Below are 60,868 nucleotides of genomic sequence, written 5' to 3' on the forward strand. Positions count from 1 at the left end.
CCCTGCCAGGCCGTGTTATGAAAAATGCCCTGCCAGGGCGAGGGTTAAACTTTCGGTTAGAATTATCACCGGCGAACCGGGAGAGGCCAAGGTCAGGCATGGTGGGTCCGTGGTGTCATTCGCAACAAGCACCAATTATGTAGCGTGTCACTAGGGCCCAAAAATAGCACGCTTCCCGGGCCGAGATGAGCCGCCTCCTGTTTAAAATGGAGTGGGTGTGTATTACAATCGACCATGATTTTTCGTATACCTACTTTATATGTTGATTCTGACTTTCGAGATGTTCGATTTACCTACTAATGTTCGACTGCGTGCGAGAAGGCATAGGTACGGCCCTCCAGCAAGAGTGATTGGTTACTGTGCTTTTGGTGCAATAACTTTGAATGACAGAGACACGCATGTAAAATGACTCAATAGAAATGAGAAGAGGGTTCGTGCAGCACACACTTTGGCAATGGTTTTCAGCAGGCATTAGACGTATTCATCAATGCAGATCGATTATTGTGATGATGGCAACCAACCACTTAATACCTGCAGGGCCGTATACTGTTTCCGTATACCATTCGAACCGAACTTTCAGGCCACGAACTGTGCTGGGCTATAGCCGGGCACGGCGGGCTCGGCGGGCAAGCCCGGGTGGCCCACGTGTGTTCGTGCTGCGCCGGCCATTCGCCCGAACCCCGAACGGTTGCTACCAAATTGTCGTCAGCATTTTGCCAGAGGAAGACAGCATGGGTGAAACTTTGACATCACCATTGGGGTCCCAAACGTCCAAGGGGGCCTCCATTTAGTGGGGGCCTCCAAGCAATTAGGGGCCTCCAATTGCGGAAGCGGTAATTTACGAACCACGCCAGGGCCTCCTCTAAGAAATTTTCATTGGGGGACCAGAGGCTCAGAAGCCAAACCTGGGGTACCCCCAAATCCAGTTTTCTTATCGGATTTAGGACTTATTTTTCGTCACAGCTCTGATGCCATGATTTTTTTTTTAATATTGATAAAGAAATGGTAGGTCACCTGACCCTACTGGTGGATTCAGGCCAGCAGGGTGACATTGTATGTAAATATCCCCCGCGGCATCCGAAATCGACGAAAATTTCTGGCTTTTTCACTTTTGACAATAAAACACAATGCCTTTATTATAGAAAAAAAATTAACGGCACAGCATTGCGCAAGGAATCTAGCCGTAAGCCGACCCCAGAAAGTGTGAGGGTTAACCCGCGCCCAGATGGGATCTGCCGAGCAACGCGGTCTGATGGGGGGACCATTTTGGCCCCCCCTCAGATCTCGAGAACCACGCAACATAGCGACAAGCGGTAAACGGTGTTGGATAGCCCTAACGGGGAACTACCTTGTGACCCAATTTCATTGACCTCGGTCAAACCGATGACGTCACAGGTCAGGTCAAAGGTCGAATTTTCACCGTTTACAGGCATTTCAAGAAATGCGTTGTAAAATCGAGTAAAATGCATTTCATTGAAAATCATCGATGGGGAAATGATCTTCAAACACATATTTTGCTATTTGAGGTCACTGATACCAGGTCAGGTCACAGAGGTCAGGTCACTGGGGTGTCACAATATGAAAGTGTCGTGTGATACATGTTTTATGGTCCATTTTACATGACAAATGCGATTATGTGGGTCAGACAGACTTTAGGGCCAGCTTAGGTCACGTTTTGGTCAAGGTCAGGTCAAGGTCAGGTCAAGGTCAGGTCAAATTAGGTCAAATTTCAAAGTTGATATTTTTGCATAAAATGGGTATCGATTCGATGAAGCTCGTCACGGGGAGTTCAATGGTGGTCTCCGTTTTGCGCTACGAGGTCTAGAATTGCTAAAAATTGAGTTAAAAAATTGACGTCATCAATTTTTAACAGTTTTTTCGCTATAACTTGGCCAAAAAAGAGGTATCGATTTAAAATTTGGTATGTATATCGAAGAGCGCAGGGACTATCACATATATTCCGGTTTTTTTTCGAAATTCGAAAAAAATGGAAATTTTTTGAGTTTTTCTAAAAAAATCATTTTTTTATTTTTGGGGTCAAAATCCCGAAATTTCGAAAATCCGAGATACCAGTTTTGTAGCGCCGTCTTTTCTCTACACAACCACATAAAGAACTTCAAAATTGCTTGTTAACTGTAGAATTGGTGAGCGTTTCAAGATGTCATGTTTTTTGCTCATTTTTACTCGAACATGACCTCAGTTTGACCTCAATAACTCCTGACCTGAGGTGACCTGTGACTTAAAATTTTGTGTGAAGGTGTCAAATTGATGCCCGATAAGGTACACTCGTGGGCAGATTGATGTTCTACAACTCTTTATTCACCGGGTTCCTATGGCTCAGCATTGGCAGCAGCCGCCTGGTACCGATAGACTGTGCCGCTTCACTTACTTGTCAAGCGGCACAGCCTACCCACACCGTATGACACCGGTCTGGGTCGGTGGCTGGAAGGCGATGTGGGCCGCCTGTGACGTCAGCGCAGCGGTGAGGGCCGAGCCCGGAGGCATGGCTCGGGTCGGCGCGGCGCGGCGGCTGGCGAGGGCTGGGGAGGGCGGCGGGGTGGGAGCATGGACCATCGCGCGGCTGAGCGAGTGTAGTTAACTTTCGCGTCTCAAGGCTCCAATTATTCTACCTAACAATTGCGCTAAAGCATTTGTTAAAATATCCTATGCTCAAGACAGCGCTTATCATCATACTTGCCATGTGCATTGCGACACACTTTAACGTAGCATTGGGACAGCCGATAAAATTTATATCACACGTGCATCGAGTTGCGGAGCTGCATTGTTTATAACAGATAAGTATTAAGGCCTTGATTGAGCTCATTGGTGTCTATTATTTTGCACAGCAATCGTCCAGAGGCGTGGGAACTGCAGTTTTTGGATAGCGCGGCAGCCAACGCCCGAACTTTAAGCGAATCTCACTGTTCCTCTAATGTGTGATCGCAGCCACCAATAGCAAACCGGTCTAACTAGGAGCAAATAATTCGCGCACCTGGGACGGTTCGAACCGGGCTTCTCCAACCGGTCACCCTACGACTCTAGCGTGCATCCACTGAGCTACCGAGACCAGCGGCCACCCCGCCGCGGTCAAACGGGATCAAATGTCACAAAACTGTCATTGGCGGTCAGCGGGTGAATGTCATTTTGTTTTGTGCCGCTGGGGACCATTCTCGGTAGCTCAGTGGATGAACGTTCGTATCGTAAGCTGGCGGGTGGGGAAGCCCGGTTCGAACCCTCCTGAGCGTCCGCCTTTTTTGCTCCTAGTTGGAACGGTTTGCTATTGGCGGCTGCAACCACATATTAGAGCAACAGTAATAATCGCTTTAAAGTGGGGCGTTGGCTGCCGCACTATACCCATAACCCCTAGTTTCCACGTCTCTAGACGATTGCCGTGCGAAACAATAGACACCAATCTGCTCAATTAAGGCCTCAATACTAATATGTTATACAAAATATAGCTCCTCACCTCGATGCACGTGTGACATAAGTTCTATCGGCTGTCCCATTGCCATGCTTAAGTGCGTCGTAATACGCATAGTCGCATAGCAAGTAAATGATAGGCGCTGTCTTGGGCATAGGAAATTTTAACAAATGCTTTAGCGCAGTTGATAGGTAGAATAATTGGCAAATGGAGACGCGAAAGTTAACTACGCTCGCCAAGCCGCGCGATGGTCCATGCTTCCATCCCGCCTCACTCCCCAGCCCTCGCCAGCCGCCGCGCCGCGCCGACCCGAGCCATGCCTCCGGGCTCGGCCCTCACCGCTGCGCTGACGTCACAGGCGGCCCACATCACCTTCCAGACACCGACCCAGACCGGTGTCATACGGTGTGGCTAGGCTGTGCCGCTTGACAAGTAAGTGAAGCGGCACAGTCTACCGGTACCAGGCGGCTGCTGCCAATGCTGAGCCATAGGAACCCGGTGGATAAAGAGTTGTAGAACATCAATCTGCCCACGAGTGTACCCAAAATTTGGCGGCGCTGCGCGCCGCCGTTTTTGCGCTATTTAAGAAAACCACAGGGGGGCCAAAATGCCCCCCCCCCATCAGGGCGCGGGTTAACCTTCGCCCGCACCTGGGGGAGGGTCGCCACCCCCAAGTTAGTTTTTTCTGCTCTACACTTAACATTTTTAAAGCTAGAAACCTGATTTTTTTGTATAGCTGCTTTTCTATCTTTTCTCAGCGTCCATTGAAAGTTTCAAGTTTCTGTGGCTTTTGGGTTTGAAGATATGACCTTGTTCTTCAGGTCATGTCATGTCCTAAATGACGAATACCCAATATCTTGCGATGGCTATGGGCCTTGTGAGCTTTTGACACGCTGATTTCGGCTTTTTTGCCAGTCTTACCTCCCACCTATCATTGAACATGTTGTTCTGCGATGTACAGATGTCAGGGTCAGGGTCAAGGTCAACCTAGGTCATCTAAAATTATTGCGCTTTAGGCAAGCTGAATTTACTTTTCGTGAAATTTCTTTGACTGTATGTTTAGTAAAAGCTTGGAATATCACGTGCGCTGCACATCATATACCGATGACGCTGCCGTATTGTGGTGCCAAGCCAGCTAGAACCTCTTTGTCACACTATCCGACTAGGTTTTTGCTGGCTGTGGTCATTTCAGGTCAAGTTAGCTCAAGGTCAATGACATGTGTTTGTATGTCTGTGTGTGTCTGTGTGTATACTGATGTGTGCACCGATTGTGAATGTGCCCATATTACATGAGATCATGAACTGAGAAGCTTTTACCAAAAATACAGTCAAAGAAACTTCACGAAAGTAAATTCAGCTTGCCTAAAACGCAATATTTTTAGACGACCTAGGTTGACCTTGACCCTGACCCTGGCATCTCTACATCATTGAACAACATGTTCCATGATAGGTGGGAGGTAAGACTGACAAAAAAGGCCGAAATCAAGGTGTCAAAAGCTCACAAGACCCAACGCCAACGCAAGATATTGGGTATTTGTCATTTGGGTTATGACATTACCTGAAGAATAAGGTCATATCTCCGAAACCAAAAACCACAGAAACTTGAAATTTTCAGTGGACGCTAAAAAAGGATAGAGCAGCAGCTATATGAAACATCCGACTTCTAGCAATCAAAATGTTTAGTGCAGAGCAGAAAAACTACCTAGGGCGGGGGGGGGGTTGGGTGTGGCAGCCACTGCCCCCCCCCCCCCCATGTGCGGACGAGGATTACTTATCTAAGTAATTTGAATATCAGAAAAATAATTTATTAAATCAGGTATTCCAACAGAGTCCCGCTTTTTATAGGTGACCTCCGATTTGTGTTGCATCTAAGTTGCCCAGGGGGCCTCTTATTTGTAATTGTAGGTACAGTACAGAGAGCCTCCTACTTCGACTACTTGCACAGAGAGCCTCCTAGTGTACATACAGCTAAGCTTCTACAGGTCGAGCGTCGGTCTCTTGTACGTACAGAGAGCCTCCTACTGTTACAGAGGGCCTCCTGTTTGTCTAGGGGGCCTCCTATTGGTTAACGGCGCCTCCTATTTGTCCAAGCGGCCTCCTATTCGTCTATGGGGCCTCCTATTTGTCCAGGAGGCCTCCTGTTTCTCCAGAAGGTCCCCTATTTATCCAGGGGGCTTCTATTTTCCAGGGGCTTCCTCTTTATCTAGGGGGCCTCCTACGTGTTCAGGGGCCTCCTATTTGTCCAGGGGCCTCCTATTTATCCAGGGGTCTTTTATTCGACTAGGAGTCTCATATTTGTGCAGGGGCCTCCTATTTGTCCAAGGGTCTCCTACTTGCCCCGGGGCCTCCTTTTTTAAGGGACTCCTTTTTGTTAAGGGAGCCTTGTATTTGTCCAGGGGGCCTCCTATTCGTACAGAGGGCCTCTAGCTCCTACTTGTCCATGGAGCCTCCTATTTGTTCACGAGGTCCCCTATTTGTCCAGGGGGCCTCCTATTTGTCCAAGGGACCTGCTATTTTTCTAGGGGGCCTCTTTGCCCAAGAGGGCTCCTATTTGTCCAGCGTGCCTCCTACGTGTTCAGGGGGCCTCCTATTTGTCCAGGGGGCCTCCTATTGGTTAAAGTAGCCTCTTATTTTCCAAGCGGCCTCCTATTTATCCAGAGGGCTCCTATTTTTAGGGGGCCTCCTATTTATCCATGGGGCCTCCTTCTTGTTCAGGGGGCCTCCTAATTGTCCAGGGGGCCTCCTTTTGTGAAAAGGCCCTCCTATTTGTCCAGAGGGCCTCCTTTTGTGAAAGGGGCCTCCTGTTTGTCTAGGTCTAGGACCTTCTATTTGTCCAGGGGGCCTCCTATTTTTGCAGGGGGCCTCCTATTTGTACAGAGGGCCTCGTACTTGTCCATGGGGCCTCCTATTTGTCCAGGGGGCCTCCTTTTGTGAAAGGGGTCTCCTGTTTGTCTAGGTCTAGGACCTCCTATTTGTCCAGGGGGCCTCCTATTTTTGCAGGGGGCCTCCTATTTGTACAGAGGGCCTCCTACTTGTCCATGGGGCCTCCTGTTTGTTCAGGGGGCTTTTTTGTACAGAGGGCCTCCTATTTGTCCATGGGGCTTACTATTTGTCTAGGGGCCTCTGATTTGTCTAGGGCCTCCTATTTGTCCAGGAGGCCTCCTGCTTGTCCAGAGAGCCTCCTATTTCTCCAGGGGGCCTCCTGTTTTCCGGGGGGCCTCCTTGTTCAGGGGGCCTCCTACTTGTTCAGGGGGCCTCCTATTTGTCCAACAGGGCCTCCGATTTGTCCAAGGGGCCTCCTATTTAAATAGAGAACCTTTTATATGAACATCGGACCTCCGTTTGCAAAGTAGCTGGTGCGTCTCGGGGGCCTCCACTATTGGGGTCCCAAAATGACAATTGGGGTCCCAAATGTTCGCATTGGGGTCCCACATGGGACCTCGAAAGTATACAAAGTTACACCCATGGAAGACAGGGCACGACTTTTTTGCTGGCACGCGTAAATGGATTTCATCGGCAAACAAATATAACTAAAAGGTGGCTGCCCTGACTTTGGGCTTTCTAGGGCTAGCTCAAAAATTAAATGCATCAATAGTCATTACGTTTTACGTGCGAGCTCTCACAAATCCTGATCACTGTTGCTGCTTCCTAAGCATGGAACATACCTACTACCAATGAACTTCATGAGCCTCATGAAACTCCCAGACTGAGCCTCGAGGGCCTATAAACCGTTGTAATAGCTATCTCCTCAGACGGCTTTCGATTTCTGAAGGATTTGAGACCCACTTTAGGAGGCCCGGTGGTCCCATGAATTGGAAACGTCTTTGCGTCCTTTGGACCGACTACGGTTTTATTAGCGTTCGGTCTAGAAAGCTGATTAGTGAAAGTAATGCGCACAATTACGATCTTTTGATTTATTCTTCATCATTGTTAAATTAAAAGGTCTGCTTTGATAAATTTTGCTATCATCGTACCTAACAACATGTGACAGCAGTAATCAAAACTAAGTAGGTACCTACATATGTACATACCTCCGCACTATATGCAGTATATATTGGCGGAAGTATACACCCCTGGTATACACTACCCAAGACCGTATTAGTTATTACATTATCTATGTACCTACGTACATGCTGACATGAATTTATGGGCCCCGGTTGCGTAACATTGCGTGTGAGCATTAACTACATGCTACACAGTCACATACCTTCAATTGCAGGGCCGAGTCACGACCGTGCGTGGCGAAGTGTCGTTCGGCTCCGTGACCGCCGCGCTGGTGACGGCAGCCGCGTAGCGCGGCAAAACGCGTGAGTTATCGCTGCAGCATCATTAGCGCCGATAAGCGTTCTTCCTACGCAGAGGCGATTCAATTGAGGCAGCCTAAGCAGCCCCACAACCAAGTTCGACATTTATTTGATATATCGTCACATAACTCGTTATGCGCTGAACAGAAGTATGTGGCTGAACGGTAGGTATGTGCATGGTTTACCTAATAAATAATTCATTTTTTTATTACACTATTTCACCATTTATTACACTATGGTAGGTATGTATGTAGCCGGATTATATTAGCCGTTTTCACGACGGAAAATTTATTATTTATTACACTATTTCACCATTTAATACACTATCGTATGTATGTAACTGGATCATATTAGCCGTTTTCACGACAGGCTATCTAACGAATGCATCTAATTTGACCAATTCTGCACCAAATCTCTCTTACAACAAATATCTTAATATCATGAACTTATTTCACTTTTTAGTGTTTTAACCCTTGCCGGACCTATTGGTATTCTACATACGCGCCGGCCGAGAGGGGGGGGGGGCGGGTACGACCCCCCCCCCCCCGCCGTTTCGCCCCTGGTGGAGCTAGCGCGTCGCGGAAAAACGAGCGTGTGCGCCGTTACGAGACGCAGAGATTGGTACCCGATTTTAAGGTCCTAGGTCAACTGGTGACCTCTGAGGTCAGGTCAAGTGCCCCAAGGTACGGTTCAGTTTTTGGTGAATAACTTCGCAAAAAACGGCAGCAGAGCCACGCTTTTGGCAGCATCGTGTTCGCCTTGCTCAGGCGCGTCGAATGATATACTTTTTGTTCGGGTCAGGGCAACTTAGGGTGTTGACCTCAGGTCAAGGTCAGGTCAGCATCGCCAGGTCACGAAGTTGGTCGAAAGATGTCGTGTCGCATATCATTCGATCTGGCAGGTCTTCCTGAGTCCATTGGTGGCTTTCACGACTCGCTAGCTCAATTTAATCAAGAGTTATTGACGAAAAACTAATATGACCTTGATGACGTCATAAATGATGTCACGCAAGGTCAACATTGCAAAAGTGACGCATCTAACCTTGCAAGCAGTGCATCAAATCACGATCATGTGTGCTTGAGATAGTTGGAGATCGTTCCCGGCGCCAGAATAGCAGTTTTCATTTTTCCCCATTGACTTATAATGGTGAGGTCACGAAAATGACCTGACCTCATATGACCTTTAGGAAAAATCCGAGATAGGTATACAAGTTGTGAGACTCATAATGGATACTAGATCCTGCAAGGTTCATTTCCCTGTGACATCTCCTCTGGCAGTGAGGGCGTTGCGAAGTTGCGACATCTGAAGACCGTGCAGAGGTTCACTTATGACGTCATAGGTCAGTGACCTGACCTGTCCGAAAAATGCGGTTGGTGTCAAAAGATCCGACTTGAATCAAAGGTCAGGTATGCCAAGTTTTAGCTCTCTATCGCCAGCATGTTCGAAGCTATCGCGAAAAATCCCTATGGGGGCGGCACCCGCCCCCCCCCCCCCCCCTCGGCCGGCGAGGGTTAATCGATAATATTTTCTGATAATTTGAAAAATGAGGTCTATAAGCATATGTGCAACCCAAACTAACAACTTGTAAGAAACAGAGTGAAACTAATTTGACTAAATCTACATCAAAGTTGTACCTAATCTGCACCAAATGTGTGCCAGATGGCCGTCGTGAAAACGGCTATTGCCATGTATTGCCAGCAATAGAGGGTAAAAACTAAACATCGCCAAAATAGACAGTCTTTGCCAGGAATAGTTTTACGCCGTATCTTAAAACTCAGTTTCTGTATGGCATTTCCTTTACCACCATCATATTGATCCCGTCGAGGGGCGTCGAGTACCTATATCATCAATTAAATCACCTTGATAAAAAATGGCCAGTAACCAACACCAAGGCATGTATGTATCTCACCAAAAAGAAATTAAGTTTCCACAGAGGAAATGATGATGGCAACTGAACTGACACAAAGCTTGTACCTACGACATTGATTTTACAGGAATCGTGATTTTACCGTGTTGAATTGGTATTTTACCGTGATTCTCTATATCAATATCTACTTCCTGGTCCGTGAGTCCGCACCTACACATTAGTTTGTCATATGCATTGCAACCCAGGGCGGTTCGTTTTCACTCGTTCTCTCTGACCCAGTAGAGCACGGTCCCCGAGTCATGCGCCTCTACCCTCATCCACGGGCTGTGGCTATAGTGTCCCTTGCCCGTCCTGGTGATCAGGGTGCCCCAGAAGGAGCCGTCGGCGCTGGTGGTGAGCGCATACTCCAAGTACGCTGGTGTAAAGAAGCCGACGTTGATCCATGGCAGCCGGTCCTCGACAGTGTGTGTGGTGGTGGTCCACTCGCTGAACCGAGTCACCAGTTGGGTGGTGACATCCGGGGCGTACCGAACCAGGGAGCTGACCCGGGGCGAGGACCAGATGCCGCCCCACTGCTGGCGACCCGTCTCAGCCTGACCCTCCAGTCTGCGGGGAGAGATGGAGGAGCTAAATTAAGCCAATTTAATTTATAAAAATCGCCGTTCTAGAGCAAAAAGAAGAGTGATAAAAGCCTTGCATGTACATATATTATTTTCATTCGATCTAGCTTGAAAATAATACGAAACATGCTACTTTGCTCGATTTATAGCGCTAGATTGTATGGACTTCCTTTAAAATAAGTTACCAATCTTTCTACAAAGCTTACCATATCCGGGCGATAATTCAAATATGTTTTTCATAGTTTCACTGCCATAACGTAACGAGTCATATGTTTGCTAACCTGTAGAGGAAGCGGTCGCCGGTCCCGAAGCTGAGGATGTAGTCCCCGTGCTCCAGGATGGAGTAGTCACCACTGATGGTCGGCGACTGCTGGTTCCTGCCGGTGAGGAGGTTGAGCGTGCCGTCCTCGGTCCAGCTCTGAGACACGGACGTCAGCAGCAGCGTCCATCCGCCGCCGTCCAGCTCCTGGTCACAGAGCACCGGCACCGGCCAGCCGGCCAGCTGGTGCAGCCCGCCCGGGGTGGCCGGCCGCAGCTGCAGCAGCTGCAGACAGGTGTGCGGACAGAGCAGGCCCACAGCGCCGCCGGGCTCAGAGGACAGGCGGGCGTCGCCGGCCTCCGCCCCACACAGCTCTATAGACGCAGGCAGCAGCTGGCAGGCGCCGCTGCCGGAGAGGAAGTTGAAGCCCCAGCAGGAGTCGTGACGCTGACAGAGGATGCCACACTGGGTCAGACTGGCCGCTGACCAGGAGTCGAGAGGTGACACCGAGCTGCTGATCTGACCGGGGATGACGTGATACTTGACCTCGGAGGCGGAGACCGGACCATGATAAAGCAGTGTCCAGATGGACAGCAGCAGCAGCAGCCGCCGCGCACAACGCCGTGGAGAACGGTATCCCATCATAGTTAGCTGGGGATCCACGGGTGATTCAATAGACTCCGGCCAGATGCAGGAACTGTGGGAGCCGGAAAACGAGAAAACTACGATGCCATATAGACTGACACAATCGATAGTTCTTTCGATAGTTCTAGATGCGCTGTTGCTCTGCTGGGAAGACCCAGCAATGGAAGTTTGGGTTCTCAAGTCTGCTTTCTTCACTGTCTCAATATCGGTCCATTCAGATCTGATTTTGTCCGCTTGTGCCCTCAGAGGGTGTTGGTAGATAAACTTGTAAATGGATCTGGATCCAGTTAGACGCCGGTTCTGGTCGTTTGACCCCGGTACCGGTCACCGACGACCTCACCGGCGACCTTCCGACCCTCGTCTGTCCGTTCTAAGGTCCCTTCGCATTTGCTAACGACAGGTTTGTTTGAGCTGTTGCCGAGTTTCACATTTTTCCAGGACAACATTCCCTTAGTCACGTCAGGTCAAGGAGCAATACGAAGTCATTACATATAATCCGCTAGCGTGTCACGCCAGGCTAGCACAGCGGATCAATGCGCGCAATATCGTGCGTGCTTCGTATTCGTCAAAACTCAAGTGCATAATACATACCGCTCAGCTGGCTTAGCTGGGTGACCAGTGGGCTCATGACATACCAAACAAAGTACGCAGTAAAACAGCCGCAAGGCACGACTTTCACCTCGGGTGGCTGTGGCGAGGGCGACAAACGAATCAAAGAATGCAAGAAAGGGGTCGGATAAGGGCACCACCATACTTAACAAGCTACATACTGTCCGTAATGAGCCCGTGTGTTGAACAAATAATAGGTATGTAATCCTATTAGATATACCTATATATAAGACACTATGCAGAACATTGCGTCCTCCAAAATCCAATGCGGTTTCCCGCTCCCATATAGCTCGCAGATCACCCCTGGACTTGCTGATCGGTGCTGGCTCGGGAGGTGACCCAGTGACCCGATCTCACCCGCTGCCGCTGCTGCTGCTAACCGCGGTGAGTGTCCCCTTCAGCCGCGAGAAGTTCCACCCAACAGCGGACAGCAGGGGCGCGGGAACTACTTTCCGACTGGGGGGGCACACCATAATAGAGATCAATCTAGGGTACCCCCAAATCTACACCATTTTCGAACCAAGTTAAGACATATGAAGCCCAATTTAAAACTGTTGATTTCTGAATTAAAACAATCGAAAAGTGGGTTAAAACACGTGACATTCAGCTTAAAACAACTGACACGCGAAATCACGTGTTGGTCGTTTTAAGCTGAATGCCACGTGTTTTAACACACTTTTCGATTGTTTTAATTAAAAAATCAACAGTTTTAAATTGGGCTTCATTTGTCTTAACTTGGTTCGAAAATGGTGTAGTTTTCTCACCGGTTTTAGGCCACTTGTTTTTCATCCCTTGGCTTTTTCAACAAAAAAGAAAACATTTGCAAAAAAAGTGTGGTATTCCGTCTCAAAGCTGTGGGGGCACCGCCCCCACGGCCCCAGAGTTGGGGGGGGCAAGCTGCCCCCACTGCCCCCCCCCCCCCGGCTCCCGCGCCTATGGCGGACAGACAGGATTGTGACAATCAGGACCGCCTCCACGTCACTGGCCCTTGCCTCTTCCGTCCTTGGCTCCTTTCTAATGATTCCTTCGGACCTAATACGGTTATTCCCAGCTAACAGGAAACGTTACTACAACGTTGTCACAACGTCGTGTTTCGGTAAGTTGCGAAATTACGTTTTAATTACGTTGTAGATACGTTCTGAACGTTGTGAAGCCATGGTTTGGTCCGAAAGTCGTGGTAAAACGTCGTGACAACGTTTTATTGGTACGTTGCAGCAACCGCGCACTTGCAGCATTATATTTTGATAATGCATGGTGACATATATGGCCATATAATGCATTTTCTTTGACTTTCAATGCGCATATTCAGTTTTCATCGTTAAATTTGACATATTTTAACACTTGGACTGTTCACGTTGTCAGCTGGTGGTCGCCAACACGTTGTTAAAACGGTTTTTCACAACCTTGACATTATAGGTACTGAATAATTAGCGGTGTTTTTACAAGTAAATTCTGATACCTTTCTCTCTCTATCTCTCTCTCTAATATATATATATATATATATATATATATATATATATAACATGTGTAAATTACAAAGCGTCATTGGCATGTTTTGCAACATCACAGGCGTAGCTAGAGGCTTGCAACTATCCCTATGTAAACGCGGCTGTTATCCGCGGCTGCCAGCAAGCCACGCGGGCCGCCACTCAGGCGAACGGTGGCTCGCGCCCTGACCTCGCCTGAGGGGCCGTGACGTCAGTGTCACCGGCCGGCGTTCAGAGCCAGCCGGCCGAGCCGCAGTCTACGCGGCGCGAGCGAGCAGTGAGGGCCGGCGACGGGCGCGGCTGAGATAGCTGGAAGATGAAAGATAGCGCCAGTTGTCTGCGTTTGATGCGATTGTTGCTTTGACTGGTAAGTCAAAGCAGTGGCGGCGGAAGGTAATTTTGGATGGGGGTGCAAAGTTTTCTCAAGGGGCCCCTCTGGAAGTTTTGGGCCCCCTTCAGTTTTTTTTTTTGAGTGATTATTATTGATTTATGAAAAACGAAGATTTTGGAAAACTATCCCCATACACACAAGTTCTGTAAAAGGTTTGAAATTGCAGTGTACCTACCTGTCTCAAATAATGAAAGCATAAAGAAGCAAATGCAGCTAGTTTTTTTATCGGCTAATCTTTAGTCTAGCCATCACCCGCAGCGTCTCAAACCACTTTTCTGGATCCGCAGAGGACCATTGAGGGCCCTACGAGACCGTTCCAAGAAGACCGTGTTTAGGAGCCCCTTGGAAATTGACCACGTAGGGACTCCTCCAGAGACCTACATGACTCCCCAGACTGAATGAGCCCTCTGATCAGGGTTGGTCCCTTGAAAGTTGCTGAAAGGTTTCAGAAGGCAGTATAGGCTCGAAAGTCTTTTGAGGGCTCTCAGAAACCGGCATCGGACCCCAAAAAAGCCTGTATGGAGGCCCTCCAAAGCCGGGAAGGAGGCCACAGGAGCCGATGTTTAGCCTAAAGAGCCGGTATGGAGGACTGAATAGAGGAAAGGGGTCTCAGTGGGGTCTTCAGGGGCAAGCGTTTGAGCCCCGAAAGTATGTGTGGGGTCTTAGAGGCAGGTAGACCCCTGGGGTATGCACGGGGTCCCAGGAGCTCGCGTGTGAGTCCTAATATTCGGCTGGCGGCTACTAGAACCAGAATTGGGATTCTTAGAAGCTGCTTAGACCCACATTTCATGGGTCATGAGTCCCAAGAGTCGATGTAGGGGCCATAAAAGCCGGTGTAAGGCCCATGGCCCCATAAATTCCGACATTGAGCTCTCAGAGGCCGGCGACGGGGTACCAAGAGCAGATAAAGTGCCTCAACAAGCCGACATGGGGCCTGAGAATCAGTGTGGAATTTCAGGAGCCTGCGTGAGCTCTCGGCGACCTTCGTATTTCGTAAGGTCCACAAAGGTCGTTGGATCCTCTGAATCTGAACTCTGCGGGGCCCTCAGAGGCCAGCATGTCTCCTGGCACCTGCCTGCGTTGAGTTGAGACCCTCCGAGGCCGTCGTAGGGTTCTTCAGAGGCCAGCGTTGGCCCTTGAAACCTTCGTTAGGCCCTAGAAGCCGTCAAGAGGGCCCTCAGAGGTCAGCATGGCCCCTGGAGCCTGCCTGCGTCGAGGCCCTCAGAGGCCGTCGTGGGGCCCTCAGACGCCAGTGTGGGCCTTTAGAGCTTGCGTTGGGTCTTAGATACCATCGTGAGGGCCCAAAGAGGTCGTCATCAGGGCCCTCAGCCCCTCAGGGAGCGTCCTGGGGTCCTCAGAAGTTGTTGTGAGGGCCTTTAGAAGCCTTCGAGAGGATCATCAGAGGTCGTCATGAGGGTCCTTGGCCATATTGAGGGTCTTCATGGACCCTCAGATACCTTTGCAGGGCTCTCAGAGGCCTTGGTAAGACCGCTAGAGGCCATTGTTGTTAGGGCCCTCAATAGACCGTTGCAGAGCCCTCAGATGCCAGCATAGCCCCTGCAGCCTGGTTGTGTTGAGGCCCTCAGAGGCCGTCGCTGGGCCGTCTGAAGCCAAATGGGCCCTCAGACTTGAGTTGGGTCTAGGGCCGTCACAAGGGCCCTCAGAGACCGTCGTAGAGGCCCTCAGAGGCCAGTGGGGCCCCTCGAGTCCTGTGGGACCCTCAGCGGTCGTCATGAGGGCCCTTAGTGGTCGTTATAGGGCCCCAGGGGACAGAGTTCGTCGTGAGAGCCCTCAGAGATCATCGTAAGGGCCCTCAGAGGCCGTCATAGGGGCACTCAGAGGCCAGCGTGGCCCCTGGAGTCTCCTTGGGGCCCTGGAGTCTCTGTGGGACCCTCAGCGGTCGTCATGAGGTTCCTTAGTGGCCGTTGTAGGGCCCCAGGGGACAAAGCCCTCAGGTGGGAGCCCTCAGAGATCGTCATAAAAGGGCCCTCTAAGGCCGTCGTGGGGGCCCTCAGATGCCGCGTGCAAGCACCAAACGCGGCTCGGGACCAGTCCCACACACAAGGGGGAAAAGCTCAAATTATTGAGCGCTCAAAATATTGAGCGTGTGACGTCAGAGGCTCCCATAGGCGTAATGCTGAGGGCTCAAAAAATTGAGCCGTTTCAGGAACACGTTTTGCAAAAGCAACTCGCAACACCTAGGGAGAAATGGCAACACCCTAGGAGAATCACTAATGATGCAAAACAGATTAGGCTTTCATATTTTTCACTGCTCAAGCTTCAATGATTGGGGGAACACCAATTTATAGGTCGAAATCTTACGGCATACCAGGATGACTTAAAAACAGGCCAATATTTATGTCGAAATAAAAGTTATTTTTTGTCCATTCACGTTTTTTACTAGGGTTCTGTTGGAAAGAGCATTTTTCATACTACCCAAAATGATTGCGACTCAATTTCACATTACCCATATCGGAGAATATTTTTCATTTGGCGGCGCCGTTTGTTTATTTCGTCGCGACGTCTCCGGTCGGGTGGTTGTCGTCGTCCTTGTGTTGAAGGTAAGTTTTTATCGTTTTAGTTATACTTAGATGTTAAAAGGTACACTGAAAAGTTTGAATATGCTGTGATTTTAAATTTGGAAACACGTAAACATCAATCAATTCACGTTTTCCTCGATTTGCGTGCAGATAAGTAACTGTCGACGAAAGTGGCGCCATTCGATATGATGTTTTGAAGGAAGGAGACACAACATATTTATGTGAAAATTTTTGTTTTTTAGTGGTCTAAGTGCTTCAAAGAGGCTGTGAATGTTTTCTTCACACAATTTTTCATTAGGTATGATGAGGTAAAAGGTAGTTTCAGCCTTAACTTTCATATAATTGACATTAAAACATATGATAGTCCACTGCTATCAGTGATTGAGTACCTTGATATTTGGCATTTCTTATTAATTTGAATGTATTCTCTATCCATATGTCCTGATAGTAAGTGACAATACTCTGCCAATATGTTTCCATAGTTTTCACATTCATTTTCCAGTCCTTTACATAACATCACAATTTATAATCAACAAAACTCAACTCCTTCGTTACTTCACAACACTGATAGCATGACAGACTGACAGTCAACTATTGTGTGTGTGAATGCTGAAACAGGATAGCCACTTTGCTGACTGGCTCATATGAAATAAGATAAAAATGATCCTTCATACCTATCATTTCCATCTGGAGGATCGGAGTCAACGGAAAAGGAAGGCCACTTTCAAGCCTCAAGGTCTAGGCTGCCAGACGCCAGTCGGCAGTCACCACCAAATTTATAATAGATTAATTCATTATTATACTTTGAGACCCTTATGTCACTGGATCGGCATCACATTTTCATTTTCAATATAGTAAAGGTTTTTATTTGTATGATGTGAAATATTTTCCTGAATCAGAATCAGAATTTAATTATCCCTAGGTACCTGGTAGAGGTTTCGGATTTAATGCTCATTGTTGGTGTGCAGTCAGGATTTTTTTACAGGTCCAGATAGGGAATCCTGAGCAATTTTATAGTAAAGTGGTCTCCTTATAATCACCACACATTTTATCAAAAGCATTTGCAGAATTCATTCAATGAAGAATTTTATCAATGTTGCACGCATTTCTTAGACGACCTAGGCTGCATCTTTTTTTAGTTCCTATTGTATGACATATTTTCCATTTTGTTCCACTGCATAAAGAAAAAAATCGTTTGAGATCACCAAACAGCTTTTCTTTTTCTGGCAGGTCTGCACAACCAAGCGGTCGCTGGCGAGGACGTCGGCCGTCCTTGTGGGTAAAGTCATCTGCTCAGCCTTTGTGGAGATCAGCAAGACGTCACCAAGATGAAGACTTCGCTGGAGCAGAAGCCGCTGACCCGTGTCCGATCGGACAGGTCATGCTCGACGGCACGAGCCACAAGTTGAACGACTCGGTGACATCAACAACATGGTTGAGCAGGTGAATGAGTTTGGCTACGTGTTGTGCGACTGCAAGAAGGGCTGTCTGCGTGTTCTGGCCGGTGGAGCGGCGACGCTGCGCAGTCTGTGCTGGCGGTGAGCAGCTGGCCGTGGTGACCGCGCGCGCCAACATGCGCCGACAACCTGTGCGGCTTCGACGGCCCCGGGACAGCCCGATGCCGCCCACTATGCGACGCCGACCGCGCACTGTCTGCACGGCCACATGGAGGCGTGCCCGTGCCTTTTGCCCGCACGCCGCTACCTCGCAGCTGGTCTGCAACCACGCCGTCGCCACCTGTAGCCCGATAACAAAACGGCTGTCTGATAATGCCGCGTGTTCTTTGTGATGTTGCTACTGTGATGGTTGCTACTGCTGGTCTGAGACTCAATGTTTCCATTCGTCCTTTACATGTTAAGGATTTGATAATGATTAGCTTAGTCCGAGCTTAGGTCGTTTGTATCATTTGTTATATGGCATATTTTGGATCAAAGCAGTACGACACTGCCTCCTGCTTTTGTGATGTATGCTGGCAAGACGCAGGTTCCGGTCGCAGGTCACCCGGTTCCAATGTGGTCGGGCTGGCATGCGATAATGTGATGTTGTTTTGCTCGTCTCTGTGTTCCACACTTGATGATGTTTGTGAATCTAACCCACATTGTATAGTATTTTTGTTTGTTTGCGGCCGATGGCCTTGTAAGTTGTAACCGTGGCAATACAGTTTTTCCTGCTATAATTATCCAATATTCAATCGTGGGTGGATGTCTTTCTGTATTCACGTATTCCCTTCTCCCAGTACAGTCAGAGAATATCAATACAGTATTCATACGGATTATTCAAGCCCTGTATAATTATCTGAGGTGTGCCGAATCCGAAAGGCGACCGATAAAACTACTAGCGGAAAATGTGACATGATGCCATGGGTTTGTGAAAAGTTAAGGTGCCACGTAGCATTCAACTTCCTGCATTTCTGTTTCAACTCAGTTTAACGTATTTCAACGAACAGAACATCAAAAATGGCAGCCAGTACCGGCTTCACCTGTCACGGAGAACGCTCAAAAAATTGAGTGTAGATGCTGGCCGGCACTCAATTTTTTGAGCGCCAGCTGACTGTCGTCTGTCGTGGCGCTCAATTTATTGAGTATCGCGGTCCCGAACGACAAGTGGCGCTCAAAAAGTTGAGCGTCTTTAGGGCATTTTCTTTCCAAAAACACCGATATAAATTATCACGGCGAGTGTTCGAGAAGAAACCTTGTTGCTCCCTCTTGCCATTGATACCTTATTTGGATACGATATTTGCCGTAGTGTGACGCTAAAGGCATTGTAAAATACCATCGTTTCGCCTATTCCTTCATAATGGGGCCCGCTCAATTTTTTGAGCGCTCAATTTTTTGAGCTTTTCCCCCTTGTGTGTGGGACTGGGACACTTCTAGCCGGTGTGGGGGCCCCAAAGACTAGCATGGGGCGCTCCTGACCATCATTGGACATCCTGGATGATTCCACATCAGTGTTCGTTTCCCGATCACTGGTTTTCAGGAGAAATGTATTGGATGGTGCGACGGGCCCCTTGTACGGATTTTGGGGGTGCAAAAAGATATGTTTGCACCCCCATGTTTTTCGATGGGGGTGCAGCTGCACCCCCTGCACCCCCTATTCCGCCGCCACTGAGTCAAAGTACCATTTACGAGTAGCATTTGCAAGATTGCGCCTTGTAATATCGTGCGGTCTAGGCTATAGTTCATTGTAGCTCTAGCCTCTAAGGTGTTGACATATTTGATCTAGCCTGTCGCACTGTTACGGAAAGTGGTGCAGGTATTTTTTTGTGATTTTTTCATGAATTGAATGTCTGATTTTCCCTCATGTCTTCCCGCAGACGTCCTGCAACTCGTCAGCGCGCCTTGTGGCGGGCCTACTGTCGGCAATGCGGTAGCGAAGTGGCTGTCCGGAAGCTGCGACCGGAACGGGGGGTGCGCAGACCGTCTAGTCAGGCACTGCCAGCTGCCTAGGGACATCGAGGCCTCAAATGAGCCGGTGCCTAACGGTCCGCCGAGTGATCCTCCCAGCGAGGGTTAGTGAAGAAGTGAACTTCTTCACTAGTGAAGAAGTTCAGAAGTGAACACCAGTTCTGGCGTGCTAGCGGCTAGCGCCAGAGCCGGTAGAACCCAATTCCGTCCCACGCCCCCATGAATGAATGAACGCCCCCGCCGTTTTTTTTTTTTTTTTGTAAATAGACCTGTATGATGTATTGAAATATACACTTCTTACATGCCTTTTTTTACAAGTCTAGAGAACGGGAAGAGAGCGTCGGAAACACATTCTGAGTATGTTGCGAACACGTTGAGAGGGCGTTGCGAAAATGTTTAGGACGTTTACTCAGGGTCGCAGGGACGGCAATACGAAGTAGCGACAACGTGGTGCGCACGTGATAAAAACGTCGCAGAGACGTTGCCAAAGCGTTCTATACTCCTTGTAGTCACGTTGCGGAAACGTGGTGACAACGTTCCAGAAACACTGTTGGTACGTTACAGAAAACATTTCATAACGTTGGCGGGACGTTGTAAGAACAGTTTTGGGACGTCACGGCCACGTTACAGAAACGTTGTGATGACATTCAAATGCATGGTCGGATGACGTTGTCACGCCGTTGTCTGGAGTCTACAAAATTACGTTGTCACAACGATAAATCGGGACGTTGTGGTAACCATTTGACAACGTTTAAACGACGTTGTAACAACGGCAAATTGTTAGCTGGGTTCCATGCATTGCGGATGTGGATCCGAGGGAAGACCCCGATTTATAGGTCCGGGCGTGTCAACAGGATGTATTTACCGGGGGATGGGAGGGGGAGGGGTACCCGTTTGTCCCCACATTGTGCGACCGCGTAGGTAACGTCACGGCACTGTTCAGTCTTAGAAATTGGCCGCTGGGCTACGGTCGATCTCGTGCGGAAACATCAAGCGTCCGCTCCGGATCTGATGAACGGGTAGGTACCTATGTAGGTACTAAACTAGTGTACCATGCATGGGATGTTTGATTCGACCTGTATATGTTTCTGATCGGCGCCGCGAGCCGGAGGCATATAAAGCTCTCCGTACCACCCGAAAGCCGCTCTTCGTATCGGGTCCGGATATGTAGGTTTATTCACTGGGAGCGTGATCCTTGGTCCTTGGCCTGGCGAGGCGTACCGCGGCTGGATAGTGGCGACATCTATGGTGACTGCTGCTGTCTACTTCAGCGCCGTCGCCTAACTTCGCCAGCGAGCCCACCGGCCGCCTGCCGGGACCCTCTGGCCTCGCCCAGGGCTGTCGAGTGTAGAGCCAGAGGCAGAGGCGGTCGGACTCTACAATTTTTAAAGTCGTTTTCAATATTGTTTGGCTTAGTCATAAGCTTTTACTTGTAGGTAGTTCGTTTCTATTGTTCCCGTTTGCTACCGGTCGCATTCGGCGAAAGAGTTGGCCAGGTCCCGGACGGGTCAGTGACTCAGTACCTACCCTACTGGTAGGGCTGAAGCTCCTATAGGCCCTCGAGCCCATCTATGAACACATTGGGTACCCAAACTTTCTATACGCCTTCTCACTTCTCAGAACCTTTCAGTGAGACCCTTTCAGACTATTATGGGCTGAAAAAGCCAGTGTGAGTTTTCCAAGCTGGCCCTGGAGGATGATAAATAAACGATAGGTAGGTATATTCAGAGATTGGCCTGGACTTGACGTGATCGGCATGCCCCTCAGACCCCTCAGAGACCAGCGGGACCTGAAGAGGTTCGGTTGCAGTTGACGCCCTCAGAAGCCGAAACAGGACACCCAGGACCCGGCACGGTGTTGGGCTTTCAAGGCCGGCTTAGGGTCCTCAGGAGCGGCCCGAGTGAGGTCCACTATTCACCGCCGTATTAGCTGCCACCTGAGTGACTTTGGTCGCCAGTGCCACGCTGTCTGCTGGACATGTCTGCGCCCGTCCCACGTCTGTTGCCCGCCGCGTGTGATGACGGGCAGCGAGGCCCACCCACACGCCCGCCCGTCCCACCAGCGACGTGCCGCGACCGGTCCGCCGGCCGGCCGGCTCGATGGCCGGCTGACGTCAGCGGTCGGTGGGCGGGGTCGGCCGGCGGTGGCCGAGCCGCGCCGGCGCGCCGCTGCCAGTCCCCCGGCACCGGTGCACCAGACGGCCACACCATGTCCGGCAGGATGAGCTACAAGCGGACCACCATGTCCACGTCGTCGGGCGGCTCGGCGGCCACGAGCCCGGTGCGCGCGCGCTCGCCGCACAGTCCGACGCGCACGTCGCGCCTCCAGGAGAAGGAGCAGCTGGCCGGGCTCAACGACCGGCTGGCCGCCTACATCGAAAAGGTGCGCAACCTGGAGCTGGAGAACAGCCGCCTGACGCACCAGGTGCGCTCCTCGCAGGAGGTGGTCACCCGAGAAGTGTCCAACATCAAGTCGCTGTACGAGAGTGAGCTGGCCGACGCGCGCCGTCTGCTCGACGAGACGGCCAAGGAGCGCGCCAAACTGCAGATCGACCTGGGCAACCTGAAGACGGAGAGGGACGACCTGCAGTCCAGGTGAGCGCAGCGGACGCGGAGAGGGGGCGGGATGTTACAGCCGACTGTAGCACATCGCATGCTCCTAGCATATTGTCCACGTATGAATGCTGTTAAAAATAAACGGCGAGTCCATTCTCGACGTTTATCATTTATCACTTAACTTATCAACAAAAATACTTAATTGTGGTTCTTTAGTCACTATTTCGGCGGTCTGATCAGGAGTGAAGTTTGCCGCTCAGCTGGCTCAGAAGATTGGCCGCTCGACCTTGCGTCCCCTGAGTCTCACAATGTCACGCCCATCGCCTCACAATACAGAGACGGCACAGTGGGCAACAGTGGTTCATATCATCGACGAATCATGGCTGAGATAACAGCCTCGCACCCGCGACTATGACGTTCCGACTCCGTACCAAGGTGTATCGATGTGAGGCGGCCTTGCAACACTGGCGTGCAGTCGCACTGGTCGGACGGAGATGCAGGGCGCTGGCAGGCCGCCAGCCCTGCCAGCGCTGTGGGAAGCTCCTGTTTGGGGAAGGGAAAGGTCGGGCGAGGAGGGGCGGGTGAGACCAGTCACTCTGATGAGCCGTCACGATCTGCTGTGGTCGGGACAGCTATGGATGTGGTCTATTTGGTGACGAGGCGTGCTTTATGGCGTGTCTTCTGCAGTCAATAAGTCGATTTATGAATTAATTTGTGTGACATTTCGCATGTTTTGTTTTACATTTAACATATTGTATTACGCGTTTCGAGTCGATTTGCAATAGACACACAATAGACGGCTTCTGTCCCACCGAAGGACTTGACGTGGCCCCGCCTCTCGCCGGCCCACCCACACCGGTCCGGTATCACACATCGCGTGCTCACCCGCCACTATTGCGGCGGCTCGGCGGCAGGGCCATCCAGCAGCTCTTGCACGGACCGCGGCCCTATCGATCCAGCCAGCTGTCAGCTATGGGACGTGACCCCCCCCCCCCCCCCCCCCACCTCCCCGACCCTCCCCACCAGCCCGTGATCCTGTCACCGGGCCGGGCAGCCAGCGACCGAAACGGGTCCACACGGGGACCCAACACCGTCAGCGACCGAAACTAGCCAACACCGGTATAGCGCGACCCAATCCGAGCCAGTGACCGAGAATGACCGGCACGTCTACCTATACTCTGGGTCCTCGCACCGCCGCTCGGAGCCGTAAAACGCCACCCTCCGCCCTCCGCCCCCGCTGCGGGCCGCTGATGAATATGCGCGCGTGTTTTGTGCGCGTGTGCGTGACCGAGAGTCGGCCGGCTGCCGGCGCCCGGCCGTGTCCCTGTCAAGGCCGGCTAATTCCAGCGTCTAAAAATGTCCGCCCCCCTCCCCGCGCATATGGGGGAGTGGCGCAGTCGCCAGGTAAGGGCTGCTGTCACCCGTCAGGGGTTGTCATGAGTGACAGTCAGCCTGCCAGCTCGCCTATCATGACGTAAGGGCAGGCTCGGGTATAAATACAGGCTTCAAGCTAGCGAAATTTTATATTGTTATGTCGTCATTTAATTCTCACGTATTGAAACAAAGTATTAATATGCATATTGCATAATAAAAAGCCAAAACCCATGGCACATTACCCAATGAATATTTCGCATCAGATGCGGCCCGTTTATTGGTTGGTGACGGCTCCGTTCCTCTAAAACCACAAAAACTTTCCTGACTTCATTCTGTACGAGTTGCAAGCAGGTGCTGTCACTGCTGTGCCAATGTAAATATTCACACGATGGACTCGTGATACTCCTGCACGTCTCTCCAGGCGTCGGTGACTGCGGCTCTGAATCATAGCCCGAGTCCTGTGTCAGCGTGCAGGGGGCCGCCGGGTGGTGCGGGGCGGGGGTGGCCTGGAGGTGACTCACCCCGCCCCCGCCGCTGCACTGCACGCCCGATACCGGCCGCCTCAGTCAACTTCCGTCGCCGGTGGGACCGTCACCGGTGTCGCGGCATCCGCCGGTGCTTTCCGGCGGATTGTGCGCTTTCCGGCTTCCCTTACGAGAGCAATCCTTTTACATCAGTGGACGGACACGGAGCAGAGGCGCCTCCAGCTGTCAAAACATGCACAAAAACGGCGATAACTCAGTTCTGCTAATGCACTCGACAGGTCCCGGTTACGGGCGTTTTTTGGACCGACTGCAAACCTATTGATGTGTGGCATGTTGAGCGTAATTCGGCGGGAGCCGAGTATCCGGCATACCTCTCGCGCTGCAGTGTCCGCATGCCTGGCGGTCAGCGCCTTCGTTCGTGGTATGACCGCCGACAGTCATCATATGCCAGGCGGTATGTCGGACCAGGCCTGCTACATGCTGCAAGGTGAGGCATGGTTGCCGGAGCGGGACTCGCAACGATAGCCGGCTGCAGAGCGAGACGAGCGCGGCCCTTTGAAGGCGGACAGCGTCCGGCCGTCGGCTGCACTCTCTGCAGTGGCCATAAACCGGCGCTGCCACATGGGAACGCGCGGCACGGCACACGTCCGATCAGATATACCTCAGCTCAGGTGATGTCAGGGTGTGCTGCTGGCCGGGCGCACCCCGACCTCTGCGGCTATACCTCAGGTGATGTCAGGGCGTGCTGCTGGCCGGGCGCACCCCGACCTCTGCGGCTGGAGCCGTGCACCCCGACCTCTGCAGCTGGAGCGGCGCACCCCGACCTCTGCAGCTGGAGCCGCGCACCCCGACCTCTGCAGCTGGAGCCGCGCACCCCGACCTCTGCAGCTAGAGCGGCGGTCCGGTCGGTCCTACATGGTCCGCGCTCCATGGTCCGCGCTCCATGGTCTTTGGTCCGCGGACCGGCACTACTGTCGCTGGGAGCCTCTGCTGCAGAGCTGCTCGTAAATGTCTCGTTAGTTGGCCGAACGGCCTGCGTGCGGCTAGCTGATGGCACTTCTGCAGGAGCGTCGGTCACACGCCCAGGGTCCAAGGTCAAACACGAGGAGCACGGGACACCTGGAGTCAGCTCAGGAGTCAGGAGTGGGCTTCTGGAACCAGACGCAGCTCCGTCAAGGTCGACCCGACCTCATTCATCCCGGGTCACGCCTGTGACGTCACCGCCAGCGACTGATGATGTCATGCAGGAGCGGCCGACGCGGCTTTGCAGCTAGTACTGGTGACGTCATGTGCTCGGGTGATGTCACCAGTCACCGCCGCCATGTAGCACGCCGGACATTGGAGAAGGCTTATCGGATTTATTCATTTCAGCAGAAGGCTTTTGAATCCCAGTGTTCGACGCCAGCGCATACCGCGCTGAAGGTTCTGTGATGCTCAGCACATTCAAACTTGCAGGGCCGCATGACTCGTACTATTGGCGAGCTCAAAACTCGTGGACAGGACGCCATGTTATCTCGGTCATTAATCTACGTAATGCACATGGGCATTTTTAACAGGACTCTGTAAAATGTGCACTCCGCCGGACGGTTCGCCGCGGCTTATACTCAAAACAGTAGCCGCGAGTGTGGGCTGATCTTATCGTGACCTGCATGAGCCCACTAGTGCAGAACTAACAAGATAATGTCGCAGCATCTATCAGAGCCAGCTGAACTGTGGAGCTGCAGCTGCGCCGGTTTCTCTTTGATATAAATGCGACTTTTGTATTAGATAACCAATTCTATTCGAACTTATTCTAAATTCGGAGCCGTTTTGACGCTAAACATTAGGTACACAACATGACAACAACCCGCCCCAGAAACTTTCTCATTAGGCAAGGCAAGGCCATAGGCATAACTGTGCATGTATAGGCAATAGACATGCCTAGTGACTATAAAGGTAGGTATGCATATCAGTGGCGTCTCTGATTTCCGTTATCGCTCACTGGATTTATGGGTATTGGCACCGCCCACACCAGTCGCGTCAGTCCCACAAAGCGGCGTCCCATGGGCGCCATGTGTGGCACCGATACCATATCAGCTGTATTACGAAGGCTTCCCGACCCCCGTATCGTATCATGGGGAACGAATCCGCGGATTAGCCGTATCCGCACAGCTCGAGGCGCGGCTTGGCCGGGCGCGGACGCCGCCCGGGCAGGCGTAGTGACTGAGCTTCCAACGAAATTGTACGGATTTTATCTGGGTAAAGCTGGACGCTAGGACACTTCGACTTTAACCCTCGCCGGCCGAGGGGGGGGGGGGGGCGGGTGCCGCCCGCCCCATAGGGTTTTTTCGCGATAGCTCCGAACACGCTGGCGATAGAGAGCTGAAACTTGGCATACCTGACCTTTGATCCAAGCCGGATCTTTTGACACCAACCGCATTTTTGGGTCAGGTCAGGTCACTGACCTATGACGTCATAAGTGAACCTCTGCACGGTCTTCAGATGTCGCAACTTCGCAACGCCCTCACTGCCAGAGGAGATGTCACAGGGAAATGAAACTTGCAGGATCTAGTATCCATTATGAGTCTCACAACTTGTATATCTCGGATTTTTCCTAAAGGTCATATGAGGTCAGGTCATTTTCGTGACCTCACCATTATAAGTCAATGGGAAAAAATGAAAACTGCTATTCTGGCGCCGGGAACGATCTCCAACTATCTCAAGCACACAGAATCGTGATTTGATGCACTCCTTGCAAGGTTAGATGCGTCACTTTTGCAATGTTGACCTTGCGTGACGTCATTTATTATGTCATCAAGGTCATATTAGTTTTTCGTCAATAACTCTTGATCAAATTGAGCTAGCGAGTCGGGAAAGCCACCAATGGACTCAGGAAGGCCTGCCGAATCGAATGATATGCGACATGACCTCTTTCGACCAACTTCGTGACCTGGGGGTGCTGACCTGACCTTGACCTGAGGTCAACACCCCAAGTTGACCTGACCCGGACAAAAAGTATATCATTCGACGCGCCTGAGCGAGGCGAACACGATGCTGCCAAAATCGGCGCTCTGCGGCCTTTTTTCCGAAGTTATTCACCAAAAACTAAACCGTACCTTGGGGCACTTGACCTGACCTCAGAGGTCACCGGTTGACCTAGGACCTTGAAATCGGGTACCAATCTCTGCGTCTCGTAACGGCGCACACGCTCGTTTTTTCCGCGACGCGCTAGCTCCACCAGGGGCGAAACGGCGAGGGGGGGTCGTACCCGCCCCCCCCCCCCTCGGCCGGCGCGTATGTAGAAAACCAATAGGTCCGGCGAGGGTTAAATCGATCTGCGGGAGTTAAGTCAAAACTTGTCGAGCATCAACCACTGGGGACAGGTATGTCCGTGGAGAAATACAACATGGAAGACAGAAAGAGTACGGCAACGATGCATTCATATCTGCACCTGGCTTCATGCTCGACTGACTGCAGGTTTTACTTTTGCCATAACCAGTCCACCCGCTCGGGCCCAGCTCGACTAGGCGTAGTCCTGCCGAGCGACGGCGGGGAGGGGCCGGCTGTCGCCAGCCAGCACGGCACCACGCATAATTCCGTCCAGTCCAAGGCCACGACCGAAGTGACGCCCTAGCAGTGTAGGAGGACGCGGCTCGGTCGAGTGCCGAGTGGCGAGGCGGCGATTTGAGCTGTCTTGCAGCAGGACCTCGTCGTGACGCGTGTGACCGTGGTAGGACGACGGTCATGTACCGTCTATTGGCAGGGTTCAGTCACGGTAATGTGGTCCAGTGGAACCAGAACGGGGGCAGACCGCTCCCACCCTCACCACTCCCAAAGTGCAGTGAGGGGAGGTCCAACACCGACTCCACGCCGTCCCGTCATACATCGGCTACCTGCGGTCAGCTCGATTGTCGACCTGTCGTGCTGAGGTGAAGTTGGTGTCAGGGCCGGTCCGCAGCAGTGGTGGTTTCTCGGCCACCGGCGCCCGTGACCGTCCGGAGCGGCTGTGACCGGGCGCGGTGGTCGCCGACGTGGTCCGCTGTGGGAGGGGCTGACCGCTGGGGTCGGACGGACCGAAACGGTTCGGGGTGGGAACACTCCCGCCCCCTGACAGCTCCCGTTGGCCTGATGACCACCTCTCCGAAGGCTGTCTATCCCTGACACACCTGACACTCCCCAGCAGCTCAAATCGCCCCTATAATTCCCACCTCTCACCTTCCACCGGCCCTCCCAGCGCTCCCGTCGTCCATGGCACCGCTCCCGGTGAGACCCCACATCCTACCTCCCACCGCAGCCTCGCCCACCGCGGCCCAGTTCACACCTCACACCCCTCCCCGAGCCCGTGCACCGAGGGCGGCACGGTCTGCCCTGGAGGCCGCCTCTCGCTGCTGCGCGGGAGGCGGCCTCGTCCAGGGGTGCCACAAATAGACGGCATACGGAACCGGCTCGGACCGAAACTGCGGCAGAAGGATGGAGTGTGCAGGTGCAGCTGGTGTGCATACCGCATACACATGTTTGCGCAGCACCCAGATGAAGGTGCAGCTACTGTGCCTTTGAAGACTCGGTAGTCAAGCTCCTTGCTAAATGCGGAATGCGGTCCGGTGACTTCGCCGGCCGATGCTGGTTCAAGCTCGATCCAGGCATCTCTCTGGCGAGAATGCCCAACTTAGCGCCCTAACCCTCCTCTCCTCCCGGGTTTCCAATGTCCAGGTCAGTCAGCGTCCAAAGGTCTAACCTCCTTCTCTGCCTCTAGCCAGCCATGGTTACCAAGCTCCCTCCTGCTGGGTCCTGCCGTCTGGCAACACTTTTTGCACGGCGCGAGGCGAAAACGCCCGGCAACACCATTGCTTTGCCGCCGTCGCTCATACATCACCGCGCGCTTCTTTTGGTGCAGGTCGTTTTTGTCGTCGCGTTCCAATTATCTTGTGCGGGGGTAGTGCCGCGGTGGGAACTCCACCCCTGGCGGATAGACTGGCATGGGCGGCGCCACCGTGGGGTACGTGGGGTACTAGTACCCCACAGTCATTTGACTGTGGGGTATTGCATATACCCAGTACCCCACAGTCAGGAGCCCAGGCTGAAATTTTTCTAGACTTTTAAGTAGTCGTGCAATGGCCATCTAAAACCGTTACTTCCTTGCGAACGGCTTAAAGGTTAACGTAAACAAATTCGAGCTCATCACTTTTGGTTCTAGACAAAATTTGCGCAACCTCCCGAGCCAGGGTTGTATACGACTCAATCAATAGCAATCAATTCAATCACGACAAATTTGGGAAACCAATCAAATCAATCAAGTCAGAGCAGTTTTCGGGAATTGATTCAATCGACTCAAACGCGACAATGAAAGGAATCAATCAACTCAATCAAACGACTCAAACCAAGACATACATTAGGTTTTTTGCCCCACCAACTTGGAAAAGTGTCCATGGCAGTCTGGTGTACCTACCTATCTACCTACCTACAGAAAAAACATAAAAATATTGTCATTTAAAATTATAAATTGCCATTCCATTCAAAGTTTCCATGTAATAAGGAAGGATACCTAGCGATGGACAGGTGGATCATGATATTGAGGTTTAATGGGTAGAATTGGAGCAGAAGTTTCATTTAATGGGTGCAAAATAACCCAGTAGTTGACTCGCCCCTTAACCCAAATCACCACCTTTCACCTAAAAGTTGTCAATTTAATTTTGGCCTTATTCCAACTCCATTTACACTAAATATCAGATATTGCAGTTGAAAGTTGGCTGCTCGGATTTTGGCAGTGTTCGTGATTTGGCCATTTACCCTACACCATGTCTATTTTAATGGATAATATGCATCAATAACATATTAACCATAGGGAAATCGAAATGAAATCTTACCTGCATGTGACGGTTTCGGTTAGACAGAGACTGACGGGCAGCCTGAAAAATCTTTCCACACAATATGCATTTGAGACGTGGGATGTTGTCAGATTGGGAAGGAAGAGATTTGAAGTATTTAGCGGTCCACGACTCTGGACGTGGCATGTCAATGTTAGGTACCTATGTGAAGAATCCAAAACATTTTATTGCAATACAATTTGAAACTGTTAGGACTGGGGATAGGGATGAGGATTAAAAATATATTTAAAAGGAAATGGAGAGGACAGGGACTCTGGAACCACAGGATAAGTTAAGGACAAAGGAAGTAGGAACAAGGAAAATTTAAACGCGAAAACGGCACGGTGTGACTGCGAAACAAAGAAAACGTTTTGCCAATAAGTATGCTAAGCTTTTATAAATCCTTATTCTACGTCTTTTGATTTTTTGGTAAGATGACGTCATTGATTATCATGTAGTATGGTAGATCATCATAAAATAAATTGGTTGTACAACACCAATTTCGTTTTAATTATTATTTCATTTGAAATAAAACCACTTAATAATATCCGGTTAAATATTTTAAGGAAAATGAAATATATTAAATATGTTATGCTTAGGCTCTCAGGAGAAAAGGATCAACAAACGTTCTGCTGCAAATTAAACAATGCAGCCAATTAGCTATTAATTAGGTACGTACACGTAATTAGCGAGACGAAAACGGTGCTTTTGTTTCAGTTATTTTGGCAGGGGTTTCAGATATTTATAGAGTTCAGTGGGTTGTTTCTGAGGAGATGTGGAGATGTTAATTATTATTAATCACACTTTATTAGTATAAAGGGCCTTGCACTTTATCATCTGGATTAAAAAAAAACGTTTCCTGTTGAGTGCAGAAAGGTAGGTAGGTGCATCGCCAGGTTCTATCACCAGGATTGGAGCAGTTATTGCAGTTGAAAGTCAAAGTTGGCTGTTCATGTTTAGGGCCTGTTCTTTATTTGGCCATCTACCCCATATTGCAGTTGTGATGACAAGCAGCTTTCAGTGTAGTTTTGTGATCTTTGATGTCATCAATTGGTGTCATTATTTTTCGTCAACTAAAACTTATTTGAACTTTCCATTCAATCGACTCAATCATACGAGTCACTCTAATTTTCGGGAATCAAATCAATCAACCAGTCGCTAAAGTCAAACGAGTCAGTCAACCAGTCATCTCGAAAAGTCAATCGACTCAATCCAGTCAACTCAAAATACGCGTTGAAACAAATCAATCAATTCAATCGACTTGATTGGTATACAACGCTGCTCCCGACGATCAAAATCAGATACCAGGACACGTGCCTGACGCCCAGCACTGAGGTCAAAAATCTTGGTGTGGTCTTCGACCAGCACCTGTCATGGGACGCGCACGTGAGGGCTGTCTCGCGTAGATGCTGCGGTATCCTCGCAACACTATCCCACCTCCGCCACTTCCTTCCTCCTAACACCCTTCCCGAGATAGTCACCGCCCTGGCCGTCTCGCACATCCGCTATTGCCTCTCTGTTTACGGCAGCGGCAGCGCTGGCAACCTCGCAACCATCCAGAAGCTGCTCAACTTTGCGGCTCGCGTGATCGCGGGAAAACGAAAGTTTGACCGCGTGTCAGCTGTGCGAGACAGGCTGGGGTGGCTCGACTCGTCTCAACTCTTCCAATACCAATCCTTCTGCCTCCTTGACAAAGTCCTCTCCTCTAGCCAGCCCGAATGCATCGCCCGTCAGGTCTGCCTCAACCGGGACCATCATGGCCATGTCCGGCACACCAGACAGGACGATCTCCTGCACGTGCCACCCATCCGTTCGGAGGCGGGCCGGCGGCGGTTTGTATACCGCTCGCCCCACCTCATGAACGATCTGCCCATGCCGGTGCGGAACCAGCGAGGTCCGCGGTTCAGGCGAGCCCTGAAGGCCCACCTACTCTCGAGACGAGACACGTGATGAACGCGTTTTTGATCATGATGCCGTGGGTGGTGTTTTTTATCCTGAGCTATATGTATATTTTAGGTTGTGTAACATCGTGAGTGTGTATTTTACCCTGCATGTTATGATCCGATTTTATTGACGTGAAGGCCATAATAGCCACTTGTCTTGTGGATGGCTCTTTAATAAACTACTACTACTACTACTTAAATGGGTTCTAGCAGAGATCAAATAACTATTGCCGACAGAGGGCCAATGCTGACAAATTTAACAGGCGGCTGTTACAGGCCGCTACTGATGGGTAGGTCGCTTTAAAGGCCTGTCCTGTCGCGTATTCAGAGGGCCTTTATGTAGCTTAGAGGGGCCCCCGTCAAGCGATTAGGAACCCTTATAATGTGCTCAGAGGGCCCCGTCAAGGAATCAGGGACCCCTTCATGAGTTTAGAGGGCCCTCTCGTGTACTCAGGGCTTTTCTGTAACTCATAGGGCCATCGTCAAGCGTTCAGAGGCCCTTTAAGCGCTGGAGGCCCTTCTGTCGCTCAAAGAGGCCTGTCAGACGTTCAGGGGGCCCTTTAAATGCTCAGAGAGTTTTCTTGTAGCTCAGAGGGCCCCGTCGCGTGCGATTAGGGGCCTCTTCATGCGCTTAGAGGGCCCTGCCGTGTACTCATAGGGCCTTTATGTACCTTAGAGGGCCCCGTCAAGCAATTAAGGCCTTTATCATGTGCTCGGAGGGCCCTCGCCAAGGAATCATGGGCACCTTCATGCGTTTAAAGGGCCCTCTCTTGTACTCAGGGCTTTTCTGTAGCTCATAGGACCCTCGTCAAGCGTTCAGGGGCCCTCTAATCGCTGGGGGCCTTCTTGTCACTCAGAGAGCCCCGTCAGGCGCTCAGGGACCCTTTATATGCCCAGATAGTTTTCTTGTAGCTCAGAGGGCCCGTTACGTGGGATTAGGGGCCTCCTCATGCGCTTAGACTCACTGAGGGCCCTATCGTGTACTGATATGGCCTTTCTATGGCTTAGAGGGCCCAGCCAAACAATCAGGGGCCCCTGCATGCGGTCAGAGGGCCCCGTCGTGTACGTGGGGGGTTTTCTGTAGCTCATAGGGGCAGCCCCGTCAAACATTCAGGGGCCCTTTATGCGTTTAGAGGGCCCTTCTGTCGCTTAGAGAGCCCTACCAAACGTTCAGGGGTCCTTTATATGATCAGATAGCTTTTATGTAGCTCAGAGGGCCCCGTCACGCGATCAGGGGGCCCTTCACGCGCTCAGAGGGCCCTGTCGTGTACTCAGAGAGCCTTTATGTAGCTTAAAGGGCCCCCGTCACAATCATGGACCCTAATTATGTGCTCAGGAGGGCGCCCATCAAGGAAGCAGGGGCCCCTTTATGCGTTTAGAGGGCACTCTCCTGTACTCAGAGCTTTTCTGTCGCTCGAGAGCCCTGCCAAGCGTTCAGGGGCCCTTTATATGCTCAGAGAGTTTTCTTTTAGCTCAGAAGGCCCCGTCACGCGCAACCAGGAGCCTCTTCATTTGCTTAGAGGGCTCTGTCGCGTACTCATAGGGCCTTTTCTGGCTTAGAGGGCCCCGTCAAGCAACCATGGGCCCGTCAAGTGATCAGAGGACCCTTTCATGCACTTAGGGGACTCTGTCGTGTACTCAGGGCCATTCTGTAGCTCAGAGGGGCCCCGTCGAGCCTTCTGTATTGTATGCGCTCAGACGGCCCTCATAAAGAGATCAGGGGCCTATTCATGCGCTCAGAGGGCCTTGTGTATTCGCACGGCCGTTCTGTAGCTCAGGGGACCCCGTCAAGTGTTCAAGGGGCCCCTTCATGTGCTCAGAGGCTCTTTCTGTAGCTAAGAGTCAAGCGTTCAGACTCCGGGCCAGGAAAAGCGACCCGACTCTGCAGTCGGCTCCATCCTCTATCCCCAAAAAGATTATGTGACACTAACACTTGTCCCGTTCTAAAAACAAAATTTCTTACAAAAAATAATCGATTTCAAATTGAATTGCGCACGGGAATTACCTGGAAATTGTGTCTTAGTTAACCCCGCCGGCTGAGGGGGGGGGGCTGAGGGGGGCAGCCGCCCCCCCCCCCCCAGGTTTTTTTCGCGATAGCTCCAAACACGCCGGCGATAGAGAGCTGAAACTTGGCATAGGTACCTGACCTTTGATTCAAGCCGGATCTTTTGACACCAATCGCACTTTCGGGTCAGGTCAGGTCACTGACTGATGACGTCATAAATGAACCTCTGCACGGTCTTAAGACGTCGCAACTTCGCAACGCCCTCACTGCCAGAGGAGCTTTCACAGGGAAATGAAACTTGCAGGACCTAGCATCCATGAGGAGTCTCACAACTTGTGTATTTCGGATTTTTCTAAAGATCATATGAGGTCAGGTCATTTTCGTGACCTCACCATTTAAAGTGAATGGGGAAAAATGCATACAGAATCGTGATATCATGCACTTATTGCAAGGTTCGATGCGTTACTTTTGCAATGTTGACCTGGCGTGACGTCATTTATGATGTCATTAGGGTCATAGGTTTTCTTCAGTAACTCCCTTAAGTAGGTATTTTTAGTCTTTTGGCGAGGCAAGCCGGTCCCGTGCTCAGTTGGTAGAGCGTTGAACTCCAAGTGGTGAGAGCACGGGTTCGCGGCTATAACAGTCCGGGTTCGAAGCGCGACGGACGCTTGACGTTTATGGGCCTCCTGACAGGTATGCTTGCGGTTGGTGGCAGGCCGTAACCAGACGAAGTCAGCGAGGGTCCGGCCGTGCGCGGCTATGTGCGCACATTAAACTTTGGACTCTAAATTCTGTCATAGAACTGGAATTTGACGATCGGAAGGTAGAGGGCAGGGTCACTGCAACAAGCTTCGCTTAGCGGTGGCTCTGTCCCTGTGAATCCTTCCTATCAAAAGGTTCGGACTAAATTTATAAAAAGAAAAAAAGAAAAGCTTTCAAGTTCTATCATATTTTACTGTCGACTGTTAGATTGCTATTGCAAGTGCCTTTAACCCACGCCGTGCTGGTGGCCTGAACTTTCCGCCGAGTGCTGGGGGAAGGGGGCGTTTTCACGCCCCCGTCTAACTTGGCTCCTGGGCCACGTAGCTTCGGTGATTTTTAATTTCAGGTCAAAGGTCAGGTCACCAGAGGTCATCAAAGGTTAAATTTAGTCCATTTCAATAATTTTGGAAACTGCCACCGGCTAACTCGGGAACCAATAGAGCTACAGCGCCGCGGAAAAGCGCATTCGATAGCCCCTTTACATACCTTTCTGTATTGGTAATGATCTCAGATCTGACATCAGGTCAACGGTTTAGCCTCCAGAGGGCAAAAACTGTAAAAATAGCCGTTTTCCCGAACAATGTTTTTCGGCAATAACTTTTGACTCAAAAGAGTCACGACTTTACTTTTGGCAGCACCGTTGGCAGCAGCAATTTTTTTAAAATTTGACCTTAGGTCAAGGTCATGACCTGACCGGAAAGGGTCATGCTGCATATCAGGCGATCCGTATGGTCGAGCTGAACACAGCTGACGTGTTTTCACCGCTCTAGCACGTCTCTATCAAAAGTTATGGCCACAAAACTGCTGGTGATCGTTCATGACCTGAGACAAGGGCGGATCCAAGGGGGGGCCAACGGGGCCATGGCCCCCCAAGACGGTCAAAGGGAGGGGGTGGTATCGCGAATTGTCCCCCTCCGCCCGGGAGCTGGCGACGCCACTGGCGGCGCCGGCACGCAGACGCGGCGGCTCGAGAGAGTCTGTCCGGCGCGCGTGTCGGGTGCGGTCGTGCGCCGTGTGCGCCGTGTGCGGTGGTCGTCGCGTCGCGGTCAGCACAGACTAGCGTTCGTGTATGAGCCCAGATTGCCTCAGCAATAAACTTGTCTCCACGAGCCAGCCTGTGTGAGGCAGTGCGGAGTGGAGACGTAATACCTGGCGACAAGGAATTCGAACTCGTTGCGGAGGCCGTGGGCGACTCCGAACGCTGTACTGTGCAGTTGTGGACCGCGTGTGGATTGTGACGGAGCCGCGGAGACTGGTAAGCGGCAGTAAACTGCGTGTCCTGCGACTGACGGGGGCGTGGGCTTGTGTTGAGTCCCCCCTGTGCTCAGCGCTGTCCGAGTTTTTGGGCCTCGGCGGCCATTTTCGGACGGGTGCGCTGGTCGAGTGCGCAGGCGCGTGGTCACGTGTCTCGGTGACGTCGCGGTCACGTGACTCCCCCGGAGTGGAAAGCGCGGGAAACGCAGCGGCGGTGCCAGGGACGGGCGGCAGGGAGCCCGAGTCAGCTGTGTGCTGACTGCTGAGTGACCTTGGCCGGCGCCAGCTGACGGTTCAGTCGCGCGGCGGCGGCCGCGGCGTGAGGAGGCTTGAGGGGACCACGAGTGGACGTCAACGGCGGACGGGATGGCGGCGGCTGGACTGAGTCTGCCGGCGGTGGGGCCGTACCAGCCGGGGACGGATTTTCCTCGATGGCTCAACAGCGTGGAGCTGTACATGGCGGCCCTGGACGTCACTGGGGACGAGAGGAAGACGGCGATCCTGTTGCACCTGCTCGGACCCGAAGTGCAGGAGGTGTACGGCACGCTCCCGGAGCCGACAACTGGAGTGACCGGCTGCTATGCGACGTGTGTAGCTAAACTCCGAAGCTACCTGGCGCCGCAGCGCAACGTCATCGCTGATCGACTCGCGTTTCAGCGGTTGCGCATGGTGGAAGGCGAGCTGTTTGACGCGTTCCTGTCCCGTCTGCGCCTCGCGGCAGCTCGGTGCCAGTTCCCGCCCGAGCAGGCCAGCGCGGCCCTGCGGGACCAGGCCATCGCGGGCTGCACGCCTCGCCTGCAAGAGCGAGTGCTGCAGCGGGCCGTGAAGGCGCAGGAGCCGCTCAGCCTCCAAGACGTCGTCAACATAGTCCACAATGTGGAGCGGACCGACCGCCTGCTCCGTGAGGTGCGGCAGGACGGCCAGCTGGCCGTACCTCAGGAGGAACAGCAGGTGCAGGCGCTCGGACAACCCAGCCGAGGGGAGCAGCGCTGTTTCCAGTGTGGCGAGCTGGGCCACTGGAGGGACCACTGTCCCAGCGCGCAGTCGTAGCAGGCCGGCGCGCGGCCCCGGCAGGCCGGTGCGCGGCCCCGGCAGGCTGGTGCGCGGCCACGGCGGGCCGGCGCGCCGCGCTGCTACCGGTGTGGAGAGCGCGGACACCTGCAACGGGACTGCAGCAAACGACGGGCTGTCAAGTTGATCCAGGACAGCGACCAGGCCGACTGGCAGGTCTGCGCCGTGCATCTGGCGGCAGGAGCGGCGCAGAAGAGCGGATTCTTCCGACAGCCCGGCTCAGCAAACGGCGGTCGGCTGGACAGCCGACGCGGCGGACCGCGCCGGAGGGGCGGAACGCGCCGGTGCTTCAGGTGCGGCGACTCAGGGCACGTGAAGCGTGACTGCCCCGGATGCGGTCAGGTGACGTCTGTGGACGCCGTGACGTCCGTGGCGCAGCGGAGGACACAGCGTCAGGACCGGCTGCCACTGGTCACGGTGACAGTCAACGGCCGGCCAACAGAGATGATGGCAGACACCGGGTCGCCAGTCTCGATCGTGGCGGACGGCAGCATCACGGGGCTGAAGCTGCGACCATCAACGGTGCAGCTGCGCTCGTTTACGGGCCAGACGGTGCCGGTCCGCGGCGAGGCGACCGTAGAGGCGGAGTTCGGCTGCCAGCGGAGGCGGCTGAATGTCGTAGTAAGCGACCGACTCGGACACCAACCGCTGATAGGACGGGACTGGTTGCGCGACATGCGCCTCGACTGGCGGTCGCTGCTTCAGGGCAGCGAGGACCGTGAGGTGAGCGGCGCCGACGGAGTCAGAGGGCGCCGTGACACTAAAGGAGCCGGTGGGCGCCGGGATGCTGATGCTGCAGGAGCCGGCGGGCGCCAGGATGCCGATGGAGCCGGCGGACGCCGGGACGCCGATGGAGCCGGCGGGCGCCAGGATGCCGATGGAGCCGGCGGGCGCCGGGATGCCGATGGAGCCGGCGGGCGCCGGGATGCCGATGGAGCCGGCGGGCGCCGGGATGCCGATGGAGCCGGCGGGCGCCGGGGCGCCGATGGAGCCGGTGGGCGCCGGGGCGCCGGCGGAGGGAGCGGACACCGGTACGCCGGCGGGAGCAGCGGGCGCCGGGACGTCGGCGGAGGCGGCGGCGACGGGCGGCCCGTCGGAGACGCTCGTGCCAGAAGCTTCGGTGGCGGAGACGGGATCGGCAGTGTCAGAGCGGCGACCGTCGGCGACGTCCGACGAGCAGGGTTCAGCGACGGGTACACCGGCGGCGGCGCCAAACGGCCCGTCGGCGATGATCGCGCTGATGGCCGCGGTGACGGCGGCCGCGCCGGCAGTGCCAGTGACCTCATCGGAGGGTGCACCAGTGGCGTTGACCTCAGTGGAGGTCGTGTCGGTGCCGGTGACAGCGGAGGTGACCTCAGTGGTGCACTCGGTGACGGCGGCGGCGACGTCAGCCACGCCGATAACCTCGGTGACGGTCAGGCCGGTGACCCCAGCGGGGGCGACGGTCAGGCGAGTGACCTGGGAGGGGCCGGCTGCGCCGGTGGCCTCAGTGGTGCCCTGGGTGACCGCGGTGGCGGCGGCGCTAGCGACGCCGGTGACCCCGGCGGCGGCGGCGGCGGCGGCGGCTGCGCCGGTGAGGTCAGTGCAGTGGGGCCTTTTGAACGTGAGCGCGGCGCGCACACGGGGCGCTCCGCAGTGCCGTTCCGCCCGGCGTCGGAGGCGCCCGAGGCGGCTTATCGGCGTCTGATCGCCGATATTTGAAATGTGATTGGATCTGTGATTGTGATTGTGATTGAAAGGTGATTGTTTCACGTAAAGGGGTGAGGTAACCCTGAAGGCGCGCGCCTAAACAAATGATGCTTTGTGCTCATGCCATTGTTTCGTGCGCCTGGGAATATGTTCGTTTAAAGGGCGGCGGGGTGTGGTATCGCGAATTGTCCCCCTCCGCCCGGGAGCTGGCGACGCCACTGGCGGCGCCGGCACGCAGACGCGGCGGCTCGAGAGAGTCTGTCCGGCGCGCGTGTCGGGTGCGGTCGTGCGCCGTGTGCGGTGGTCGTCGCGTCGCGGTCAGCACAGACTAGCGTTCGTGTATGAGCCCAGATTGCCTCAGCAATAAACTTGTCTCCACGAGCCAGCCTGTGTGAGGCAGTGCGGAGTGGAGACGTAATAGGGGGGGGCCATACTATCTTTTGGCCCCCCCCCCCAAGACATAAGTCAAGAAAACTAAAAAATAAACATTCTCAAAGTTCCTATGCTGAAAAACTGAAATATTGCTTTGAATCTTTGATGATTGAGTGACCTTGGGGCAAACGTGAAAAACTCTGCCAACCAGAGTCAAAATGGCCTGTGCCGGCGAGGGTTAACATGTAGGAGAAATCGACATGATATCACATTGTTATTCGCATTCATAGGCACGTGTTCTGTATTGTGTACTAGTTGGTTTTAATGGCAAATTTGTTGGAAAATAAGATTGTCATTAGGCACTTTTTTTAAGAAAAAGGTATTTTCAACGTTTGCCATGGCCAAATGTGTGATTCTTGTCAGAAAACCGAGGAATGATCATAACAACACTGAGTATAATCAACTTCAGCTTGAGAGATTTCAGAAGCTTCTTAGTAGCTGGAGCTTCTTCATAGTTCATTAACACTTTTAACCAGGAGCTTTCTTGTCTCATGCCTGAATGTATATGGATTTAAACCTCGCTCGTATTGGCGTTTTGTCAGCCGCGAACGTATAGGGGGGGGGGGGTCCGTTGCCCCCATTGCCGTTTGGCCGCTGATCGAGCTAGAGTTTCGCGAAAAAACGAGCGTGCTGCCCGTGACGAGAGGAAGACGATGATACTCAATTTCAGGTCCTAGGTCATTGGTTCATGGTTGACCTTCCAGGTCAGGTCAATTACCCAAAAGTCGGGAAAATTGGGACCTGTTAGAGCGTCGTAAGTGTGGCTGAACTTTTTCGGGGTGCTGATCACGAATATTGTGTTAGTGTTGATCCCAGAAGATGTCTTCATGCATTTAGGCCAGGTCGGGTCAGGTCAACCAGTAGTGGTCCTGCCGGGTATTCGTAGTACGTGTCAACCGCCTCTGACAGCTTCGTAACATGTTACGAAGGCACCAAAAGTACTTCGTAAATGTTCAAATGGTTGCTGAATTCGAGTTCAGCTCCAAAAACTAGCCTAGAAACATGTAAAACTCGAAAAAGTGGTCTGAGGTCATCAAAGGTCAATGACCTGACCTGACCTTCAGGTGACCTTCACACCCATCCAAATGCATGGGACCAGCATCATATCACATGTTTGAACGCTTGAAACTACGAAAAGACTGCAAACGCGCGGCTAATGCGAGCCAACATACGCCGAATCGCGATCCCGGCCAAACATGGTCTCGAGAAATAGTTCACAGGTCAAAGGTCACTTGGGTCAGGGTAATTAAAGTTTAAGGGTAGATGCAAAATTGATTAACTCGAGGGTACTGAAAGTTTCGTCGCGATTAGCCGTTGTTACGCGAGTTATTCGCGAAAAACCCAAGGGGTTCGGGTCTGTTCGACCCCTCCCCCTATACGGGCGAGGGTTAGCAGAGGAAGACACAATTTCCCCTTACCTGTACTTGTTTTTTGAAGTGTTTCAAGCGTCATTTTGAGAAGGTTCCACCATATGTCACTAACTAAACCCACTATTTGAAGTTATACTTAATGACACATGGGTAGTTTTCACTCAACATAGTAGGATAATTAAGCATTAAATGCAAAATTAGAGCTTGAGTTTGTCCGGTATTTAGGCCAACAGGATACCTCTTCAATCGTCCTAGCTGAACCCAGCATAAGCTCAGCTTGTCTGAACTCGGACACACCATCAACATTGCCGAGTCTGAATTTGAGCTCGACGCCGGGCCATGGGCCTGAACTTTGTGGTCATGGGCGCGGGAGCTGGGGGTCAGTGGGGGCAGCCTGCCCTCACAACTCTGGGGCCGTGGGGGCGCTGCCCCACAACTTTTCATAGGGCTAGGAACCGTCGGGGCAGCGCCCTCCCTGAATTAGCGGTTGTGGGTCACAAAGGAAAACTAAAGGGAAGAAAACATTTAAGAAAAAAATCCCCCTCTTTACCTCTCTTGACAGCTCATGTGGAAGATTTAAGCCTTTATTCTACGTTACCAAAAAGGTAGTTCCTTGACTCAGCTGAGACAAAATATCTCACTTTTTACAAATAATTTCGTTTCGTTTTTTTTTTCGATGAAAAGGCGAAGGGTGAAAAATAAGTGGCCTAAAACCGGTGAGAAAACTAGATTTGGGGGCACCCTAGGTTTGGCTAGTCCCAACCGGTTGGCCCCCCCCCCCCCCCCCCAAGACGGCCGGCTGGATCCGCCCTTGACCTGAGATGATCCCAGGGGCATACAGAGGGGTCACAGGTGTAGTTTTCCGATTCAGTGTGTTATGTTTACGTAGGAACCGATGTTTGAGAGCATTTTGAACGACATAGTCGTCCAAAAGAGGAACATTTCAATTTTCTCCCATTGACTTATGGTCACTTGACGTGACCTGGTGACCTGACCTTGAAGAACTGGGTCTGAGATTTTCACAATATGTGTGGAAATGATGTATGAACAGGTGTACCAAAAACGAGATATTCGCAAAAAAAACCTGACAGGGGGACATAACCCTCCCCCCAGCACAGCGCGGGTTACGCCATGATAAATGTATGTGCCCTTTTCAGCGTGCAAGGGCCCTTTTCACCATATGCTCCTTTCACTATGCATGGGCCCTTTTCACCCTAGTACCCCACAGTCAAAAATTCGTGGCGCCGCCCCTGTAGACTGGGAAAATAACGGAACAGGTTTTTGTTTGAAGTAAATAGCACATCTTCTTATGCTGACTTTTTAAGAATGCATCACTTCGCGTAAAGCAGATGCCAGATAGAATTAATTTATTATTGAGAATGTTACGAAGTACGTTCCATTCATTGGTTGACGTTAGCTCTCCAGTCTTCAAATATTGAAATGCTCATCGCGATAGTCATGATGACGATAAGTGAAGTTCAAGAAAAATGTCTTTTGTTAGCTCCGCTAAACTGTTTATAATATAATGATCAACGTTTGAAGGCGTGCGAAATAATAGTTAGCCCGGCTGGTATGTGATTGACGGCAGACACGCGGCTCGTCTTCCCTGTATCGTATCGCCCGGCCTTTGGTACCGTTATTCTACGCTCATTTCTCGCCGCGGGACGGGAACCGAGGGCACCTCGCCCATCGTAAATGACGCTGAGGTCACCATGCCGCCCACAGTCTGCTGACGGGCGTCATTACCTGGGCGCGGAAGACCTTCAGATTTGTGCCCGGGGGCTACCCATCTCACAGTCCTTTCTCCTCCCCAAACAATTACAGGACAGAGTGTCAGTGGGGAGGGATAAAAGAGAGGAAGAGAGCATCTCGTGCCGTGTTCGACCGGGCTCTCACCTGTGCGGAACCCATCGTGAAAATATTTAACTTGCGCCACATGGGGCAGCGGGCAGACCGGGCCCGTCGGCCGTTCCTGAGGGCTTGTCCATCTTCGGCCTCCAATCGAGAGGTGAGAATGATGGGTAGCTGATGTCTGAAAGTTGATACTTTGATATTATCTTAAAGGAGGAATCAAAGTCACATCTAGCGGATTAGCGATCGGCTTTACAATGCCAGGTTTTACTAATTAAATAAAAATATTTTCTGGTTTATTCAATCTATTGGCATTGCTCACCGCCCCCGGTCGAGGTTGCAGCTATGAGCTATCAGCGGGCTCTCTGTCCGCCATTGAACGGGTTCGGGACAGGCTCCCAGGGTGGGAGGGGGAGAGGGCAGAGGAGAGGCTCGGCGGGCCGTGTCGTCATGGACCGACGAGGGCAGATCGATCGAGTGCCGGCTTCCTGGATTTGGCACCGTCGGTTTCAAACGTACGGTCGGCGGCTCGACCTTCATTTATATTACAACGCGTTCCGAGGTGAAAATTGAGGTCATTCGAGCGGCTATTTGTCACACGGCGAAGTCGTTGTGGTTTTAAAACATTGTTTGCACCTCGTCCTGATACTTCGTTAGTAACTGGGCCAAATCGCCCAACAAAGTATAATCGCTTTTCACGACAGGCCCGATGCATAAAAAAAAATCGGTAAATGCAGGAGGTACCTACTGCAAAAAGCCCAACTGACTGCTTTGATTCGATTAAAGCTTTCGAGGTGACAATAAGTTTGAAATGCATGGCTCACGCCATAACCGCAGCGTTTTGGATGCAGAAACGCGTACTAGTTACGAGTGTGTGTTGCCGCCAATGTGAGTTGCATAGACGCGCAGTCCTTCCTTTCGGCGCAATAATGAAGGAAGATGACACGTGTTAGCCTCCACAGCCGATGATCTTCTGCAGTTTTCGAGCACCATGCACGATAGACGAACTGGCGTTCCGCTAGATAATCGCCTCGTTTCATGGTCAGCCTAACCGATAACAAAGCCAATCTTGCATAGCAGCCCGTCGTAAACTTCAATCCGTGACATCGTAGCTCTGGCAAACGATTCCCGGCGGCTGGTGGGCGTCCCTCGCCATCCGCTGGTAGATGGCAGCACTGAGCCCCAGAGGACGCCGGTCCGCCGGTACGCCCGGCATTCCTTGGAGGAGGTGCGTGGGCGGTGGCGGAGTCCGCCCCCGCCTTCCGCGCCGGTCACTATGGGCCGGCAGCTGTCCCTGCAGGCGAGCGGACCGGTCCTCCTCGGGCGGCAGCTGCACGGTCCCAGCCGCCGCCGTAGGAGCCGCGGGGTGACGTCACCTCTCCACCTGGTCCGCCCACGTCCCACCGCCGCCCACCGCCCACCGAGGTCAACCCACCGCCCACGGAGGTCGGACGGCCCACCGCCCACAGAGGCAGCACGTGCAGGACAGCGCCATCTGGGAGACGTAGTCTGCTCCTGGCCATCAGCCAGTGTTCCGGGAGGGCTGCACGGTGCGCTGAGCGCTCCGGGGACGCCTCTCCCCAAAATACAAGAAGGCTACAATACCTGCCATGAGCGCGCGTGGAACGTGGGTATTCGGAAACTTTCTACCAATCGAACCACTTGTTAGCTCGTATCACCGCCACAAAAGCGTGCGTCATCAATGAGCCGGGAACCAGGTCCACCTGGCCGAACCTGCCTGCTCCGAGGGAGTGTCCGCTCCCTGGGTGGTCCGACGCCGGCGAAAGTCGGTAGCTTGTGACACAGAAGGACGGCATGACGCCCGTGCGTCAGTGTCACGCGATACCGTCATCGGTGATAGTCCTGCCAGCGACCCGAATCGGTCAAATCATGGCTGGGATGGCTCAGTGATGGTCCGCTGTCTATGATCCGCCTTAGTCCGTCCGGGCCTTGGCCCTTACCGAGATCTAGGAGGTCGCCTCCCGTCGCTGCCATGAATGGCACACCCCACAGTACAAATATTGACCGTGCGCACACTGCGCCGCAGCGCCGGCGTGGGTGGGGAAGGAATATGACCGGGGACCCGGGTCGTCACGGGGTTTACACACCACTCCAGTTTCCGGCCCGGGGTCGGCAAACACGCATAGATGACCGAGGACAAGCAGGCCTGATGGGGCAGGCCGCAGATGACACGTGACCCTGGGAGAGAGAGAGAGAGAGAGAGAGAGAGAGAGAGAGAGAGAGAGAGAGGGGGGGGTGGAGGATGCCGTGGGGGTCATGGATCGTGTCAGACAAACCAGCGGCAATTCCTCATCCATCAGCGAGTGGATGGGACAGGCGCGGCTATCAGGCCCATGTCACGCTGACTGTCAGACGCTGTTTGTCATCTGACAAACGCCTGACAGCCGTGGCTGCCTGCCAGGTGTGTCAACTGTCAACTCAATTATTTGGGCTCCTTTGACGACGGCCAGTGCTGCTCTGCATGTTTTCTGCCATCTGTGTAAGCTTCTTTCAAACTAATGAGATTACAATCTAGTTTGCTTGTCCGTTTTGATTACCTCGTTGACTTCGCACACAGATCAGATTTTGACATCTTTCGATTCAAGTTGGCACGCGTATGCAGCTGTCCAGATGCATTAGAAACTGACAGTCTCCAGGAGAGCCAGGCCTGCAGGGTGGCGGCGAGTTGAGTCGGCGATGATACATGATCTCCTCCCCCGCCCCACCATCCCCGAACCGGCCCTGGGACCACCTCCTGCCGGATGTCTCCCAAATATATACGGCAGCCAGCAGCTGCGGCCATCGCGGCGCGCGCAGTGACGTTTGCGGCGGAACGTTGCGACTCGGCTGGAACGACGTTCCGGTGCAAGCGCGGCGTGCGTGCCTCCGAACTGACGTAGGCCGGTGATCGAACTCACCCGATCGGGTTCCGGGAAGGAACTTGTGCTACCATTGTGTTGATCGGCTGGTGATCTCTGGATCACTGCAGTTGTAGGAATGGTGCTTAAGCCACCTTTTTATCAAAACATTTCTTGCTCGACACAGGAATATTTAGCAATCAGTAGAGTGCATTGCTCGCGACGCAGCGTTCAGTTAAATGCATTGCTGACCCGACCCGTCTGCTTTTCAGACTAATCCGCCGTGAACGAGAGCTCGACAATGCTGAAAAGAAGATATCCATGCAGGACATGCAGATCAGGGATCTGCAAGGGCGTCTCCACCAGGCTCTGCAGGACAAGAAGAAGGCTCAGGAAGAGCTCGAGGTAAGAAGTTTTCCGTCATCCTTGACTTATCTATGAAAAGCCATGAACTAGGGCAGCAATGTATGCCCCTCGTATATCGCCTCTTCCTCCTTACAGACGTGAACCTTTGTTACGTGTCCTTAAGACGTGTCCTTTGCTATTCCAGGAAGTGCAACTGGAGAACATGAAGCTGAAGAAGCAGCTGGACGAGGTGCGGAAGCAGCTGGAGTCGGAGGCGCTGGGCCGAGTCGACATGGAGAACCGCTGCCAGAGCCTCAAGGAGGAGCTCGAATTCAAGACCAACGTGAGTCGATATGAAAACGTAGATGATGTCAGCAGAGTTTTGTGAAGGAATCGAACAAAAATATAAACTGTAAATGGTGACGCCTCAAGCCTTCCGGATCACGCAGCCTAAGATCAACCATCATCGTTACCTCATAAACCATGGTTTGACTGGATGATAATATGTGGCATCCACTTCACTTGTTGCTGCCAGACTAATTCTGTTCACACGATGTTGGCATAACCAGAGTCCGGAGCATACGCCCGTCAAAGCAGCACGTCAGCCTGGGATAATCCCATGTCAGGCTGCGAGTACACGTCCTAGGTGACACACTAACCCGCATCACCCCTTTCAGGTGTACGAGGGCCAGCTGACGGAGACACGCGCCAAGAAGACGGAGGAAATCACCGAGCTGGACGGCCGGCTGCAGCAAGAGTACGAGGTCCGGCTGCGCGAGTCGCTGCAGGACCTGCGCGACCAGTACGAGGCGCAGATGAAGGCCAACAGAGAGGAGATCGAGGCCATCTACAACCTCAAGGTGACGCAGGGCCAACAAGCTGCGCGGCTGTGTTGTGTCGAGGACTTTGCAGCACGCGCATTCCTCATTTATCGGGGTGTCGGTACATGGGATGCTTGTTGATGGATGAATGAGATAATTCCACTGAACGAACGTGGTCGTGGCTCAGGACGTTACTCGACGTCCGATGTCAGGCCCGTAACAGATCAACATCAGTTCGGTAGTAGATGTCGTTTTTACCAAAGCCAGGTTAGTAACAGAGATCGCTTCTTCTCAGATGGACGAACTGCGCAACTCCCAGGCCCGCAACCAGCTCTCCACGGCCACCACGCTCAAGGAGTTGCGCGAGATGCGCTCTCGCATCGAGGGTCTCACCGGCAAGATCAGCGAGCTGGAGGGCACCAACGCCACCCTTCTGAGCCGCATCAGAGACCTCGAGAAACAGGTACCCAGGTCGTATTAAGTAGTAGACAATGGACGGACTGGCTGAGGAAAAAAGTTAAATCGGCCGCATTTCCGGGAAACGATAGTGTTTCACCATCGTTGAAAGCTTCCTTACACGTTACTTACCATGATACATTGTCGATCGGAGCAGAAGTAGGAGTTAATGGTTGTTGAAGTAGAAACTGATGTTGTAGGCAGGAAACAACGTCACAATGGGGGCAATTCGCTCTAATTCATACTACCGATTGAAAAAGTCAGAGATTGTGGTTATCAAAACATCCTGGTGCTTAGCTACAAAAAAAAATCGGGTGACTATCCACTAACCAAATATCGAGGGAAATAAATGTTCATGTCCCAAAGCCAGAGGAATGAACCCAATCTCTCAGTTACGACATCATCGTTTCCTTGATGTGAGACCCCTGACCCAACACTTGACAATTTGCCCGACGCCTCTACCGGCAGCTGGACGACGAGCGTTCGTCGAGCGCCGCGATGCTCGCCGCCAAGAACGAGGAGCTGCGTCGTCTGGAGCAGATGATGCAGGATCAGCTGCAGGAGTACCAGGACCTGATGGACATCAAGGTGGCGCTCGACATCGAGATCGCCGCCTACCGCAAGCTGCTCGAGTCGGAGGAGAGCCGGCTGAAGCTGTCGCCTGGTGGCGGACATCTGGTCGAGGTGTCCGGAGGAAGCGGAGCGAGCAGGGCCACCGCGCGAGTCGGCGGCGGAGGCCAGGCGAAGAGGAAGCGAACTCTGATCGAGTCGGAGGAGGCGTCCACGTCAGGAGTTGGTGTTACCTCCACCTGCCACGGAGACATCCAGATTATTGACGATTGCCCCGACGGAAAGTACGTCAAGCTGCACAACAAGTCCAACAAGGAGGTGAGACGTTCTTGACTGATGGGGAGGGAGCGGCTTTACAGTATGGAGATCACGATACGAAGCTCAGTGCGTAGACCTGTAAAGACTGTTTAACCCTCGCCCGTAAACGGCGATCTGCCACCTTCGCCCATGCAGGGGGGGGGGGGGGGTTGGTGCGACCCCCCCCTTGGCGTTTGAAAACGGAGCGTCGTAGAGCTTAGCGGAAAAGACCAACGGATTGCTCTCGCCGAGATCTCGCGATTGGTGGTATATTTTTTGGTCCTAGGTCAACATTTGACCTACTTTTGACCGGTCAAAGGTCAAATTTTCGGAAAAATAGACTTTTTTCAACTTTCCGCGGCGATTGAGGCAAAAACGGTGGGAGATATCGACTTGAAAACTTCACTATCGTGTTCCTTGATCAATTCTCTATCGTTTGGTATGTATTTCGTTTCCCTAGCTCTAAAAATGGCGCGTTGGGAGCGCCGGAAGTCGGCAAGGTCACAGTCGGCGGAAAAAATTCGAAAAATCAAAAATTAAATTTTTGAAATCTGATTGTATTTTTGGATTTGGGAGGTCTATTTGCTCCCTATAGAAGCTAATATTGCTGCATATTCTCATTGAGGTGACAAGAATTAGCAAAATAGTGGTTCGGGCGCTTTTCAAAAATAGTACCGGACGCTGTTCCTCTTGTGACGTCATAGCTCCGTGACCTGACCTGACCCGGTCAAGTTTCTTATACCATATGATAGCCAATACTTGCCCCAACATGCATGGGAAGTTTCATCACGATCCATCAACCGATGTCCGTACCACCGGCAGGAAACCTCGGGCGTTGGCACTCAGTTTGTGAAAATCCGGCTGGAGGCTGTTCCCTTTGTGACGTCATAACTCCGTGACCTGACATGACCCGGTCAAATTTTTTTTATCAAAAGATGCGCAAGGTTTGCCCCATAAGGTACGCAAAATTTGGCGGCGCTGCGCGCCGCCGTTTTTGCACTATTTCCGAAAAACCTCAGGGGGGGGTTGCACCAACCCCCCCCCTACATGGGCGAGGGTTAAAACCTGTCTTCGATAAACACATTGAGCTTCTGACATTCCAAGAACGAGCACGTTTGACCACCCTTCCCACCCCTTGTCAGGTGTCCTTGGGCGGGATGCAACTGGTGCGCAGGGCGGACGGGAACGAGACAGACTACAAGTTCCACCGGGCCATCAAGCTCGGGCCCGGGGAGGACACCACCGTCTGGGCGTCGGAGGCGCACGGCGTCGACGACAACGCCGTCCACGACCCTCCGCACAGCCTCGTCATGAAGGGACAGACCTGGTTCGTCGGCAACAAGATGTCCACCACGCTCTACGACATGGAGGGACAGGTGAGACTGGAGGAGGCGAATGGCAGTGCCAATGGACGGTTTCCTCCGGTAGGTACGGTGACACCGTCATTGCACTTGCGTTTACTTTGTTTTGAAGATAAAGGCCATCTCTGACTCTCTGTTCATTTGGATACGTGGAATGTCTCATTTTCCGCGCAATGATAAATGTAAAAATAAGTACTCTTAAGTAAGGTGCGTCCGAGTCGGCAGCGGAGATGCCAAATAATGTCCGTATCCAATGTGGCTTCCGCTGCCCCTGCAATCCTCACTGCAGCTTGCGGCCTATCTGACGTGTCTCCGTGACGTGCAGGAGCTGGCGAAGCGCATCTCCCACCGGGACAGCCGGTCGGCCAGCTACACCACCCGCCGGTCCACTCAACTGTCGCCCGGTCAGGTAGGCGCCGCCTCGTAACGACCATTACAGTGTCCAGTAACGAACTCCGCGTACAACTGTCGGACTTTCAGCCGGTGAATTTGTCGCAACATTCAAAGCGTTACCGTCTCATAGCACACCATATCACTTGTCTCTCCAACAGCAAGATAGGTATAGCAGACCATCAATTTTCTAGTGCAATAACTGCTGCCCGATTGATTGATAGCCAGCATCAACTGCACCGAGGCAATCAATGTTATCAAGACTGATTGTTTGGCAGCCTCGAATACATGCACTTTTCAGTAAAAAGCCATACCCAACAATGATGGTGAAACACATCAGCAGGCAAAACTTGTCTGAGAAAACTCAAACGGACTGGCTGGGAGAGCTCCAGACTGCTGCTTACGTCAAGTTCTCGACCCAGACCTCCGTTCCGTCGTTTCTATCCTCAGGATACTGATATCCTTCTCCTCCACGCCGCAGCCCCCTCCGGGCTGGACAGGCACCTTTATCTCATGCGGGCTGCTCCCTTGGAGCGGCACCGCTGCTCCCGAGGGAGCGCACCCCGTAGCCGGGTGCAGTGAGTACCTTGGGGCTGGTCGGACTGTCCTCTGGACGGGCTCAGCCCCGGTGACTCGCTAGGGTGCCTGCCCAGCCAGACCAATGTCTCCCCCTATTTCCTATCATCCTCCCGGCTCTGAAATGGTCAAATTGGACCGAAAGGGCCTAACCCAACAAAACAAACAAAACCATCAGACCAGAATTTCAGCTCTTTCGCATGGGCTTCACATAGGAACGGTAGACATCCGCCGACATCCGTTGAGGCTTTTCATGTGTAACAAAGATAATTAAGTGACATCCGTCCAGGGAAATAGCTTGTCTGGGGACAGCCAGTTTGTAAATGGCCACCCACATTGTGTCACTAGGCGCACCTGCCTAGTGCTTTGCATGGAAGTGATATGTCACCCGGAAAAGCCCTTCATTACCTCGCATGTAGCCTGCAGCCTGTTCGTTTCCGCGCCCGCCAAATGCATTCCTTTCAATGTATTCAGCTCGCTTGCTTTCTGTGGCTACCGCAGGTGGACGGCGGAGCTGACGACTCGCAGAGCAGCGACTGGAGCCTTTTGAACCTGTTCGGCAGCCGACGCTCCATCCGCTAGCGTGCTCGCGCCCATCGCACACACCACACACATGTGAGTGGAGTTCCTGAGTGCCTCGGCGCGTCAACGCTCAGGGAGGGGGAGGGGGGGGGGTTCTCGCTAGTCACTGAAGTCTGACGGGATGCTCGCATTGGGGTGATGAAAATGGATGTGTCCGGACTGCGGAGTATTTTAGACACAGCAGTTGATTGTGACAAATGATGTGCCCCATTTTTATGCTTCGGGAATGTAGGGGTTTAATTTCGTTAGTATGCTCGTTTATGGCGGTACGCTGAATATTAATGATGTGCGAGGTAGAGGCACTGCATTATTGTGGGTTTAATTCATTAGGTAGCGACCCCAGGTATGTTTGTGAAGTTCGTCATTCACCCATTCATTGCATTATTGATTACCCTGAAGCCTCCTAATTAACTAGGCTCTAATGGCACATTACACCAGGGTAAATGCCTCGCTCCGTTCGACTCATTGACTCTGTTTCCTGTCGACAGAGACTCGTGTCGGCCAGCGTCGGGCGGTCTGTCGGAGCCGCCGCCAGTCTTCGCAAGTGTTCACTCTCCAGGACGGGTCTAGACTGCACGCGTAGCGTTTCTACAGTGCCCAGTGCCGACTGGCACGCTCCCTCTAGATGACAAGCCACTGGGGCCAATCCTGCTGCCCGACTGTCCGGCCCCAGGGCACCGTTCGCTCCGTCCTGTTCGCGTCGCCGAGTCCGGGAGGGTAGGGTGTGCCGTCTCCGCGCCCGGCCCACGTCTCGCAGGACACTACGCCGTGAGTGCGCTCCTGTGTGAATGTGCCCGCCGCTCGGGCCCCCACGCTTGCTGCATCGTTCGCTGACGCGAAACAGGGTTAGACGTGTGATCCACTCGCCATGGGAGGAACGCTGAGAATCAACAGCACCGTAATGCAAGGGTGTCGCGGGTAGAGAGGGTAGTCTGGTGCCTCCGCTTTTAGTGCAGGGTGACAGCCCTCGCTCTGTGGTTCTTGTGGCTGCTTTATTTTTGTAAACTAACAATGATTGTTTTGTCGTCATAATCACGTAATACATTATAAACATAAAATGTATTCGGTCGTTGTATTTCATCTGATTGTTGATATACAAAGTTGTAGCAAAGCGACATAGGTCATCCGAGCATACGACACTAAAATGGAGAGGAAAAGGCACAATCGTTACATGAGTGTCATGGGGAACTCGTAACACAAACGGGCGAAATAGGAATGTTTTCTTACCCTTGCATGCAGCCGAATCGCAAATAGCAGTATGAATGCAGTACTGGCAGTAGCCATTCTCATCCAGATTCGAGAGCATATATAACATATAACTATCAACAACGATAAAAATACTTTCCTCTGAATAATATCACCATGACCTATACGTAAAATACTCCAAAAAGTCTCAAAGTGAGTACAGAAGAAGCGAGTGCACTGTGCACAGTTCCTTAGGACTTACTCGGCGAATGACTTCAGAGTCCACCGCCGTGCCTTCCACTACCACAGACTATATCCACCTTGCTCAGTGTCTGAGTTGGCCCCCAACAAGCAGCAGTGCACCCCATTACCACAACGTGCCACGACGCAGCGATTACAATACGGTCCACGTTATGCAGATTGCGGCATATCGTCAACAGCGTGAACAGGTGACACTGCGTACTGTTAGCGTTAAAAGCTCAGCGTGTCGAGTGTTCAGAGTTTGGCGGCGGCGGCCTGGTCCAGAATCCAAACCAGCCTGCCGTCGGTGGGCTGTACCAGCGCGGCCGGCAGCGGCTCGCGGTCGCGCAGCACGCGCCGCACCATGTCCGCCTTGCCGGCGCCGGCCATGGCGAACACGGCGGCGCGCGCAGCGTTCACCGCCGGCAGCGTCAGCGTGACGCGCGCCGGCGGCGGCTTGGGCGAGTCCGTGATGGCCGCCACGGCGCGGTCGGTGACGCTCAGCAGCGCGTGGCCCGGGAACAGCGAGCACGTGTGGCCGTCCGGGCCCATGCCGAGCAGCAGCAGGTCGCAGCGCGGCGCGCGGCCCGGCCCCAGCAGCGCCGACACCTTGGCGGCGTAGTCGGCGGCGGCGGTGTCCGCGTCCAGACCCGGGTCGACGCAGAGGAACTGGGACTCTGTCAGCGGCAGGGCGCCGCCGTTGCTCTTCAGCTGACGCCGGTACACGCCGAACGTGGAGTCGTCGCTGTTGAACGGCACCACGCGCTCGTCACAGAAGAGCACGTGCCAGAGCGACCAGTCCGTACTGATTGTCGGCAGTCCGGCCGCCAGAAAATTGACCAGACTGCCACCTGGCGGAGAAACAAGGTAGCTGTGATTGTGGTTCTCACCAACAAGAAAAGTGGATGGTCGTGCCCCGCCTGTAAGTGTGATAAACACATTGGCAACCTGCGGAATAATTATCACATACTGTTAGGTAGAATATCAACCAACTGAACTTCAATATCTATTTGAGACATATTTGATTAGCTTAGAGAAAGATGAACATTACAAAAGCAAGCAATGCACATTCTTACCAGACAAACCAATGATGAACTTCCCCCGGCTTTGAATAGCTTCATTTGCCTCCTTCTCCACCAAAGAAGCCAGCTCTTTGGTCACATCTTCAACAGTCTCCTTAACGATGACTTCCTCTTTACCCATGGTGAGTTATCTGACTTTTCGATTTCATGAAAACATGTACATATTTGTCACAAACATGAAGGCACATACTCAAAGGTACCTACTTTGCCTCTTCATTGCACTTTACCTAAGTTTTTTTCATGAGCATCTGGCATCCAACCACTGCATTGAACATTATACATTTCTTTATATATATGTATAACAATTAACATTATGTATATGTATGTATGTATGTATATGTATAACATTATACATATACATTATACATTCTGTATACCTATTCCTTCTTCTGCAGCCCACTGTAAAATAAAAACTATTTTGTGAGCAAAGTATGATTGAATTGAGTTTGCCAACTAATCTCTTGTGCTCTATTCCTAAACTTAAAGGGACTATCCCACCTTTAACATGGGGTTTGAGTTGAGATAGCCAAGTTTGCGGCAAGGTTCAGAAACCACTATCTATCTAGGTTGCAACCCCCGCGGCCTCTTGGTGTTGAAGAAGTTCGTTCCCTTCATTTGAAAATGGGCCTTGCGCAAGGCCCTATCTTCAACATGGAGCGACCGTTAGTGTGACGTCACCTCGTTTAGTCATTCTGATTTAAATGGGTTTGTTCGTTGAAAAATCGCTTAAAACTTGGTCTGAACTTTGTTGTGGTGCCTACAGAGTAAAAAGAATCAGCTTTATGACAGTAATGTGGCCTGGGGAAGGAGGTAATTTTGGGCTGTGACGTCACATATTTGAAAGTTTGTTTGGAATATGGGAAGCCTAAGATGTTTAATGAAAAATAAATGCCAGAACCGTGTTCCTGGTCATCCAATCTATAAAGTCGGACACAATTTAACTGGTTTTAACAACATTTTAGAAGGTGGGATAGTCCCTTTAAACTTATGTATGCAGAAAATTAATGCATGCCTTCTGAAATACTTAGATTTGAATTATGACCCTATGACCCTATGCCTACGAATAGCAACAACTAATTGCATTGACTATAAATTCCTATTTCCCTGTTATGAGGAATAATCTGCATCTGTTGAGGTGAATATGTCAGATATTTAACTTTTTTATGATAGTATACCCCAAAAAAAGCAAAGCACCCAGCATTCTCAAGCATCAGGCAAAATGAGAAATAAATGCTGCTCGGATTGTTAAAAGCATATCATATTTATATACAGCATAAACTGTGGTTAAAGGTTAAAAGTAGCTCAATGTGGAACAGACTTCTACAGATTCAGCTTAATTTGTCTGAGGCTTTAACAATTGAACCTGTATCTTTAGTCTTGCATTTTTAGAAAATATTCTGATTTGCATTTAAAACAATGTCCTGTAGGATGTTAGAGTAGGTAGGTACCTATTCCTCAGCGAACAGTTCAAACTTCAAAGGTGCCTCTGCCCAGACTGCCTATCACAGCACAGTGAGCAAAGGTAACCAACTAACTATTGTTAACGTATAAACTAAGAAACTTTTGTTCCAATCTGAAAATAATGAACCAGGGCCTAAGCATTTCACATTTGAAGCAGACAAGCCCCTCCAGAAAATCATAGAATCTAATAAATTTTGAAACATCTATGCAAAGCAGTTGCAGAATACAAAACCAACTATAGTTTGTTTATTTTAAGTTTGCCCGTCACTGTCAACGTCTCATTGAACACGGCACGAGCATTGCTAGCTGATTTACTGAGGTAACTGGCTAGCGCACAATGCACATTGTATTGGAGATATGAATAATATTTTCAAAATAACTTTTGAACACCGATGATGTAACCTTATGTTAAACGCCATGCAATTTTTTGAATAGTTCAGACATAATTCCTGAGAAGTTGTCTATCCCTGTGGGGCTGTAGGTATTGGCAAATACAAGCTATGACTTATGAGTCTGTGAAATAGTAAATAAATTTGATGAATTTGATTGTCTGTGAAATCTGGTCAAATCAATGTGCACCAACCAGTTTTCTCAGTAATTCATCAAAAAGACATTGACAGTGGGGGGCAAACTTAAAATATATGAACTATACCAATCAAACTCAAACAAATTTAAAATTAATATAAAGCCTTTCAATCAAACTAAAATATGTGGACAGCTCTTCCAAATTGGTGGCAACTTCAACTGACAGACAAATGATAAAAAGGGATAAACAATGGGAACTATTTTGAATTATATTCTTTTGAATTGGGATGTAAGGCTTGAAAAAGACATTTTGTCGAAACACATGTGTAGCCAATTCAAAAGAATATAATTCAAAATAGTTCCCATTGTTTATCCCATTTCAATACTACTTGTCCTAAGCTCTTATCAAATGATAAAAAGCTGTTAAGTCCAAGTGTTATAAATTGTTACATGCAGTAGGTAGTTAAATATCAATACCTTGGTACCTTCTGAAAATGACAGCTCAAATTCAGATCTCTGAATTTCCTTAATTATATTTTGAAACATTACTTAATGCTGAAAATGTTGGATCAAGTGGTAGCTTAAACCATAAATATACTCATTTTTTGCATAAGGCGAGTAGTAACTTAGAAAAACGCAAATCATAGCAGTGATGAAAAATACAAGGACAGTACAATCAGAAACAAATACTTGCTGCAACTGACCTCACTTGCTGTATGGCCTTCTAAAAAACCCCTATCCACGAAGATATAGCCGAAAGTGATGAATAAATGCGAAAACAACCTGTCTTGAGCGGTGTGGAACGCATATCATGATAGCATGATATAACCCCGGGGAACGGAGGAGTCATTAATGTCAGTGAACCCTGTTCACTGCCGCTTTGCGAATGAGTAAGTCATGCTCTCCCTTGCTTGATGGCCCGCCCATGCTTTCCAAAATTATTAAACCCTTGGTGTTGATTGGAGAACTTTCAGTTACTATGCCGACACTCATAAACACTAGCAGCATACGCTGCAAAACAAAACAGGTGTTCGGCCTATGATATTGAAGCGTCTGCGCCAGTTTTGTTAGCACTGCTGCCGGACATATGGTAGCCTTATACCTTTATTTTTCCCCAACAGAGGCAAGCCATGAAGCGTAAAAAAGTAGTCTTGTGTATAAAGACAGATGCATGTTACATGCGAGACCTTATATACCTACCGTTAGATGTAAAGACAGCGTTCCGTTATTTTCATCCCCAGGACAGTCAAATCCTTCGTCTCCACGCCTCAACACGCTGATCCGGGCTGGAAGAGCAACTTTCTACCGCCATGTGGGTAGCTCCAGAGTGTAGGTAGGTGTATAAATGGTAGCTCCATTCCATGCCTCCATCGGCACCGTTCCGTGCTTCTATCCTCAGGATACTGAAATCCTTCTCCACGCCGCAACCTCCCTCCGGGCTGGACAGGCAACTTTATCTAATGCGGGCTGCTCCCTTGGAGCGGCACAGCTGCTCCCGAGGGAGCGCACCCCGAAACCGGAAAACGGCGTTTTGAGTACCGCGCCGCGGCGCTGTTAAATAGCCTCCCACCCCAGGTAGTGCAGCTGCCACCTGCCAGCTTCGTCCGGTCTGCCAGGGCCGCGCTGATTAACAAATCCCCGCTACGCCGCTGACGAGTCTGTTTAGTAGTAGACAAGGCATGCCGCCAATAGGTGGACGATCTGTTTGTGCTTATGTATATATGTTGTTTGTCTTATGTACATATATAGATGATTACTGTCGCGACTCCCATCGATGGATGACTGTCGTCTAGTGCTGAATGTTCTCCCCCCTGCCCGCATGATTGTTACCCATTATACTCGGATCTAAGCCGTAATCGCCACGCCATATGTGGAAGGCTTTTGGTGTCAATACATACATACATACATACATACCTAGCCGGGTGCAGTGAGCGCCTTGGGGCTGGGTGGCCTGTCCTCTGGACGGGCTCAGCCCCGGCGACTCACTAACTAGGGTGCCTGCCCAGACCAATGTCTCCCCCTATATCCTATCATCCTCCCGGCTCTGAAATGGTCTCATTGGACCGAAAGGGGCAAGGGCCTAACCCAACAAAACAAACAAACAAGCCTCCATCGGAGCACACCCGAAGGCGGGTGCACTGAGTGCTTCGGGGGGGGGGGGGGGGGGCAGCCCGTACTTTTGGATGGGCTCAACCCGGCGACTCCACAAGGTTCTGCTCAGACCAATGCCCCCCCCCCCCCCCCCAATATCTCTTATCCTTCTGGCTCTGAAAAGGTCTCGTCAGACCGAAATGGCCTACTAGTGATGTCAATTACGAAAAATCGGAATACCGATACCAAACCAAATACCAACCAAAACCACGGGAAAATACCGAAACCAAACCAACTTGGGAAAATGAGGGAAATACCCACTTTTACCGATTTCTTAGCCTCTTATACATTAGCCCTCGCGGGCCCGGGGGGGGGGGCGTTTTTCGCCCCCCCCCCCCTGGCGAATATTTGCGATAGCTCCCGAACGCTTAGGGATAGGAAAGCCAAACTTTCAGTACCTTTTCTCCCATCAATTTGACATCTTCTGAAGTAAAAAAATTGGACCTAGCCCCCTTGATGACGTCACAAGGTCCATTTTTCTAGACCCCTGCACGGCAAACTTCGGCGTCACAGACGCAAACTTCAAATAGCTGCTAAAAATAGAGTTTTAGAGATAAAGACAAATTACGAGCACGGTTGTGTAGCGTTTGACCTAGAGAAAAATAGAAAAATAGTTTTGGTGACCTGAGGTCAGAGGTCAGGTCAACGACCCCGAAATGTGGTTTTAGTTTTTCGCAAATAACTTCGACAAAAATGGTCCTAGAGCTACGGCAGTGGTACCATCGCATTCGCCTTGTCAAGCCGCGTCGAATGATATATATTTTGTTCGGAAAAGGTCAAATTTTATGTTGACCTCATGTGACCTCGAATGACCTCTGGTTGACCTTGACACATGAAAGGTCGTTTATGATGGATTTGTATCCGCTGATCACGAATCTGGCATCTATTTTCCTCTAAGCCTTCATTTAGAGCTTCCGGATGGCAAAACTGTCTTATTTATTATTACTAACTTGAATTAGTGAAATAGCCTCTAGCAGGGATATTCTTCTGTGACCTTGACCTTTGAGCAGCCCTGTATCGTAAGATGAACCACAAATAGGGAACTGATAAGCCTCAAAACATTTCAAAACATCTTGGAAGTTAGCACGCAAGATGTGCGAAAAAGTGCCAAGTTTGAGGTCAATTTTGAGCGTGACCTTGACCTTGACCTTTGATTTTGAGCACAGTTTCGGAATCTTCAGATTCTCTTCTTTCGTTTGACACCCAATTTTGCCGGTTTGATGCAGCCTGCCGTCCTCTAGAAGGCTTACTTTGAGATCACTACACATGTGCCGGTTTTTGCCTTTGACCTTGACACCTGACTTTGAAAATTGACCTGAGGTCAAAAATTTTAGGTGCTTTAGAATCGTCTCGTAAGGACCTTTCGTTTGGTGTCGCTTTTGTTTCCGTAGCTCCCTTATTTACGGAGTTAGACAGGGGGGGGCGAAAAACGCCCCCCCCCCCCGGGCTGCGGTGGTTGGGATTACCCCCCGGGCCCGGCCGGGTTAGTGAGGGTTTATGATACCTACCAACAAAATACCAAACACATTACGATTGAAATACCAAATACCAGGTTGATATCGGTTTGGTATCGGTATACCAAAAAGTTGGTATCCGATTGACATCTCTAGGGCCTACCCCCCCCCCCCCTCCCTCACCCAAAGTAAAGTAATCTAGGTATCAGTAGCGGCGGAACACCTTCAATTAAGGGGGGGCACTGCCGACTTTTGGCCCCATTCTTTACATGCAACGCCCACTGGGCTAATGTTAAAATGCCAAAATCAAAGGGGGGCACGGTGTCCGGTGCCCTCCCCGTTCCGCCACCTATGCTAGGTATAAGCCCTTGCGGTTGTTTGTATGGGTCAAGGCCGTAAAATTTAACGTTTGACCCTAGCCGGACCTATTGGTTTTCTACATACGCGCCGGCCGAGGGGCGGGGGGGGGGGGGGGGGCGGGTACGACCCCCCTTGCCGTTTCGCTCCTGGTGGAGCTAGCGCGTCGCGGAAAAAACGAGCGTGTGCGCCGTTACGAGACACAGAGATTGGTACCCGATTTTAAGGTCCTAGGTGAACCGGTGACCTCTGAGGTCAGGTCAAATGCCCCAAGGTACGGTCAAGGTACGGTTCAGTTTTTGGTGAATAACTTCGCAAAAAACGGCCGCAGAGCCGCGATTTTGGCAGCATCGTGTTCGCCTCGCTCAGGCGCGTCGAATGATATACTTTTTGTTTGGGTCAGATCAACTTTGGGTGTTGACCTCAGGTCACGGTCAGGTCAGCGCCCCCAGGTCACGAAGCTGGTCGAAAGAGGTCATGTCGCATATCGTTCCATTCGGCAGGTCTTCCTGAGTCCATTGGTGGCTTTTCCGACTCGCTAGCTCAATTCGACCGGGAGTTATTGACGAAAAACTAATATGACCTTGATGACGTCATAAATGACGTCACGCAAGGTCAACATTGAAAAAATGACGCATCTAACCTTGCAAGGAGTGCATCAAATCACGATTCTATGTGCTTGAGATAGTTAGAGATCGTTGCCGGCGCCAGAATAGCAGTTTTCATTTTTCCTTATTGACTTATAATGGTGAGGTCACGAAAATGACCTGACCTCATATGACGTTTACGAAAAATCCGAGGTATACAAGTTGTGAGACTCGTAATGGATACTAGATCCTGCAAGTTTCATTTCCCTGTGACATCTCCTCTGGCAGTGAGGGCGTTGCGAAGTTGCGACATCTGAAGACCGTGCAGAGGTTCACTTATGACGTCATAGGTCAGTGACCTGACCTGACTCGAAAATGCGGTTGATGTCAAACATCCGGCTTGAATCAAAGGTCAGGTATGCCAAGTTTCAGCTCTCTATCGCCAGCGTGTTCGGAGCTATCGCGAAAAAAACCCTATGGGGGAGGCACAAGCCCCCCCCCCTCGGCCGGCGAGGGTTAATATCCAGACCATAGCGCTGATTGTTCATAGCATTCCCTGTACTTAAATTGTTTGAACGTTTTATTATCAGCATCGTTACTATTATAGAATAGCAAATAATATTTCATAGATGATGCGAGATGACTAGATGTCAGATGACCTGACGTAACTTACTACAACGACAACTTACGACAACGAACAATAGGCATCTACAATTCAGCAAACGTCACTCAAAACACAACGGACATTTTCCAATGTCAGTCTCAGAAAATTATCGCACACGAGCCACGGCCAATACAATCGTACCTGCATGTTTACCAGCTGGATGCCTAATAAACTTGTTTTTGGCAGCGGATCTTATAGCACAAATGTTATCCTTGTTCATATGCGTTAGTGTCCTTCGGTAACGTTTCAGAATCTTTCCCTGTACGCTAGTCGGCGAACGCGATGCGATGTCTCTACTAAAAGCCCAGCCACGGCTATAGTTGTTTGCCGTCCCTTTCACGGCGTGCGCTTATCACCATGAAGGAGAGCCGAGCAAACAAAAATAAGTTCCCATGAGTTAATGACGCATGACCTCTCTCTCACTCCTCGACTATACCACCGTCTGCATTCAATGAGCTCCTGCAAAACCACTAGCCATATCACATCCATCCCACCACCATCTCCGAACACACTCTCAGCCTCTACTGCGCACATCGGTCACCGGTCCCTCAAGATCGCCGGCGTCACCAGTCCCTCGGGTCACCGGCCTGACGAGTCCCTCAGAGTCATCGTTCCCAGTTCCTCAGATCGCCGGCGTTACAAGTCACTCGAGCTCACCGTCTTTACCAATCTCTCAGGTAGCCGGCGTCACCAGTCCCTCGACTCGCCGACTTTAACAAGCTCTA

At 51.6% G+C, this 60,868-nt stretch overlaps 2 protein-coding genes across 7 annotated transcripts; one reads left to right on the top strand and one right to left on the bottom strand.

Annotated features, from left to right (window-relative positions):
* Nucleotides 1–21,314: 21,314 nt before the first annotated feature.
* Nucleotides 21,315–51,497, top strand: LOC122379599 (lamin-C-like). The gene is made up of 10 exons (XM_043361927.1): nucleotides 21,315–22,141; nucleotides 45,312–45,444; nucleotides 45,590–45,727; nucleotides 46,062–46,244; nucleotides 46,501–46,668; nucleotides 47,130–47,549; nucleotides 48,671–48,904; nucleotides 49,215–49,298; nucleotides 50,357–50,470; nucleotides 50,926–51,497. The coding sequence occupies exons 1-9, from the start codon at nucleotides 21,525–21,527 to the stop codon at nucleotides 50,435–50,437; spliced, it is 2,058 nt and encodes a 685-aa protein (XP_043217862.1). The 5' UTR covers nucleotides 21,315–21,524; the 3' UTR covers nucleotides 50,438–50,470; nucleotides 50,926–51,497.
* Nucleotides 51,496–55,850, bottom strand: LOC122379600 (6-phosphogluconolactonase-like). Of its 6 annotated transcripts, none has more exons than XM_043361928.1 (3): nucleotides 55,635–55,850; nucleotides 52,939–53,075; nucleotides 51,496–52,713 (listed from the first exon to the last, which is right to left on the bottom strand). In XM_043361928.1, exons 2-3 carry the CDS (start codon nucleotides 53,063–53,065, stop codon nucleotides 52,118–52,120), a joined length of 723 nt encoding a protein of 240 aa, XP_043217863.1. In that variant the 5' UTR covers nucleotides 53,066–53,075; nucleotides 55,635–55,850; the 3' UTR covers nucleotides 51,496–52,117. The 6 variants fall into 6 exon arrangements, with proteins under 6 accessions (XP_043217863.1, XP_043217864.1, XP_043217867.1 ...); XM_043361929.1 differs by having other exon boundaries at nucleotides 52,939–53,079; nucleotides 55,635–55,769; XM_043361932.1 differs by having other exon boundaries at nucleotides 55,714–55,762.
* Nucleotides 55,851–60,868: the final 5,018 nt, after the last annotated feature.

Source organism: Amphibalanus amphitrite, unplaced genomic scaffold (genome assembly GCF_019059575.1).
Source record: "Amphibalanus amphitrite isolate SeventyFive unplaced genomic scaffold, NRLGWU_Aamphi_draft 000081F_arrow, whole genome shotgun sequence".
Classification (NCBI taxonomy): Eukaryota; Metazoa; Arthropoda; class Thecostraca; order Balanomorpha; family Balanidae; genus Amphibalanus; species Amphibalanus amphitrite.

Bases quoted from the DNA above. Each gene is read 5' to 3' on its own strand.
- LOC122379599 (XM_043361927.1), top strand. From the start codon at position 21,525: ATGTCTGCGCCCGTCCCACGTCTGTTGCCCGCCGCGTGTGATGACGGG. The intron at 22,142-45,311 runs GTGAGCGCAGCG...TCTGCTTTTCAG, and splicing joins AGGGACGACCTGCAGTCCAG to ACTAATCCGCCGTGAACGAG. The intron at 45,728-46,061 runs GTGAGTCGATAT...CACCCCTTTCAG, and splicing joins AGCTCGAATTCAAGACCAAC to GTGTACGAGGGCCAGCTGAC.
- LOC122379600 (XM_043361928.1), bottom strand. From the start codon at position 53,065: ATGGGTAAAGAGGAAGTCATCGTTAAGGAGACTGTTGAAGATGTGACC. The intron at 52,714-52,938 runs GTAAGAATGTGC...TTTCTCCGCCAG, and splicing joins GTTCATCATTGGTTTGTCTG to GTGGCAGTCTGGTCAATTTT.